Here is a 69,499-nt window from a genome sequence, read left to right on the forward strand (position 1 = left end):
TTATCTAGATATCTTTTCCCCACATATTTCTTTTTAAACTCGTTCTGGAAAAATTCCCAAGTAAGCTTTTCTGCAAGTACTACAGCTTCCACAGTTTCCCACCAATTATATGCTTCTTCTTTTAACAATGAAACGGCACATCGTAGATAATCTTCCGAAGAACAAGTCATCTGTTTAAAAATTCTTACCAAACTTTGTAGCCAATACTCAGCTTTTACAGGGTCATCATCTGATCTCCCTCGAAATTCCTCAGCTCCAAACTTCCTAAGCTTTTCGATCGGAGAACATTTACTAGTTTCAATTATTGAAGGAGGTGGAGGAGCAACCGGAGGTACCATAGGTGGTGCAGTAGTGGGAAGAGGTGGTTGAGACTGATTTCTTTCTTGTATCATCTCCTTATACCACTGATTCATAATGCCATAAATCATATTTTTAAGTTCTCGCTCTCGCATCATAGAAATTGGAATATCACTACTTGTTCCTTATTCTGGAGTCTGCACCCTACTGTTAGCTTCCTCTTGTTCAGTACGTTCAGGTCTATCTGACATCTTTATAATCGGAGAGTATCTATAAAAATGACAAAGATTAGATCGGATCATACACATCACACTGTCACAGATTTATATGGCATGTATTTCTAAACACTTTACACATAACACATGTTCCGAGAACCGGCTAAACCGAGCTCTGATACCACTAAATGTAACACCCCTTACCCGTATTCATCGCCGGAATAGGGTAGGAGACATTACCGAAGTTTACCGAATTAATTTTCCATTAATACGAGTTAAATACTATTTATTTACTAAAACATGTCATGGTGTCCTTTAGATGGGCCTCCAAAGCCCAAAACATACTTCGAGACCAGACTAGAATTAAATCGAAACCATAGGGGATTTTTCGCAAAATCCCAAAGTTTTTTTTTGCTCAATATAACCCCTTTATAAATATTTAACCTTCCCTGCAATTTTTAAAACCGAGACCAATCCAACCAACCAATTCATTTCAATCAATTTAATACAAATTATACTTCTATTATAATTATACTATTTAACATACTCATCATTCTTTACTTTAATGTATAGTCATTAAACAAGTCTTAATATTTATATAATCACCAAGCCTTATACATGCCATATAAATCAAAAAGGAATTTACAAAAGCTACCGGAGATAATCTGGATAGTGTGATCCTCTGTGTTGATCCGATCCTCCGTATAGTTTCACGTCAATCTACAAGAGACATTGAATACACTGAAGTAAGCTTATAAAAGCTTAGTAAGTTCACAGGGATAAAACATAAATCTTACTAAATATTTATACACTTATACTATATACACAATTATTAAGTTCACCTGTCAATGACAGTCATTGGTGAGTTCCCTGTATAAACTCACTACCACTTACCCATTTCCATTAATTCTTTTGGGCCCATTTGTCATATATCATTCTTTAACCAAATTAGGGAATGGTAACGGAAAATTGAGTACTTCACTTTCACTTTGCCATAGTATAACTATGGTCTTGCATATGATCACTTATCACTTTTTAAAATCATAGTCCTGCCACGGTCTTACACTGATCACATTTATCACTTGTCATTGATCAGATAAGTGTAGCTAAAGCTACCACTTATCACTTATCACTTGTCACTGATCAGATAAGAGTAGCTAAGCTACCACTTATCATTTGTCACTTATCACTGATCAGATAAGTGTAGCTGAGGCTACCACTTATCACTTGTCACTGATCAGAAGTACTCAAATCCAACATTCCACTCAATTTGATCATTTATTCGATTTTCAGGTTGTTATTTTATTTTCTATTCATCAATAAATATATTTCATCATACATTATATAATTCATAAAATTAACATATAATCATTAAACTTCAACCATATGAACTTACCTGGGTCGATTTGTAAAATTTGTGAAAATTCAGGGACTAATCAGCTACTTTTTCTTTTCCTCGACTTGCTTCGGGTTCTCGATTTGCAGTAAAAATATGAAAAACCAGCTTAAGAAAACCCTTTTATGGTGTTTTTGCTGATGAGAATGCAGAAAAATAATGAGAATTCTAGATAATTCCACTTTAGTCCTAGTTTATTAAGTAAATTTTTGCAATATTCCAATTTTGCCCTTAATTCATCAATTTTCCTGCTGATTTCATGCACTTTGCCGTCCAACCCAAATAGACCTGGGGTCTATTTGCCTTTTAAACCCTCTTTCTTTTATCATTTAAGCTATTTAATCATTTCCCATAATTTTACATTTGTTACAATTTAATCCTTTTTATTCAATTAACTATCGGAACTTTAAAATTTCTTGACGAAACTTTAATACTAACTTATTAACACTCCATAAATATTTATAAAAATATTTATGGCTCGTTTTAAAATTTTCAAACTCTCGATATCTTGTTTCCGATTCTAATTTAATTTTTTTATTTCTAGTACACTATTCGCTATTTCAAAAATTTTCCTAACTTCACACTTAACTTATATTCACTAAATTATTAATATTTTCTACTCATTTGTCAGATTTAGTGATCTCGAATCACTATTCCGACACCACTGAAAATTCAGGCTATTACAAATCTAATCTAAACAATTCACGCGATTGAGATCGTTGGTTCGAGTGGAGCCTTATAGTTCACAAGACCACTGTAGAGATGAATTATGAACGCGTGTTTCATGATTGTTCGTTCGATAAGGGTTAGTTGCTAGGCATTCCTGAAATTAATATATACACGGAAGGGTTGGTGGTTTGAGATATCCTCGACCACTATAAATAACTTATTGATTGAAGGAAAAAATTTGTTATCAAGAATCGGTTCGAAACAAGAGCAAAATTAAGCTTGAAATTGGAATTTCATCATATCGTTTGATTTAATTTAATTTCATTTATGCCTATTTTCACTACTATTTTTATTTCAATTACTTATACTTTTATTAGCATTAAATCCCTTTTTTATTTTTTGCACAAACCGTCACATGTCATTGGCACAATAGTTGCCTAGATGCACAACTTGATTAAATTGAAATAATAATTTTAGATAACTCAGTCTCTATGGGATCAACCCTACTCCCCATACTACTATTTATTTACCGTTTAAGTATAATAATATTATTTTTGGTGAATTCGGCACTCATCATTGATTAATCTCCAAAAAAATTAAGATCGTGCCTTTGCTTATGATAGAATAAGATTTTTATGCAAGATTTTAAGTTTTTTTGATTGAATGATTTTAAGATGTTAATTTTATATAAGATTGCTAACATTCAAGTTGGTAATAATTGTTAGATATTGATTAATACAAATTCTTAAAGAAATTAAGATCTATTTTTTATACATTCTTGAATTTTTTGAATGTTGATTAAAATTTTAATATTTTTTAATTGTTGTTGTTAATGTGATTATTGTTAGTTTTTGTTGAATATTTTTATTTGTCGGCAAACAAGGTTGTACATACACTTGATCGCAAAAACAAAAAAGGTTGAGGGGCCAAATTTAATTAAAATAAATAAATATAAAATTGACAAAAAAATGTAAACCTTAAAAACTTAATTTTTCATAATGCAATTTTTATGATTATAGAATTACTATCAAATTTCTATTGAGATTCTGCTTTCGTAAACAAAATAGCATCACCCTGTAAAGAAAATTTCAAATGGATAAATATAAAAACTATACATGAACGTTGGTTCGATATGCAATGACATACATGAATTTAGATTTTTTGTGTTTTTATACATGAAATTTCGATTTGATTTAAATTTCACAAATCTCTAACATTATTGAATTAGCATCATTTTATATTAATAAATTGCATACACAAGCAATTATATTGTTTCGATATAAAAATAAATGTATGTATTCATTTATTTAAATGTGTACAATTGAATTAAAATCAAAATTTCATCTATACATATGAACCATAACTCAAATTTCATGAGTATAATTACACCAAATCAAAATTCATGTATCAAATTACACATTAGATCAAAGTTCACATATAAACTTGATATTTATCCCTTATTTCAAATCAACAAACACTTAATTAAAAGGTATTGTTTTTACTAACAAGCATAGTGATAACTGTTGTTCCAAATTTTAATTTTAATTTCATAAACAAAAAAATGTTATTTTAACTTATTTTAAATTATTTTAAAGTTTCGTTAAAATGACAAACATTTTCGAGGTGATCAATCACACTTAAATAAAAAATATTGGTGTGTAGTGGCGGAGCAAAGGGAGGCAAGGCCCTGACCCCTTTAAAATGGAAATTTTTTATTGAAGTCATTTATAATTTATAATATTTTAAATTAATAATGGTAAAATTACACTTTGTCCTCCCAAAATAGTAAAAACTTTATTTTTATTATTAAAATGATGAAATTATATTTTTACTATCATAAAAATATACAATTTAATTCTAGCCCCCGACAAAATTTTTTGGCTCCATCACTGTTGGTGGCAACTTTCATCTGTTTTAAAGTTTCCATCTAGATATTTTAATTATTTTAAAAATGGTTATGACATCTTATATTTATTTATATATCAATTGTTAATGTAATTTAATTTGTTTATATATTAATTTCTCGAATGTTAATATTACACATTAATTTATATAATTTTTATAGACATTTTAATTAAAATTTTACCAAACAATAAAAATCTCTTTTAACCATATATAATCGAACATATACGTGGGATATTTTTTTGAGTTATTTATGTAAAAGAAACATATGTCAACTCTTACAAAATTGTGGGCACTTCTCCAAGTCTTTGAATTTCTTTTGCCAGATACAATAAATCTATGACCAAAACTTATTGCTTGGTGTCCATTTTTATGAATTCTTTTCAGACTTCAATCCAGCTACATTATTCCTGAATTAGCTGGGTTTTTCTTTTTCCAATAAAAAATATAGTTTTTGAAATCCATGGGAGATATATTTACTAAGAATCAATAAAGAGTGTGTTGAAAATAAGAAATTATTTTATGGCCTATTCTTACTATATTATCTATGATATCTCTTAATAATTTAATGACATTTCAGTTAATTTTTTTATATCATTAACACATAATTTTGGTAATTTTTTTACCTCGAACCTTGAACTCCGAATTCAGAATCTTAAATCTTGAACCATCAACCTTGAACTCAAGATCCAAATCTTAAACCCTGAACTCAAACCTTAAATTACCGAACCTCAAATCTAAACTCGGAGTTTCGGGTTTGATTTAAGGTTCGGGAAAATTACTAAAATTATGTATTAATGACATGAAAAATATTGTTAAAATGTCACTAAATAATTAGAAAGAGACCATAAATGCCATAGCGAGAAAGGTTCATAAAATAAATTTTTTAAAATATGATATTATATAAAGTAGGTTGGATATAATAAATTTAATATTTCTTTTAAGATTTTAGGTATGAATTTTATGAAAAGAAAAATAATGTCAGAAAAATCTTTGCTACCGTTTAGAGTTTTAATTAGACTAACCCTAAATTTAATGAGAATTAATATGACTATCAAATAGCCGAGGATCTTAGGAAAAAGATCTGATTATGGAAAAAAAGCAAACAAAAAGGTTATTCCCAATTAATCTTCAAAACTTCACTTTTCAAAGGATTGATATATGTTTAAACCGACCAAGCATCGAATCTGCAAACTAAGATTGAATTTCGTACATCACAGAAATATATATTTCTTTTTATTTTTTAAAATTTTATATTAATATGAGATGTTTAAATATTTATATTGCATAAAAATAGGATATAATTAACCTTTATACAAGGATTATAAGAAGATGAGATTATGCTTTATGGTCCAATCACAAAACATTAAGTAGTTAATTGGTTTTGTTAAGGAGAAAATTGAGTTTATTAATACATGTTGAGTATTTTTGTGAATCTATCTCTTATGGAGGTAAATTTTTCTATTTATATGACACGGTTATGATTATGCAAACCCACCACGTGTGAACTCATATAAGTGAAATGTACAGACTGTCACTATTGATACAAAAAGCATTGAATCGGTCCTAGTTAAGTAACGAGTTGATAACCGCAAACACCGTAATAATACCAATTAACATCAACTAATGGACATAAAGAATCTTAGCTAGAGAGGAGGATTCGATTCAAAGTTGCACTCTTTTAGTTTACAACTCTTCTTTTACCTCTAATTTCAGCAAAAGCATGGACCATCCTAATCTTGCAACGTAGCCCATTCTTCAATCAATTCGGTTTTATATATATATATTTTAAAATAACAATTGATTAGTTGCTCAAATTAAGTTGGATCGGATGGTATTATTTGAGTCCGAATATATTTAAATAAAATGTTATTTTTCATTTTATTTTATTTAAAAAATTATCCACATCCAATAAAAATGCTCATGGATCATATAATCATGACATAAACTCGTTAAAATTTAATTATCGAATTATTAATAAGATCTTGGCTTAATCACAAAATTCAAAATTTAAGTTCGAATCTCGTGATATCGAGACATCAAAATCCTACACCTGTCCCCATTGAATTGGAAACAGAACATTAATGCCACCAAATTGAATAGAATAATAAGAAGTTTTGAATCTCATTGTTGCCTTTTTCCTTTCGGTAAGATCTCAATCTCCATAATTAATATTTGCTACACTCTTTTTTCAACCTATAGGTGTAACACAATTTGTGTTTGTCAATTGGCATATTCAATTTTTACTTTTTCCTTTTTAATATGTTCATTATTGTGTTAACTTTTTCCCCCGAAGGGAAAAATTTGAAACTTCCCAGAAATTAATTTGATTCATCAAAAGAAACTCAAAACAGGCAAAAATGAAAAGAATAGATTCTTTAATGTCTCCCTAGTTTGTTCCTTTGTTTTTCCCTTTCGGTGCCATCACGTCAATTTATTAGGTTACTTGGTTTTAAATTTTAATTTAGTTTAGATAAACAGTGTGGTCGATGTGTTTATTTATAGTTAGTGTAAAAATAGTAGTGATTGTGAGATTATATACTATAATGATACTGTAGTGTAAGACAAAAAATAAGTTAAACACACTACACCGCCCATCTAAAGAGGTACAAAATCGAATACATAAATAGAGTAGGATTTAAATTCACACATATTTAAATTAACATTTATATAATTTTTATAATTAAATAGGCTAGTATCAATACATGTCTAAACTGGATCTGGTGAATACAAGTATTACAACGAACGAAAAATAAAAAGAAATACATGCACATACACATGCACATGCACATGATAAGATTAAAGATCATTTTAATTTGGTTTTAAGTTTATATACAAATTTTTATTTTTATTTAATTGTACAAAAAATAATTTGATTTTAATTCAAATAAATATATATTAAATTCATTAAATAAATTTAGTTATAAATGTGCTTGAATTCATGTCCTCCTATATTGATAATAATGTCGATACCAACCGAGCTAAAACTTAATCGACATGTCAGTAATAATGTTAATTGCATATAAAACCAATATCAAAATTAAGCACATTTTATCATAGTTTATTCATATTTAAATAATTTAATATAAAGATGTATTAAATATAATTAATTTAAAATTTTAATTACCTCATCTAAATCCTAACTTTTAAGTGGAAAAACATTTTTAACAATTCTTTTGACTCCAAAGGTAAAGTTTTCTCTATTACTCCTTGGAAGGTACTTTTGATCTCACTATAAAAATGCTATTGTCTTTTTTATGTTATTTATATGAACTCTATAAGAAATAAACTTCAATTGAAAATAAATCCTAAAAAAAAACTCACACTTGGTATATCTATCTATCTATTTATTATAATAAAGTCTCTGACTGAATTAGTGTCACCCATTAATCGAATTTTAATTTTGAGAAATTACCAAAAACTCGTATCCATACAAAGTACGCTATATTTTTATGAAGATATTTTTATCTTTTTTATATTTTTATAAATCAATAAAAATTTACATATTATAAGATTTGAACCAATTACACTATGAATATCAAACATTCAATTTGATACAGATCGTTAATATGGAAGTCATTGGGGATATTAAACAATCTTTTTTGAAGGGTCCAATTCTGCTTTGATAAGGCGCATTATTCAACTATTAAGAAAAGAAGTAAAATGGCCTATTGATTAAGTTCCTAAAGAATATAACATGAAAGCTGATCAAATTACTAAATTGGCTTTTGATAGAGAAGAAGGTTTATAGTTATATATAGATTATCCTCTAGTTTCTTTCTTCTTTTTTATTTTTATTTGGGGGAGAGGTGGGGAGCCATTGCCCCCTAACTTTTTAGAAATTTACATAGCACCCTCTTTAATATGAATTTTATTACATTAAACTTCTTAAAAAATTTTCAACCCCAAACCCAAAAAAAACACCAAATCCTTTAAAGTTTAATATATATATATATATCTTATTAAATAACTTCTTTTAGGAGTTTTAAATTTTTAAAACTCTCAAACAAAGCTACAATATTTAAAAATATATAAATCAACTATAGAAAAATACTCTTACCCATAGGTGAGTGATTTCTCTATTTTTTTTGTATTTTAGATAATATGATTTCTATATGTAAAAATTATATTTTAATTTTGGTTTCTTTATTGCATATGGTAGAAAATCATACTAATTTTTGGATTTTAATATGTTGGTATTACTTAATAGAAACTCGAAGCACAATGAAATTATCAAAATTAAAAAGTTAAATTTTAATTTTATTCATATTTCAAATCATAAATATATATATGTATATTTTAAGATAATTATTATACATGAAAATTAATAATAATAAAATATGTAACCAACAATACTAACATAAATTTACTCTCCTAAGTCGTTTCTAAATCCATCACTAATCCTGATAAGTTATAAACCATATCATATTTTCCTTTTCAACTTTACCATTCTATACAAATCCATTTGTTTATTATATATATATTTGTTATGTAAATTCTTTTAATCTAATTACTTGTAATTTTGTGAATGTATTATAATATAGAGTATATGAATCTCACTTTTAGTGAGGAAAACGCGGGGAAGTTGGTCATAAACAGTGAATAGATTGCCAAAGTTAGCCCTCTCCAACTGCTAGAATCCCCTCTCTCCCCTCGTTTCCCTTTATCCGTTTAAACAACTACACTTTCTCCCCCCTCTTCATATATATATATATATATATATATATAACTGCCTCTCTACTCCCTTTCATCTCCGACCAACCAAAACAAAAGAAATACCTATAAAGAAGAAGCAAATTTGATGGGTACTACGAGAACCAAGAGATGGATGTTATTCAAGAGGCTGATGAAGAAAGAGTTATGGAGATGGAAGTTTTTGGGGTCTGCTTTCAAGTGGAAGAAGATTCCATCCCTAACCATTCAACTTTCTTTCATTGATGATGTGCTTTTCAAGATTGCCTCTGTTTTAGAGGCAATTTTCTTGGTCTCCACTCTCTGTTTCTTCTATCTTTGTTGCGGCTGTCATTTTTGACAAACCCCACATCTATGTATGTACTATGTATTTATTTATTTTTCCTTTTGGGGTTGTAGTAAGAAACATTCTGGATTCTGAGTTCTGACATGGGTTTCTGAGAAGGGAAAGTGTTTTTAATGGTGAAAAGAAAAAGCTTTGAATTCCAGGACTTTGATGAAGGGTGGTAAAAATGTACGGAAGAAACAGGGCAAACTTTAGTTTCTTGATGTATAAAGTTGGTAGTTAAATTGAATTTAGCTTTAATTTGAACATACATGTTCTCTTGTTTACATTTTCCCCTTCATTTTGTTGTTTAAAGTTTGATGAGTTTGGTTCTCCTCTTTGGCATCCATACATGATTTTGTGTTGTTGAATCGAGTAGGTCATTCTTAAACAAAATTTCTTGAGTTTGTTAAAGGACTGGAGTTCAAATATATGTAGTAAATATCAGACTGTGTTAGAGCAAAAGATTCTTAGTTGTTATCAATGGCAATACCAATCAAATGAAGACAAAAAGAAATGGGACGAAGGCAAAGGCAAGGCTAGGAACGGAATTGGTATAGCTATATAGCTACTTTTGCTCGATATATAGATAGAAACAGCAACAGGAAATAAATAAGTCTTCTTGCACGTGCAATGAAGTGGCTTTGAGTCTCTTTTTAGGCCAGCCCCAAAGATTAACACTTTTACAGATGGTAATATTTTCTCCACTGATTATAAGACATGACAGACATCATTAATGAACACAGTTTTGCTCTGCTGCTATTAAGTGGCCTTTGTTTTTGTTTTTGTTCTTTCCACTGTTTTGAGCTTGATGATGATAGCCAAAAACAGCTAGTTCTGCTTTTGAGGGATTTGAGCAGGTAAGGCTTTACGTGTTAAAAGACCAATAGTCAGTGATTGAAAGCAAAGCAAAAGCCAATTATGATATTCAGTCGCAGCTTTTATATTTTTCAGGAAAGATTAACGTGTGAAGATGATGAAGGAAGTGTATTGATTTGGATTTTTGGAGTTAGTGTGTCGTGATTATATTTTCTTTTTATTTTCAATTACTAAACGATAATATATATATGGGTGAATTTAACTCAAAGTCACTAAATTATTAATAAATTTATATTTTGGTCATTTAATTTTAAAAAATTATAAATCACGGATTGTTAATTTTTGTTTAAAAGTTTAATTAGTGAGCTTCAAGCAACAATTTGACGATTGGTACGATGGATTGTTGCCCCTCAATGATGATTTTAGTTTGTAAATTTGTGATATTTAAAGTTATTTTGTAAAAAAAATTAAATTGTAGAAGAGAAGGGAAAAGCATACTTTCAATTATTATAGGTAATATGAATACGGCAATAATTTTAATAGTTCAATAATATAAACTTTTAAATAATTTAATGATTATTTTATAATTTTTTAAAATTTAGTATTCAAAACATAAATTTACTAATAATTTAATAAATTTAACGTAGATGACCCTATATATATAACCAGTTTCAGCAAGTTAATACGACAAGTCAGACTTAGCTGTAATGTAAGACGGCAACAGAGACAATAAATTTTCGTTGATTTTTTTTTTCTTTTTTTGGGTTCAATGATTCAAGAAATTTTCATCTGCAATGGATAAATAGAGTGAATGTTTACTAATAATTTCCACTAAATATATGTTAATAATTTTTTAATTAGTTAAACATGTTGATTTTAAAAAGAAAGTAAGAAAGCGTGTTAATTGAGTGTACTTCCCACTGACATGTCAAAAAAATTTATCTACCTAAATGCGTTTTTATATACTCTTTAAAATTAACCTTTTTTTTTAAATATCAAGAGAAACGATTTATTCGGCGTATTTAACTTATTTAGCCAATAAATTCTCCCACTGTACTGACAATTTAAGCTATACTGCATTTTATAAATTTTTTTCAGTGTTCTAAAACAATTTTCCCTTGTATTTACACCATTATTTCTTCCTTTTCTTAAATCTATTTAAGGAAAATTGTAGATAAACATAATATGAGGATGAGTTTCATCTTGATAAAACATTGAAAAGTTTTATTCAAACTGATTATGACATATAGGTGATTTTTTTAAAAAATTTATATATTTATTAAAATTTTATATAAAATCCAAATGAAATTTTAGTTGGAATTTTAAAGTTAAAAAGGTGTAAAAGTTATAGGTTAAAATATGTTGTTAGTTTTTATACTTTAAAAGTTAAAAATTGTAATTTTTTTTTTAATTTAAAAATCTCACTCTAATCATTGTGGTTGTTGGTCGTTTCTATCAAAATTTACCTACTAAACATGTTTATTTATGATAATAACCCTAATTCTAATTTGACAATTTTTTACAAAAAATACTTACGATTTTAATGAAGGGATTGATATTTTTAAATCAATAAAGTAGAAGGATATAATTTTCAACATTTAAAGTAAAGGGATTAAATCTTAAAATTTATACAAGTATAGAGACTAACAACATATTTAGAGCTACAACATTGATTCTGTATAAAAATGAAAAGACGAAAACACTTAAGTAATAATATAGTAATTTACTTTGTAAAAACAATGTGTTTTAAATTATTTAATCAAAAATTTTAAATATAGTATAAATTTAATATTTATTTTTTTTAAATGTTTCTCTTCATAATTTTTACATCATACAAAACTTATCATTTAATGATAATGTTAATATTATTATTTTTTAAATATTCTAAATAAATTATCACTTCATTTTTATTAAAAAATAAATTATTCAAATTATTATATTTAATTTTTATCAAAACTTATGAAAACGAAGATTTAATAATATTATAAACATTTACTTTTTAAAAAAAAACTAATATTATAAACATTTTTATAATATAAAGTCAATACTAAAAATGAAATAATAAAATTTTCAATATTTATTTATTTTTAGTTTTTCAAAATAACAAAGTATCTTTATAAAAAGCCAGCAAAGAGTAGGATATTTCACAACCCTTTTTGCCTTAGCCCTGAAGTAGCCATCAATCACCATACTATGATTTGAACTTAGGGTTTGTTTTAATTGGCCTACTAGCAACCTTCCAATTTCCAAATAGCAATTTGCCATTTGTCTTCTGTATTGAAATTAAAAAAAAAATGAGCCAATTTGACTTTTATTCTATAAAGAAAACAAAAAAAAAGCATCAAATTTCATGAATATTTACTTGATAAATAGTCAGATTAACGTTCAAGTCTGCTTGACAATAATATATATGTAAGAACTATCTCCAAGCAGTGATTTACACAAAAATGATACAGGGGTGAACATATTTGCCTACATTAATATGCTACTCATATAAGTCATAATTAAACCACTACATCTATGCATTTCCTGGTACAACACCACCTAAGGTTTATATATATTTATTCATCAAACTCCGAATCATCTTCGGTTTCTTCATCTTCGCCACTTTCCTGCAAAATCGAAAAACTTTTAATGCATTTGCATCTGTTTCACTATTGAAGACTTCCTTTTAAGATAAATTTGAGTAGAAAAACTTAAAGCAAGTTTACCTTTCTTTTAATGTATTCCGCCATGGCTCTGTCAAACTCTGCTCGTTTCTCGGTTGCAATATCGTAATATTTAACTTTCTCCTGTTGAAGACAAGTTGAAATTAGTATGTCAGACAACTTATGAAGCCCTTTAGTTTCTATTTATACGTGCATCATATATAGGCTTCAAGTCCAAGTGGGGGAATATGATGAATCAACCCTTGAGACATTCGGCTTACTCGGCATGCACTAATATTGATTGCCGTATTATTTCTATACATGCCACTTACTTCTGCACCCCTAGTTAATAAGCCAATAAAAAGAATTGGAACAATTTTATCACCAAACGATAATAATATTCAATATCAAAACTATTTTCTTCATCCTTATGCAAATCCATGAACAGATGATATACGTGCACTAAGGAGAACTTTAAGTATGTTTTGATGAACCAATGTCACCCATGACCACGGCCAAGGATTTTAGCTAACAAGAGGCTAAACATCATTACGGATATTCCTTGGCTCTCAGATTCAAATAAACATGTCTTGACCAACTAAATCTTACAAGCATATAATCAAGTTATCATAACAATAGCATATGCTAATTATATGAATTTGTAAGAAACACGAAATTGGCACAAACCTCGTATGTCATTGTCTTCCACTTCTCACCACATGCCTTCCCAATCTGAAACAATATCGGGGAGGATTCATTAACATATACGTTAAATACACAGAGATTCATTTTCTAAAATAAGATTTTGTGTTTTTAAACCGTAACATACATCGCGCATTGACTTGATACCCGGATTCTGCTCTTGAAATTCCTTACGAAAATCCTCCCTTGAGTATAAGAAAGTGAAAAAATCTGTTAGTTTAATGTCTCTCACAGGACATTCACTTTCTGCAACAAAACTAGCAGGCGTTTGATATAAGAACCAAAGCTCACTTTCCAGAACACACAGACACACACACATATATATATATGTATATATATTGCATATACATTTGCTCCATTACAGGCAAGGAAACACAATCCATTTGCCAGCCTAAAAAACCAACCCAAAATTTTGCATAAAAAAGACAGTCAAGAAATAAGCAGATAGATATTAGCTCTTACACGACAAGGGCGCAAGAATAAAAGCATAAAATTTGCAGGCAGGGGAATGTTATAATCAACAAAATGTTAACCAATACTATGAACAAAAAATGATTCATAAGCAATACTCACAAGAAGTAAAAGAAAGCAGTGGGGGGTTTCTTAGGCATTTTAGCATCGATTTTTGTTTTCCTCTTCAGCTTCGATTTGGGTCTTGACTTCGACTTGGGTCTCTTTTCTCTCTCGCTAACAACACTCTCTTCAGCTGTCTTCTTCATTTTTTCACTTGATTTTACCCTTAACGCCATTTGACTAACAATTTTTTTTCAAGCAAAAGTGTCTATTGTTAACCCCAAAAATTCCTTACAAGCAAAACAAACTAAGAAAGCCATAATTTATTTGCAAAAAATACTATAAAGCAAAGGGATAAGAGAGAAATACTGATTGGAGGCTGTTGATGGGTTCTTAGCGGAAGTAACGGAGGTTGAAGATGAACGATCATTTTTCGACTTTGAAGCTTTCTTCGCCATTTTTTTTCTCCTTTCTATTTCTAAGACAGGTAGGAGATGGAGACAAATACCCAGAGCTTGTGCGTTGCTTAGTGTTGGCTGGCTCTCACCAGTGAAGCAGTTACCACCACAACTCGACTGTTTCCGGTGGGAAGGAGCTGGGATTTGGACTTCCACGGGTGAGGGTCAGTGCCAAATAGCTAATGTATTGCTCTTAGAGATTAAGGCTTGTAGTAGTGGTAATTACTTGGGCTTTTGCTAACCCTACGACTAGCCCAACCTCAATGCAATAACTATATTAGCCCATTGCTTAGTGCTTACTTCAAATTCTACAAATACAAGGATAAAAGAAGAATTCATATAAGGATGCCACACTCATAAGAAACATAAATCTCAAAATTATATATAAATTTTAATTTAATGGGTTGATTTATGAAATTTAATTTTATTATTAAATAAATATTTATTAAATTCAATATAAATTTGATGTACTTTAAATTTTAAAATATTCATTATATCCAATAATTATAATAATTAAAATAAATAATCATTTTAAGTTCAAATTTTAAGGTTTTTTTATGAAATAAAATAATATATAATTTTCTTAAATTATAATATCGACAAAAGTAATAAAACATATAGTTTTATCGAGTTATTTCTTTATACATTTATGAAGTTTTTTTAATATATATTAGAAATCTTATCATATACGTATACGTATAGAAATTTATAGATTTAAAATACAAATGCCTATTTAAAAGTAATATACAGTAAATTATAAAATATCTAGTTTGAATCTAATTGATCATAATAATACATGAAATATGTATGATATTAAAATTAAAAAAATTAGATTAAATTATGAGTAAAACAAAATCTAAACTCATGAATATATCATATAAACAATACTAAATGAGTTACAGTTCTTTAACATGACTTTGTCATCAATTATGAGTTAGTGTTGAGTTGACTTATAACACCAACTTAATGAATAATATTATTCATATTAAAAATTCTATCACTTATGTATGCACGTAGAAACCATAGATTTAAAATAAAAAAATTTGTTTGAAAGTAATAAATAATGAAACATATGATTTGAAACTAATTATACAAGTAACGTTTTGGATAAAATCACTTTTTGGATTAATACGAAAATATTAAAATTAGATAAAATAACCTTTTGGATTAAATTTACAAAACAAAAAAGCGGTTGTCCGTTTAGGGAAAGACCCAAGGAACCATGAAGGATCCAAGTGACACCGGCCCGTTATCCTTCCACTGCAAAGAGAGGGAAGCTTTCGCTGCTCTGTGAAACCAGCCTTACGCTTTGCCTTCCACTCTAGGAGCAAGACCAAAAGCTTTCGCCCAAGACTTGTACCCCAACTCTATGCTTGGAACGGGCAAGACAGATTATAGCCACCGCAGATCCCATTCAATGAGTGGACCCATAGTCCAACCATCTTACTGCCCCCACACGGGTCACAAACAGGCGTTAGCCAACTCAGCGAACGGTTAACATCTTAACCTGCATTTTAAATACTTGTTGTTCTATTTATTATACCGATGTGGGAGTTTCTTTATTTCACGTGCACCGTGACCGAGTGGGTGACTTTTAGGTGTTATCCGGATAGTAAAATCACTGTTTTACTCAAAATCGATGATTTCCAAATATCAAATAGATTCATCTAAATTGATAAACCGACTAATTATATAATACCAATGAAAACAATCGATCTGGACAGAGCCCTCTCTTAGCTACCGTAATCACACACAACACTGAATTTGCTTTTGTTCTTTTTGTCTATGCAAAGTACCATAGCTACTGGCTTTCATCAGGAACATTATTGAACATTGAACATTAGAATCGATTCCTGTTAACCATTATTTCTTTTGAAAGTAAAGACTTACTGAAGTTTAAAGACTGTAAAAGTCCTTTCCATAACCCCAGAGCCATAGGGTATGGTATAGCTTGTACAATATGTACTCTAAAAAAGCCATCTCCTTGAACGTGACTCGATCTCGGTGATAACAGACGAATATAGGGATGTGTCCACTACGGGTTTTTTATGTTGGAATGTATAAGGTGCATATATTTCGAGAGAATGAAAAATTGGAATAACATAGTATGCCAAGGTACAACATGTGCAATCCTTTCTCCATCTCACTTGCTTCTAAGTTTTTTCTCTAGTTTTTATTTTATTTTATTAATAATTAATAATTGGGGAATAATAATAAGGTTATTTGAGATTGAATATAAACTCTCATGTCTACAACATATAATGCTTTTGTCACTAGGCAAAGAGGTTGTTGGCGTAATTACACGTTGGACACAAATACATTATATAAAGTTACACTTGAAAATATAATATTTAGTGTTATTTCTAGATTTTATTAAATAAATATTAACGGTTATATCCAACTCTTACCCCTATTAATTTTATATATGGCAGTGGATACCAATTCAATCAATTCATGGAGTATTCCAATTGCAAAATGAAAGTAATTTGTGGTAGAATTAAATCATGTAATTAATTAAATAAGTGGTTAGAAGAAGTGGGAGTAATATTTTTTTCAAGTATCTAGATCAAGTTCGAATCTAAATACCATCTCGACATGAATAAAACTATAACTAAACTATAAAACAGATGAAAATACTTGTGATTATATAAAAAAAAAAGAGAGAGAGAGTAAAATTATAGCTAAAATATTGTTATAAAAGGTAAACCTTTCAACTCCTTAGAGAGTTACTGAAGAGTGCAATAATTAAGAGCTTAAATCATTAACAAATATACCATAACTTTAAAAATAGATTTGACTAAAATGGTAATATTTAAAAAAGGTAAAATTATGATGTGTTGGGGGTGAAATCTCTGTATAAGTATATATTTTCTAAAATTTATATAAAATATAAAAAGACAAAAAAATTAAAATTTAATATTATTTATAAAATTTATATAAAACATAAAAGACAAAAAAACAAAATTAAATATTATTTTCTATAAATAATAAGTTTTGGTAAATTTTCAATTAAACTCATTGATTAATGATCCAATCCAGTCAAAAAATTAAATAAAAGTGTACATAAATAAAATATGTTAGCTTATAAATCAGGTTGTACTTGTAACTTAATCTTCAGGGCTCAGGACCACCACAACTTAAGAAGTTGAAAATGTGAAGTTCGACTCCACTGGGGATCGAACCCAGAATCTCTGGTTCCGTAGACCAGCGCCTTATCCATTGGGCCATGGAGTCGTATGTAGAAAATTTCTTATCTTATTAATTTTTTTCTAAGCAATTTTCCTCGTCTTCCTCTCCAGCCCTGCTTCCCGCGCTCTTCCTAGCAGCGGCAAATTAAAAAAGCATATGAAAAATCGACTCCACTGGGGATCGAACCCAGAATCTCTGGTTCCGTAGACCAGCGCCTTATCCATTGGGCCATGAAGTCATGCGGTTGGATTCTCAATCCATATTTAAATTACTTGTTGATATATAATTTCCGTCATCTTCCTCTTCCCCCCTGGTTCTCCCAATTACCCCGCTCTTAGCAGATATGAAGGAAAAAGAGGGGGTGGGGTGGGGAAGACGGTATCATTGCCATGGCTTTGGTCTTCTTTTCAAAATGAAAGGAAGGGAATATAAGAAAATTTTGAACTTATCGCTGTCCGTGGGAATCGAACCCACGACCACGTGGTTAAAAGCCACGCGCTCACCCGGCTGAGTTAAGACGGCTACACGTAAATATTTTTCTGACTGTACCTTTTTCATATTGACGCTTAATTTCGGTAAAAGTGAAATTTTATCTGCAAGTATACATCTTGCAATTTAAGTTGCAAGAAATTCATGATTATCGTGGGAAAATTACCTATCAAATACTTAGGGATGTCTTTGATTGCAAGGAAATTATCTATTAGAGATTGTGCCTGCATGATTGAAAAGATTGTAGGGTGAATGAATGGGCGAATTGCAAGAATGCTTTCTTATGCTGGTTGAGTCTGGTTGGTACAAGCAATGCTCTTGCATAGACGAAATTATTAGGCTAGGCATTTTATTCTGCCAAACGTTGTGATTGCAAGAGTTAGTCAAATTTGTATGAAATTTTTGTGGAAAGGCGATGTTGAAAAAGTTCAAGGTGCTATAGTAGGTTTGTAAACCAAAGAGCGAAGGGGGTCTCGGATTAATTAAAGGACATGCAAAGTTGGAACAAGGCTTGTGTCATACAACAAATTTAGTCCTTATTGTTTGAAGTTGGTTCTCTGTGGATAGCGTAGATAAACACTTGTGTTTTAAAGGGTCGATATTTTCTGCTGGATCAACTAGCTGCCAATGGTAGTTGGAGTTGGAAAAAGCTAGTAGGAATACGAAGTGAGGCTCTTCATATCTTTCGATGAGCAAATCGGATGGGGCAAGGCACAGTATATTATGTCAGTAACGTTTGGAACCAAGGAGTAGAATTATCGACGACACTGTTTGTACCCTAAAACATTCATTTATTACTTCGTTGGATACGAATGATCGATTGGGTGCTAAAGACAAATTATGAGCCTGGGGATTGAATTGCTATGCTGGCTGCGTGTTGTGCCAGATTGGGTAGGAAACTGAAGATCATTTATTTGTGGAGTGCTTTTATGCAAAGAGAGTTTGGAAAGGTGTCCGACAGTTATGTGGCCTTCAAAGGGAACCTGAAATCTGGGAATAGGAGCAGCGTTGGCCAATAACAAAGTTGAAAGGTAAAACTCTCTTTATGATCACTCTTAATTTGGCATGGAATGCCCGTTTATATTGGGTTTGGAATGAAAGAAACTACAGGTTTTTTTTAAGGTCAGTGGAGAAACGAATCTGGGTTGCTTGCAAAATTTAAGGAAGGTGTTAGAATTCATTTTCAAACACTAGAATGAATACAAAGGAATCTATAAAATATGGATCTTTGTATAACTTGGGAGATTAGGTGTTTGTTAACAAGTGCCATCATGAGAAACTACTTGAGAAGTACTAACTGATGGCTTTCCACCTCTTACTGTTCGGCTGGTGATTGGGTGGATCGCTATTAAGATAGACTATTCGCTTTTAACGCACTTATCTCTAAGAGGGACCATTGAGCATGACAACCTCATACTATCTCAACAATGGGAATGTTAGAGAAAGTACCACACTTGACTACAATTAATGTATATCCAACTTGTCACCGTATCAAGCACACATTCACCATCAACCTGAAATTGTTGACGACATGGCATAAGTGGACAAAGAACCCCTTGATATTTAATAATAGAGGGACTAATTTGATTCTTTTTAATAGTACAATAATAAATTTGGCCCATTTAATAATAGGACTAATTTAATCTAATACCTATCAGGGACTTCGTTTAAGTTGTTTGATTGACTTTTTTTTCTAAAAAAAACACCATTAGAATTTGGTTGACATGTAATTATTTTAAAGATTTCACATCAAAAATTAATAATAATTAATAGTGTAACAATTTGGACTAGTTAACAAAATTATAAAATTACGAGACCTAAAATTTGTTAAATTAAAGTATATAGATTAAATCATAAAAATTAATATAGTATAAGGATCAAAATCTGAATTCGACCAAAATGTAGATATTTTTGCTAAAAAAAAAAGAAGCCCTACTGAAACTGGATCAGTTTCCGTATACCAGAGCCTTACAAATTGGGCCATAGACTCATTATAAAAGGACTATCTATCCATGCTTAATTCCCGCCAAAGCAGTCATCTTCTCTCCTTTTCCCGCCAAAACCATTCTCACTTTCTAGTAGAATAGAAGAGAATTAAAACAAGACAAAAAAGAGGCCTTCATTTACAATAGCGTTTGGTGTTTTCTTCCAAAACTTACAGTGTAGAGTTCTGGCTGAAGGATAAAAGAAAAATGGAGTTGGGAGCTCAAGATTATGCTGATAGGAAGAAAGATATCAGCCAATTCTTGTCTCAGGATGTACTGTTAATTCATCCATTCTATGATATATATTCCTATGTGTTAATGTTAATTTACCCATGATTTTAATTTTTTTTTGTAATTGATTGATCAGATTTACCAAGATGAAATCAAGGCTATGATAAATCACAAGCGCCGCCGCCTCATCGTCAACATTTCCGATCTCCACTCTTTCAACAACTTGGCTCCTAGGTTCTCTCTAATTTCTTTTCTTTTTTCCCTCTCTTTTGAGCTTTGATTGAATTAAAGCTCATTTGGGTTTCTGTTTATTGTTCTGGGTTTTAGGATTCTGAAGAATCCGAGTGAATTTATGCAACCATTTTGCGATGCGGTGACGGAAGCTGCTAAAGGTATCGACCCAAAGTACTTGAAAGAAGGAGAAACGCTTCATGTGGGATTTGAAGGCCCTTTTGTTTCTCGTCGCGTTACTCCCAGAGATCTTCTCTCTGAATTCATTGGCTCCATGGTATGCGTCGTGGGTATTGTCACCAAATGTAAGTTTCCCCCTCTTTTTTTTATGTTTATAATTTGAAGTATAATAAATGGGTATCTGTTTGTTCATATAATGTGGTAAAAATTGAATTTGGGTTTTTGTAAAAAAAGTGGGTACTTGCTTGGAGCTTTGAAAAATCCCTAACGCTTTTGGGCACTTGTTCATACTGCAGAAATTGTTTATCAGTGTTTTTTCTGTGTTGTGGTCTTCTCTTTACGTATCTAACATGAACTTATCCTCCAATTAGGTTCTCTGGTAAGACCAAAGGTTGTTAAAAGTGTTCATTTTTGTCCTGCCACTGAGAACTTCACCATTCGGGAATATCGAGACATCACCTCCAATAATGGTTTGCCAACTGGATCTGTGTATCCTACTAGGGTAATTTTCCACTGATTAGATCTCCTAGTATTAGTATGGCTGTTGGATTAAGCATTGTCTCATGAGTAATATTATTTTCAGGATGAAAATGGCAACTTATTGGTGACTGAATATGGGTTGTGCCAATACAAAGATCACCAGACCTTGTCAATTCAAGAAGTTCCGGAGAATGCTGCACCTGGTCAGCTTCCTCGAACTGTGGATGTCATAGTTGAGGATGACCTGGTTGATTCATGCAAGCCTGGAGATCGTGTAGCTATCGTAGGGCTATATAAAGCTCTTCCAGGAAAAAGCAAGGGCAGCGTGAATGGTGTATTCAGGTATCTCTTATGCAGTGCATTTTTTAAATCTTCTTTTGTTCTTTGGTCTTTTTTCTGTCTACAGTTGCATGAGTAATTTTCTGTTGTAGGACTGTCCTCGTAGCTAATAATGTCTCTCTGCTCAACAAAGAGGCCAATGCACCAATCTATAGTCCCGAGGACCTTAAGAATATTAAGAAGATAGCAGAAAGAGATGACACATTTGACCTGCTTGGTAATTCCCTTGCACCTTCCATATATGGGCATTCGTGGATAAAGAAAGCTGTGGTTTTACTCATGCTTGGTGGTGTGGAAAAGAATTTGAAGAACGGCACTCATTTACGAGGGTTAGTTCTACTCTAACTGTCTGCGTCTTTGTTGTTAGATACAGCCTTTGTTAGACTTGCTATAATTTAGATCCTAAAATAAGCCAAATTCTTGCTATCTTCAAGGGACATTAACATGATGATGGTTGGAGATCCATCTGTTGCAAAATCCCAACTTTTAAGAGCAATCATGAACATTGCTCCCTTGGCCATTTCAACCACTGGTCGAGGTTCTTCTGGTGTTGGTTTGACTGCTGCTGTCACATCTGATCAAGAAACAGGTAAAGCACTTCAATTGATTCTGTCATTTCGGTTTAAAGTCTTGTTTTTGTTGATTTTGACTAAATTAAATATCTCTTTGATCAGGAGAAAGAAGACTGGAAGCAGGTGCAATGGTCCTTGGTGATAGAGGTGTTGTTTGCATTGATGAGTTTGACAAGATGAATGATCAAGATCGTGTTGCAATACATGAAGTCATGGAGCAGCAGACTGTAACTATTGCCAAAGCTGGTATCCATGCATCATTGAACGCTCGGTGCAGCGTAGTGGCTGCTGCCAATCCCATATATGGAACTGTAAGTTCAATTGGTTAGTAAGATGCAGATACACTCCACTAGCAAGGTGGTGAATTTTGAGTTTATACTAATTGTTGGTCGAAATGCAGTATGATCGTTCATTGACTCCAACAAAAAATATTGGACTTCCAGACTCTTTGCTTTCTCGTTTTGATTTACTCTTTATTGTATTGGATCAAATGGATGCTGATATTGATCGTCATATCTCTGAGCATGTCTTGAGAATGCACCGATTTCGCTCTCCTATTGATGGAGGTAAGACAAGGTGTTTCCTTATGGTGCTTATAGACTGGTTGGACATATACCTATTAAGGTAATTAATAATGTAGGCGAGGCAGCTCTTGATGGAAGTTCAAGATATGGAAGAGAAGATGAAGCTGATGCTGACTCATCTGTTTTTGTCAAGTATAACCGTATGTTACATGGGAGAAAAACAGAAAGAGGTCGGAAGCGTGATACTCTTACGATTAAGTTCCTCAAAAAGTATATCCATTATGCAAAACACAGGATTCAGCCTGAGCTGACTGATGAGGTTGTGACCATTCCTTTTCTTTTATTTTTATTTATCCAGTAATCTATTAATATTTTCCCACTGTTTAAATCGATGCTTTTTTTCTTCCCCTTTACTCTGTTTTAATCAATTCAAAATTTCTGCATGGTTATGCTGCAATATCTTCTCTAGAAGAAACCTCGATGACCTCTTTAACTTTTCTCCCCAACGATCATCAACTAACTTCTCTAGAAGAAACCTCGATGACCTCTTTAACTTTTCTCCCCAACGATCATCAACTAACTTATCCAGGGCTTACTCTAAAGTATCTCATCTGCAGGCTTCAGAACACATTGCTACAGCTTACGCAGAGCTCAGAAATGCCAGTTCAAATGCAAAGGTTTGCTTTTGTAATCAGCAAAGAAATACCTTGATATACTTACCTCGGTTATGCTAATACTGTCATTGGTTTTGTAGACTGGCGGAACCCTTCCAATCACAGCTAGAACCTTGGAAACCATAATTCGTCTATCAACTGCTCATGCAAAGTTGAAGTTAAGCAGAAAGGTATTTGGGATTCCTGACATGTTCCTAGTAGATTTGTTTCCCTAAACCTTATATTACTCTTTGAATATAATCTAATTCTTTGGGATCAACTGTGACCAAAATTGTTACAGAGATTTCATTTTTATGCCTTAAAATTTCATGTTTGGTCCTTGCTTGTTACTGCTTCATTATATTTCCTTTTTCATGCATTTTATTCATACTTCTGTTGCATGACGATTTATCATGGCAGGTTACAAAAGTTGATGTTGAAGCTGCTCTGAAAGTTCTAAATTTTGCAATTTATCATAAAGAATTGACAGAGATGGAGGATCGTGAACAAGAACGGCAAAGAGAAGAAGCAAGGACACACAGAGCGGATCGTCAAGGGTGAGCATGGGATGTGCCTTCAAACAACTTGCGGATTTTAAGTGCCTATTGCTTATAATTTAAAAATAAATATTGCTTATAAACAATTGATTTGTCTTTATAATATAGATGCTTATCTTTCTATATAAACTTTATCAGAAAATTACTGAATGATCAAATTTATTCTAATGTTTTTGACCTTCTCTTTTGCTTTAACTAGGCTAACGGCCACTGCTATGGAAGTAGATGATCCTCCAACGGCCCAACAGCCTACTGCCACTGGCTCTCTTGAAAGGTCTGAGTCCTAACAAACACTTCAGTTACAAGTTTAGACATGGCTTTTTCTTTCAACAATAGCTATAATCTATTGTTGCAGAAGTTCACTTTAAAATCTTTTTTCTATCTATTTGTTAATGAATTTCAGGATCGAAGCATTTAAAGCTATATTTGGTCAGCATATGCGTGTGAACCATAAGGATACCATATCTATTTCTGAAGTAGAGAATGTTGTCAATGCCGGAGCTGATGGCCATTACTCAAGGGCAGAGATTGTTACTATATTAGAGGTAATATTGGTATATGGATTGTTGGATAGGAATAAAGTTTTCATTTTCTTGAAGATGAATGTTCCTGTTTTTCCTCCATTTTGGTATAACATTTTGAATCTCATATCCACTTGCGGTTAACATGACAAACTTACATATTTTTCAGTTCCAACTACTAAATTTAAGAATGCTATGTACTAACAGTCACTACTTTCACAATTGCCAGAAACTGCAAGATGATAATATATTGATGATAGCCGGTGAAACAGTGCATATGATAGTATGAGATGTAAGGAAAGACCTGGATGGTTTCTTTCATGCAATCACTTTACAGCATTGTGGGATTGGGGATGGATCTGTTGGCATGGAATTCTTGGTTTGTACAGCTCAATGATTTATCCTAAAATTGTCTTAAAAGTGACTGTTGGCTGTACTCTGTAGTAGATGAAAGGTGAACTGGGGATGGATCCCCTCTTGCTCTGCAAGTGAAGATGCAAAAATTTGGATGACATGATAATTCACTAATGCTTTAATTATTTACTTGTAAGGTATTGTGTTTTTGGACTTTATGTTTTCAACGGTTAATATGCTGTGGATCTAATTCTAAGCATCTGCACCCTGAATTCCTTGTTTTTGTAGTATTATACAAGGTAAGCAAACACCAAAGATACACTACAAATTAAGATTTTATTAACATTATAATTACTTGAAAAGAAGAATAAAAATTTCAGTCTCCATCCACAATACCAGTTGCTTGGAATAATAATAAACTCAAATAAACCAACAGGACAAATCTTGAGAAAGAGAAATTAAAAAGGGTTTAGACCATATTCGCCAAGGAATCAAAAGATAGATACAAAGGAATGAACTTCAAAAGAACCATGCAGCCATAGAAGCTAAGGCAGCTACTGCAGTTGGAACACCTAGAGCTGCTCCTGCACTTTCCATTGGAGATGGTGCGATGGCCCCTTGATCTTCCCTCAAAGCTGTGGCTCCATTGGTGAAAACGGCAAGAACCGTAACGTAGGCAATCAAAATCATGGTCATTTTGCTACCCTTCATTGTTCTAAGCAACAGCTGAGTAAAGCACTCTTAAAAGATATCAAAGTGAGAGATGCTATTGAAGTTGTGTGCTTTTGAGCTTGACTTTGGATTGTAGAGATTTCAAATGTTTTTATAAGGGAAGGATTATGCTACTAATCATGTATTTGCCAGCTTCTTTTTGTTGGTTTTACCACTAACCAAATCATTTTAAGGCATTTGTGTGTTGTCTGCTAATTGTTTTTTGCCTCTCACTCTCTTGTAAACTCTACACCAGCCTGGACTGACTATATAAAATATAAAGCTAGATTAATTATACATTGTTTACAATCATAGGTTATTTTCAACATAAAATAATTGGGTTTTGGTGGAATAATTGATGGAAACTTTATCTTGATATATTGTGACTATTATATTATATCTTTGTAGCCTTTCAATAGCTATTAATCTCCCTTAATGAATGTCAAAAAACTTTAATTCAGTATAAAAAATGGAACATCATGTTAGAGAATCACCTTGAAGATTCTTTACAATTATAGGTACACATTTGTATAGGAACCTTAAGGAATAAATTAACATACAAGTAACGTGGTTAGTAGACTAAATGTAATGACCCAAAATTCACGGGCACCGGAAAAGTGAGTTATAAGGTTTTCGCCTTAGTGCAATAAGTTCGAAAATACTTATTCGAAATATTTATGAGTTTGGTAGCGTGTCTAATTAGGTTTTAATTAAGTGAATTTAGCTTAATTTAGAGAAATTAGTAAAAAGAACTAAATTGAATAAGGGGTAAAAGTTTAATTTTAAAGTAATAAAAAATAAAAAGGATTAAAATGGTAATTAAACCATTTACAAAAGATTAGGCGCCATATGCATTAAAAAATCTAAGATTTTATTATTATTATTATTATTATTATTATTATTAAGTTAAAGATATTTATTAATTAAATAATTAATTTATGAAATTTTTGTTTGACAAACAAATTGAATAATGACAATTGTAATAAAAATATTGGTACATTTGTAATAAATAGATACATGTACACTTGTAATAAAATAATTAAGTTACTTAATATTAAAGTAAAAGATATTTGTTAATTAAATAATTAAATTATTAAATACTTGTGTAAAAATAAAAATAAAAATAAAATAAATAGTGACAAATGTATGGTATTGATGGTATACACTTATGTGAATATAATTAAATATTTAATAGATATTTAAAATAAATATATTATAATATATGTTAATTAAATAAATAAAGTAAATAAAAGAATAAAAGAATGAAATAAAAAGAAACAAACAGAATAAGAAACAGAGAGCATTCGAAAAACAGGGGAAGAAAAGGGAAAGAAAAGAAAAAGGGAAAATTGGGATTTTGAAGCTTCAAACTTGTTTGGTAAGTTAAATTTAGTCCTTTTCTCTTAAATTTGATGTTTTAGAAGTCTTAAAACAAGGTTTTGATGAAATTAATTTGATAGTTTGAAAGTTTAAAAGCTTTTAAACAAAGTTCATGTTGAAGAAAAAGAAGAATTAGGGATTTAATTGAATGAATTTTAAGTTAGAAATTGAAAAAGAGATTAAATTGTAAAAGAAGCTATAAGTTTTGTGTTTTAGGAAATTAAATTCAAAGAAATTTTAAATTAGGGTTTTATAATGAACATTATATTGTTAGGGTGAACATGGAAGGAAATTGAATAGAAATGAAGTATAAATTAAGTTAAACAAATAAAAGAGCTAATTAGGATTAAATGAGAATTAGGGAATAAATTGAATAAAAATTCAATTAATTATTAAATTAATGCTGTAATTAATAATGTAAATTTTTATTATTATTTTTTTTCGTAGCTAACAAGGAAAACGAGGCATCGGCATCCAAAGGAAAAGAAAAGATTGTTGAGGAGTAAATTCGTATTTCAGGTTTGTATTACTATAACTCAAACTATTTATTAAATGTATATTAAATTTATAGTTATGGAATAATTAAGATAAGGTAAGTATTATATTTAAATTTAAATATAAGTATGTGTGAAAATTAATTTGTATATGAATTAAGATAATAGATATTTGAATTGATTGAGTATTGAAAATTTTTGTGTAAATGAAATTAAAATAAGAAAAAGTAAAATAATACCCTATTAACTTGTCGGACTAGATTTGATACAAATGACATGCCATTGGATTTGTGATGTGATGAGGAGATTGTAGTTCGGCTGATAAGATGTTTCTGTTATTGTATACTTCGGTTTATCCGAAGAGGCACTTAATGCCTTACTGGTGTGTTATGGAGGATTTATAAAATTTTGGGTGTGTTTGAGATAGACATTCTGGTGTATTTGGGTGGAATCCGTGTATCTGTCAGAGTCCGAGCCTTGTTAATAGGGTAAATAATTGAAATGAAATTTTGAAAATGAGATTATTTGTTTTAGCACTATTGAAAAGTACGAGAAATAATGTATGAACTAAATTATGAATTGAGTTGGTATGAGAAAAATGAATTATAAATTTAAGATTTATGAAGTAAAATAATTATATATAAAAGTTGTCTAAATAATTATAAAATTTATGGTTGATGTTTGTAATTTATTAATGTTAAATAGTCTTGATTTATAGTAATACCACTGAGTATGAAATACTCAGCGTACAGTTGTTTTCGTGCGCAGGTCTTTAGAGTTTCGGATCCGGTCTAGCATCCAAAACAAACCCGACTCCAACAAAAAGATTTTGATGATGTATTTCTTCCTTTGGTTAAGTGGCATGTACTAGGTAGTTGCATATAAATTATATGTATACATTAAGTTAAATGATTTTGGTTGTATATAAATGATTATGATGTTTTGGATTATGAATATGATATAAAGTTATGAAATGGTAGAATTGGTATTAAATAATTGAAATGAAATAAATATTATTAATTATACATATATACTAACATGTTATATTGTTTAAACTAAGGTATTAAATTATTATTTTGATATAAATTGAATGTAATTGAGTATACTTAATCATTGGTTGGAGTATTGATATTGGTTTGTTTTTGAGTTTAAAGTTTGCAGAGGGTTTTATATAAAAATAAGCAGAAATGCTGTCGAAAGTTAAAAAAAAAAATTTCGGAAAATTTGAACAAGTTCCATTTCACTTTTAAATTTATGTTTTGGCTTCGAGCGTCTATTATTAGGACTTAACTATTATATTATACTATGAATATTATTATTTATTTATAAAATATGTTAAGTTGGTTATGGGTTTTTTGGGCTGTACATTACACTTCTACATATAAGTGCCGTTAGTAGCATTAGCTGTCATTGTTTTCTTCCGTTATATTCAATTTCAATTTTTTGGATGTATGTGTTGCATTAATGTTGACACTGATTTACAACATTTTATCAGAAGACATCAAAGAGTGACTCCGTGGCCCAAAGGATAAGGCGCTGGTCTACGGAACCAGAGATTCTGGGTTCGATCCCCAGCGGAGTCGAGTCTTCTAATTTAAGTTTTTGCACCGTGTTGACTGCATAAAAGGTAATTATGGTATATAGTAGCTGAATTTGGCTTCAATGTTTAAGTTGGTATTTGAATTCTTTTTTCTCCAGTTAAATAATTATGTTTTTTCTTTTACTAGGACACATATGTCATATGTTTTTTTTTTTTTGTTAGGACACACATGTCAAACATTCATTCGGGCCACAGTGAAATTTGGTTTGAGTATTAAATTGAACATTAAAATCAAATGGAATTATCAAATTGAGAATATTGAAATCAAACTCAAGTACCAAATGTTAAATTAACCCTTGCCTAAAACATATGTCCTCAACAGGGTAAAACTCAGAATTTCTAACATATGTTCTCAACAGGCACAATATGAGTTTAACTACTCCTTCAAAGTTCAGAGATACTTATTTCAGTGTTTTCAGTTCAGAGGACTAGGGACTGGCAAAGTTTGCATTAACAAAAGGGAATTTATTGATAGTAGAACCATAGAATATAACTTGAAATACAAACTATGAAGGTATTCCACAGGTTCTTCAAATGAAAAGTTCATTTCCGCTTCTTCCCGGTCGCGGCTTCCCATGCTTGTAATACGTGGTTTACTATTTCCTCCACGCCTTGCCCGTGCTTCACCTTTGAATGTATAATTTACACAATCAAAGAAGGGTTTGGAACGATGATATAAGTTTCAAAATATTAAATATCATAAAAATTGTGTTGATATGTGCACTAATTGATGCAACAAATGAGGCTAATACCAATGGTTTTATTTCAGTATATGGTGAAGGATGCAGTCAAGTACTCAACCAACCTGAGCAAATACGAAGGGTCCTCCATCACGCATACGAAGCGCATCGCATTCCATGACTCCCAAGTCAGCTCCAACCGCAGGTGCAAGGTCTGTCTTGTTTATCACCTGTTAGAATTCCCGATGTTACAAAAATCAAGTACATTCAAAACAACGGAACGGCACAATAAACAAAAATCAAATACCAGGAGATCAGCTTGGGTTATGCCAGGGCCACCTTTCCTAGGGATCTTATCACCACCAGATACATCTATCATTTAGATAATATAATCAGCGAGTTCTCTGCTGAAGTTGGCAGCTAAATTATCTGCATCCATAGAAGTTCACATAAATAATTGGTAAGTAATATTCTTGTGCCAAATCAGTTCAAGAGAACATTGTACATACCTCCCCCGGATTCGCAAAGAAGTATATCTGTTTTATACAAGTTAGAAAGCTCCTCGAGAGGGCCGAGATTGATGCTGATGTCTTCACGTATGGCAGCATGTGGGCAGCCTCCCGTTTCTACAGCACGTATCCTTTCCGCAGGAAGTGCCTGGTGTTTCACCAAGAACTCACCATCCTCCTGCGTGAATATGTCATTTGTCACCTAAATGCATCATTTGAGTTTGGTTTAGCCAATCAACCACAACTTCATAAAGACTGACCATGGTGGCACAGCTGAATCTATTATTCTCACAGTCTACATAACATTAATAAAAGTGTTAAGGTAAACACTCAAATGGTAGGCTGATAGCTTGAGTAGAAGATGCATGATACTTACAGCGGCAAGACTGTACTTATGCCGCAGGAACGTGCACAGTGCCAGCATTAAAGCTGTTTTCCTGTATGGCATAAAGCAACATTAAATCAGATACCATCTCTTAGGATGTTTTAGGATATCACCAAGAATTGCATTTTAGTCATACAAATAAAGTAGGGAAAAACAATGATAGAACACAAAAACCTTGTAAAGGAAATAAAAAAAATAAAAAAATAAAAAATAAAAATCCAGGGGCTTGGAGAGTAAACTACTCAATTATCAGTGTAAGGTGGTTACTGGATTCTACACTCCACTAATTCAGGTACAATAAAGCATCATCTTTGTTGAAAATTCTTATAAAATTTACCATTTTTAATCTTTTATAAGCAAAGAAATAACAGACTGTATTATGCAGAGCAAGTGAAAAACCAAGTTAATTGTTGATACTAGATACTGAGAGGGAAAAAAAATGGAAGGAAAATAAAAAGGAAATACCCAGTACCAACAGGGCCACCAATCCCAACAGTGAAAGCCCTCTCATTGAAATCCCTGTTGACAAGCGGTGGGGCTCTTCTGCTGAAGTATCCAGGTGAGTAAATGGGTTCATGTGAGTGAGGCGCTAGGCCATCATGGCTATGGTAAACCTTCCCATCAGCTCCTACCCATGATGATTTTGTTGATTTACTGTTGCATGCCAAAAACATATAATTAAAAAACCAAATCAGCAAAAAGTCACAATCCATTAAAACTGCAAAACTTAAATGAGAATACACTTACTCATGGTCATGATGGTGGTGGTGGTGGTGATGGTCATGGTCATGGTCATGGTCATGGTGATGGCCATGGTGATCATTGGAAGCCATTTGACTATTGTCTGAAAAGGGTTTTACTGTGGGAGATAGTCTTTGGGTAATTGGGTTGTTTGTGTTCAAAGGGAACTGGAGGAGAGTAAGTGAGGGCCATGGTTGTTGGATTGGATTAGGAAGTAATCTCAACTGTCAAATTCTATATCAAGTCCCTGTCCTATACATTTTTGTTGGATTTAATCCTTGCACTATAATTGGGTCATTGCCAATCATGTATTTTTTTCTTCGAAATGTGTATTTTTAGTTTTATGACCAGCTTTTTTTTTTGGTTGTATGTGATCACGTAACATATACACTTGATATTTTGTACGGTTGGATAAATTTTTGTACATTTTAAAATATATATGCCACAACACCGTATCCTTAAAAAAGTCTCAAAAAATTATTTGACAGAATTGAGAAAAAAAAAGTGCCTTAACATTAAAAATATACATTTTGAAAAGTGAAAAATTAAAAATAAACAAAATATAGTAGATGGACTAAATAGGATAAAAGTGAATAGTACAAGGACTTTCTTAGAGTTTTACCAATCTTAATTGTAGTGATAGATGGAGATTATGATCTGGAAAGAGAGGTTTGGCTGGGCTAACCTTTTTTTTTTTGCACGAATTAATCAAAAGTGTTACTGATATCTTTGTTAGTTTAGGTCAAAAAGATCAACCTAGTGCAATTCTTACAGATGATTATTGATTAATTTGGATCAAATTCTGATTTTTTTCGAAAAATGATTTAATTTTTTATATATATAATATTAGTTAATCCAAATTCTTAACGCGGCTAATTATTTTTAATAATTTTTTTTGAAAAGATTGAATTATGTCATATTAAAGTATAGAAATTAAATTTTAAATTGTTTAACATAGTAGAAGGACTAAAATAAGAATTTGACCATTATCTTGTCTCCTAGAACAACTTTTCAATATAAACTATAAAACAAGTTTACAAGCTTTTATTACATTTCTTCAAACATAATCACAATCTTTACATGCCAGTATCTCAATAATATCCTTCAATACAATTACCTAAAAACCCAAATTTTTATCCAAAAAAAAGGAAGAAATAAGTTATGGATCATACTCCACTTTTTAATACTCCATCAAAACTAGCATACTTGAAGGAGTTTTATGATATTTCTATCTATATCAGCATGAAAGGCATAAAAAAGTAGAGTATGAAACCTTTTTCACTACTTCATAAAAATCATGAAATTATATCAAACAAGTAAACAAATCAATAAAAAAAAAAAAAGAATCCAAAGTTAGTCAAACAAATTCCTAAGTGCATTACGCTTGGCAGTACAAGCCTTTTGGTTATCCCTTTGGGTGCTTACATTGATCTCTTGGTCTTGATCTGAAGCTGGAGCTGGCTGCTGCTGGGGATTATTATTATCATTGCCTAATATCAGCCCTTGTTTTTGTATATATTCCCATTTGTCTTGGAAGAGGTAAAAAAACGCAATGAAAATGATCTCAGCAGTGAAAAGTATAGTCCAAATACCAGTATTTCTTGATGTTTTCTTATGGTAAGCTTTTAAACCAGTGTAGATGTTAATAATCCCCATCATTGATGTTACTGTTCCAATAATCCAGTGTGTTAAGTACCATGTGTTTCTTCTTTTAGTTCCTCTGTGAGAAAAAGAAGATGGAGTTAATTAATGTAAGGAAAAATGGTGGAATCTTGAGTTTAATGATGATTAATATTATTAATAACCTTGGGGGCCTGAAAAACCCAATGAAGGTTTGCATCCAAATGGCAGCATAAAGGGCTAAACCCAATCTTTGGTGATGGTTACTGAATGAATTCTCGAAGTTTTTAATGGACATGACAGCTCCAACTGTTGCAAGAAGCACTGCAAGTATCTGCCATTTGGGAACATAAATTGTAATAATAATAAAAAAGGACACATGGTGATATGATTATATGGACAAATTATGGTGCATGGTCTCCCTTTTCTTGTTATTGAAGTCTTCATGATCAATATGATTTAAGTTGGTTTAGATCAGTTAATGGGGCCGTTTCAAGCAATTAAAAACTGTGGACAGCATCATTAAAGTGAAAGTGGGATTATAATATTTTATGAAAAATAAAGCATACAACCAGCTCTTTCTGATCTCATTTAGCACCCAAGTAAAGGTTCATGATCGAGATAAATATACACATAAACATATTCATATATGTATGCATGTAAGTAGATTATATATAGATATAAATAATTTGCAGAAAAGGAAACAAGAAGAGAATAGTACCTGCAATATGGCATGGAGATAGAACAAAACTTTAACCCTTCTCCCAGCTTCTTCTTTGTTGGCCATTCTAACAGTAAGTATGCCTACAGGCATTAAGAATCCCATGGAACCCCATAGCAGAAGGCCATGAACAGCCATATAAGATATCATTTGAGAACTAAGCTGCAATAGATAACACAAATGCATGAACATATTCAGATATATTAACATTCAACAATTTTATTTTATTTTTTATAATTAAAACAAGGCTTTGGACCAGAAATTTTGGCATACCTTATGTGCATTTCCTTTAATGTTTTTGTGATTGGTGGATGCAGTAATCTCCCCATGGGATGAGCAGGAAACAAATGTTGAAAGAAGAAGACAGTGGAGTACAAGAATGGTGATGAAGGAGCTTAGCATGTGAGAAACTTGCATCTCTATCAGTATATTCAAAGCAATGGAAAGAAAAGAAGAAGTGGTTAAAAGACAACCCTTCTTTCCTTTTTGTTTCCTCTCAAAAGGTCTAAATTAGACTAGAGTTAATTTGAGAGGCCATTAAAGCACTCTAGAGAGGGCTGAAGAAGAGAGAAAAGCAGCGTGAATGTGTCAGCTCTTCAAGAAACTGCTTAACTTTATAAATCTTTTAGTATAAAGAAGCTAATGTGCTATGATTACTACTGAAAGACAAAACAAGGGGTGGTGCAAACCTACCATTCAGTATGGGGTAAAAGATTTGGAATTCGGATAAGCATATGGAAATTCTTGTTATATATATATATATATATAACAATGAGGGGTCAAAGGCCACATGATGGCCAAGATTTTAATGGATGGGAAGATGGAGAAGGGCGGTGTGTGTGTGAGTGGATTACACAGTTGATAAACAAAGCTTATGTAATACTAGATATTCATTACTCAATCATTTATATAATTCATTTGATATGGTGGTTGTGTAATTAATGGATTAATATTCTTTAATACAGAAATGTGTATGTCTAGAATTATAGCCACTTTTTTTATAACAGGTATAAGTGTTTGCTTTCATTTTGAACATAATAATTGGTCGTTCAACATTAAAAATATAACAAAATTATTGCCAAAATTTAATTTAAATTTTAAAAATATTCTGAAAATTTTTTAAAAAAATAGTTCTAATAAAAGGAACAAAATTTGTGTTAAGCTTTTAATCTCTAATTACTTAATAAAATTAAAAAGTAATATTTTATTTAAATTCTCTTAAAAGCTTTTCCTTAATCAATATGAAATTATTCATTTTGCATTATCAATATGAATAACCCGAAATCAGAATTTTTAATCTTTTCCACATAATTTGAAGGTAAGTTATACATATAAACCAATCTTTTTGTTAGGAGAAATGAGTGCAGGCTTGAGACTGTCGTCGTATAAGAAAAGCTATGTTGTAAAACATCTTTTCGCCAATTCCTCGACTACATAATGAGATTTAAATCTTTTGCAAAGTCATAGTAATCATTACCCATCGCACTATATTCAATGACCAAAGATAATTACATATTTGTTTGGGCAATCAGCATCACGTCATCTTCATTATCCTTTGCTCCATCTATATTTTCACCCGAAACCCATTTTTTCCAGTAGCTGCTTTTCTCGTACCAGAACACAACGAAATAACATTATTTGTTAATGGATTTTTATGAGAAAGGGTGGTATTAAATTTCCATTAAATTTTTTTCAAAAACTATGATTATCTGTTGGAAAGGTTTCAGTGGCCGTTGTTGGCTTAGATGATTATGTTTTTTTTTGTCGGTGATGCATTGTGAATTAATATTGTCATTAGCTATTAATTAAAATTAGTTGCAAATTGATCGGTTTGATTCAAAAGAGAAAAATTATATACATTTCAACTCATCTATTCGAATTCTAGAATTTAATACATAAACAACCATAAAGGCTAAGACTCATAACCAACGTTCTTTGCTTAATATATTCTTTGAGAGTTGAATTTCACAAGTGGCTCTAACTCATCATTTAACTCCGTTGTCTGGCATGAAGACTCATTCGAAAAATAAAAAAATTTGGGCAAAAATATAAATTCGATAAATGAGTTTAGATAAAAAATCAAAATTTATATAAAAAATAGACAAAACCTCGTATAAGCTTTTTTTGACCCAAGCTCAACCCGAATTTACAAAAAAGATTCTCACTACTTTTTACTATTGTTTTCACTGTTTTTGTTGTTGTTTTGTCACTATATTTAAGAAAAAATTTAGTACGGACAAACCAGGCTAAGCTTGAGTTTTAATATTTTCATCTAGGTCAAATTTGAACAAACTTTTAAGCTCATTTTTTGAATTAAGCCCAAACCCAAACCATAATCACCTCTATTCTCATGTTAGAGTCTAAAAGCCAAGCTCAAATTTGAATATTCAAGACCCAAACTCAATCTATTTTTTAAATTTGTGATACAATATACAAAATATAATTATTAAATATTAAAATAAAAATATTTTTAATTTTAATTTTAATTTTAAAAAATACAAATTAGCTATAAATATATGCAGGTTTGAGCAAATTTTAAATCTATTTCAAGCCAAGCTAATTAAGCATAAGCAAGCATAAAAAATATTAATATCAAGTCCAAATCCAATAGAACTAATAAACACCTCAATCAATAACCCCTCATTTCCTTGACAAAATGTTGGACCAAAAACACTTTTTGTTCAAGTTAGTCTCAAATATTTCCTTAAAATAAGTTTTAAAAAAAATTAAGTCCTAACAGGAACCAATGGCCTAGTTCAAGCCTTAATACAAAAAAATTTGCTAAGTTCAAGAATTAACTAAGATAGGCCTCAAAAAAGGATTAACCCTCAAATTTACTACAAAACTTGTGAAATAAAGCCAGTAATTTCTTTTACTAAAGCATCCTAGTTGACTTTGAAAAACAAAAACCGCGGCCAAAAGAGTTCAAAACATTAGATGATACTCAATATTAAAGACAAAATAACATAACAAACCAGTTCCAAGTAAACAAAATTAGAAATTAAAATGAAGAAAATTCAACTTCAACCTCTCTCATGTGGCCTAGGCTTCTCAAATAAAAACAATATCCAATCAACAAACTTGTAGATGTTCACTAACAAAAATTGTAGAACTACAACCACTTTAACTCTCTTTCATTTCATCAAATGAGAGAACTTACATAAACAAGTTAGGCTTTGATGCCTTGTAGGTTGTCTTCAGCTTCCTGGTAGGTGGCCTTACCTTCTTGAACACCAATGGGAACTTGATTTTGGAGTTGTGGAACTGCTTGGTGCTCTCTCTCTTGCATAGCTTGGCTGGGATTGTTGCAGTTTTGATAATCTGGATGCAAGGGAAACGGACTCTGTGGCGAGAAGCCATCTCGGTGTACATCTGTTCAACAGCTCCGTTCAAAGTAGTGTCACGGTACTCCTTGTACATGTTGTGGTAACCAGTTCGGCTTTGGTACCGGAGCCAGATACCGTAATTCTTAATCTTGGTAGGGTTCTTCTCAAAAATCTGCATAGAGATTTCAGTTAGATATAGGGCATTGAAAAGAAAAACAAAGCTGTATCCCAAATCATGTTCCCTTCAGTGTATTGGAAACCAAGATGCACCGCACTAACTACAGCTTTTCCTTTTTCTGATAAAGATTCCACAATATAAAGAGTAAATGAATTCTGGTCGACAAGCAAAGGAAAGTGCTAGGGGATTAAAAAAAGCCTAAATCATTCAATTTCAAGAAACTTTTCAAATTCAACGTCTTACATACGAAGGGTCAAAAAGTAATTTGACCAAACAAATCATTCAATGCAATCACAATCGGCAAATCAAAGAATGAACATGCTAAACAATCAAGATGCATGAACTTCTTAAAGTGTTAATAAAGTTGGCTGGAAAGCCTAAAATCAGATATTTCTTAGCTACCTAAATTCCCTGCTCGCTTATGAACATGAGTTCCAGTCTATATTGGCAGACACAAGCTAAACATTGGCAATTAACACAATAGTTTCAGACATTAATCAACATAACCCTAGCTATAAAAATTGAATGGAAAGGATGCTTTTCTTATTCAAATTTCCACACATCATCCCACAATAAATCACTTCGTACAGAGTGAATAATCAAACGGAAAACACTGAGTATAAACCTCATTGATGGCAAGGACTTGACCATTGCTCTTCTTAACCTTCTTCAGCTTCCTCAAGAAGTACCTAACGAATATCAAAGGAGACGCAAAAATCATAACCCATCAATAACAAGCAAATGGGAATTTAAAGTTAACCAAAAAAGATACAGAAGGGCATGAAAAAAACAACTAACCAGAACTTGGATTTTGCCCGAACCTCATTGGTGGCCCAGAGCTTCATCCTATAGATCTTAGGATGCTCATCGCTCTCTGTTGGGTGAGCCCTTCCAACAACTTGGTACTGATGAAACTGCAACCATTACCAAAACCAAAATCAAAATTTTCTGTCTTCCCCTCCCCCATTTCTCATATTAATTCAAATACAGCTTAAAGCAACACTCCTCCCTGTAATTACTTAAAGATCCATAAACCAGCATATTTACTGACAACTTTCTAGCCAAAATGAAATAAAGAAATTTTCGAATGGACCGAAACCAAGCATAACTTAACATAATAAAATCACCATAAAATTGTGAAGCTAAATGAGGGAAACAGAGGGAGTAGCGGCGTTGCGCACTTACCCTGAAAGTAACCATTTTTGAGGGAAAGATAGTAAGTATCTGAAGGAGTCGCGGCCCTCTCTCAATTAGGGTTTTGTCATATCAAAACGTATATATACAACTAGCTTTGTGAAATTGGGTCGGGTATACTGTATTTAGATTGGCTTAACAGATTTCTTAATCTCGACCCAAATTATTATAAACTAAAGGTCCTATATTATTAGTATTGACCCAATATGAATCTTGATTTTTTCGGCCCAAAATGAATACAATCTTCCTTTTCACCGGTTTCACGAGTCTCTGCATCTGGCTTTTCATCAGCTTTCTTAGTGTTAGGTGGCCACCTGGTCTCGCCCGAACGTCCATCCGAAAAAATAAAAGAATTTGAGAAAAATATAGGCTTAAAAATAAGTTTTGGTAAGAAGATGAAACCCATTTTCTAAGCAGATTGGGTCTCCAATAAGTATTTTTCTCTGGGCCTGACCAAGCCTGATTTTGCAAAAAAAAAAAAAAAAAACTTGCTGCTTTTTGTTGCTGTTTTGTAATTGTTTAGGTGCCATTTCATTACTATATTGCTGTTAATATTTAGATATTATATAATTATTATTTTATTGTTAATTTTGTTATTATTTTAAAGGTATTTGTTTGCTTAAACTTATTTGGTATTATTAAGTATAAATATTTTTTAATTTATTTTTAATTTATTGAAAAACATTTATTTTAATATTTTTAGTATATTTAATATATTTTTTAAAATTTATTTTTATATAAAATTAATAATATAAAAAATTAATATAAACAAGCTGCACTTAATTCAAATTTTAAAATTATTATTCGAATCAAATAAATTTGGACAAAACTCTATGAGTCGGCCGAGCCCATGCGTAAAATTCTATCATCAGACACTTCAATAAACACCGTTAGTGACACTTAAATATCATTAACTCTTCTGGCCTCACCACTTCAATCATCATTCACTACAACATTAAAGGAATTAATAACCTTTTAATTAGTTTATTGTAAACTCAAAAAACTCTGTTATTCCTTGAATATAGCATAAAGATTGATTGACCAGACTTGAATCAAATTTGCTTTCATATTTTCGATCCTTCAAAATGTTGCAGGTACTACAAAACACATTTTAAAAGAAGTATTTTTAAATTACATAATTCATCTATTCATTAGATTTTTCTTTATATTTAAATAATTTAAAATAATTATTGTTATTATTATAGATTTATACTATCTTAAATATTTAATTAGATAATCTTAGTTTTTAAAATTTTGATGAATATTTAATTAAATAAAAATAATAATTAGATGATTTATTCATTTGATTTAACTTAAATATTTGTTTTATTATTTTTTTCTATTTGAAATTTTGATTTTAACATAATTTTTAAAAAAATATCAATTGCAATATTTTTAGAGAAAGTACCGTTTTAAATTTTGTGATTTCTACATTTATTAGATTTTATAATTAATTTTAAATATTTAATTTTAATTTATGTAATTTATATATTCATTAGATAAGCTAAAGTGAGCCAATTAGGTAAAATTTTTAGATACAAATTATCTCATCAGATCTACTAAGAGAACCAATTAGAATAAGCCACGTGTATGTAAAAAATCAAAGTTCTTATTTATTATATCTTCTCCAATTTTCAACCAAAAACTAATGTTGATAACGTGGAATATCCAGATTAACATATATTAAAGAAATTATATATAGAAGAAATCTTTAAAAAAATTTGGATTTAATATTATAAGATTGCATGTGATTTTAGGGAGAGTCAGTCACTAAACTGGAAAGGGAAAAGGTAAAGGAGCCCGCTGACGGTCAACAACGGTCAATGAAGGAAAAGAACAGAGAGTTGAGAGAAAAAAGAAAAATGAATAGGAAAAAAAATTGAAGCCGCCTCTTAGAAACCTAAAAATATAAAATGAATTAATTGAAAAGAAAATTAAAAGTTAAAATGAAAAAAAATTAATTTCGCAAGTATAAAAAATAAAAATTAAATTAAATTAAATTTTTTAGGCACATGGCACAAGATGATAGGTTAAAATTTTAAAAAATTAACAAAGTTAATCAAGTACCAATTAATATCAGGCATGTACAAGTCTAAAAAAGTTAAAAGACAAAAAAAATTTAAACCTTTATATAGGAACTATTGCCATGTTTTGGGATTTAACTTAACAAAACAAAAATTCAAGCCTTAACCCGAATGTAAGAACAATTGCCTAAGTATACCAATAATAAATTCAAGCCCCAATCTAATAACAGTTACCAAATTCAAGTCCCCAAAAAATGATTCACTATCAAATTTATTAGAAAACTTGTGAAATAAGCCAGCAATTTCTTTTACTAAATCATCCTAGTTGCCTTTGAGAAACAAAAACCCTGGCCAATAAAGTTCAAACATTGCAAACCAGCTCATCGAAGTAAACAAAATGTGATAGTAAATTAAAGAAAATTCAACTTCAACCAGTCAGATGTGGCCTCGGCTTCTCAAATGAAAAACAATACCCAATCAACAAACTGCCAGATGTTCACTACCAAAAATTTTAGAACTATAAACCACATCAACTCTCTTTTCATTGCAATGAGAGAACTTACATAAACAAGTTAGGCTTTGATGCCTTGTAAGTGGTCTTCAGCTTCCTGGTAGGCGGCCTTACCTTCTTGAACACCAATGGGAACTTGATTTTGGAGTTGTGGAATTGCTTGGTGCTATCTCTCTTGCATAGCTTGGCTGGGATAGTTGCAGTCTTGATAATCTGGATACATGGGAACCGGACTCTGTGGCGAGAAGCCATCTCAGTGTACATCTGTTCAACAGCTCCGTTTAGAGTAGTGTCACGGTATTCCTTGTACATGTTATGATAACCGGTACGGCTTTGGTAGCGGAGCCATATACCATAATTCTTAATCTTGGTAGGGTTCTTCTCAAATATCTGCAGAGAAATTTGCTTTAGATACCAGGCATTAAAAAGAATATCAAAGAATGCATCAGAAATTGTGTTGCCTTGGGTGTACAGATGATCATTATGCAATCACTAACTACAGCATTTTTTCCTGGATAAGGATTCCACCACATAGCCAGTAAATGAATTCTGCTCAGCAAGAAAAGAAAAGAGATAGGGATAAAAAAAGAAAACCTAAATCATCCAATTTAATTCCAGGAATTGCTTTTCGAATTCAGTCTGGCATATGAAACCCCAAAAAGTTATGCGCCCAAATAAATCATTTAATGCAATCACAATCAGCAAAACAAAGATGAATAAGCTACGAAGTGCACTTTTCTAAAACGAAGTCGGTAAGAAAGCCTTAAAATCAGATATTTCTTAGCTATCTATGTTCCCTGCTGCTCTCAAGACAAATTTAAAGAGCTTAAGAACACAATCTCCGGTGTAAATTGAAGAGTAATGAGCTAAACATTGGCAATCGCACACAAAGTAGCTTCAGACATTAATCAACATACGCTAGCTATAAAAAAGAATGCAAAGGATGCGTTTCTTATTCAAATTTCCACACATTATCCCACAATAAATCACTTGATACAGAATGGATTATCAAAGGAATAACACTGAGAATATACCTCATTGATGGCAAGGACCTGACCATTGCTCTTCTTAACCTTCTTCAGCTTCCTCAAGAAGTACCTAATGAACATCAAAGGAGACACAAAAATCAGAAACCCGTCAACATAAAGCAAATGGGAAATAAAGCTAACCAAAAAATCCATGAAAATAATCACTAACCAGAACTTGGATTTGGCCCGAACCTCATTGGTGGCCCAGAGCTTCATCCTATAGATCTTGGGATGCTCATCGCTCTCTGTTGGGTGAGCCCTTCCAACTACTTGGTACTGGTGAAACTGCAACCAAAACCAAAATCAATATAAAACTTTTCTTCTTTTTTTCTCTCATTTCTCATATTAATTCAAATACAGCTTGAAGCAACACTCCTCCCTTTAATGGCTGAGAAAAACCCATTAAACCAGTAAAAAGAGTAAGTGTTTTTAATCCCATATTTACTAACAACTTTCTAGCCAAAATGCAATAAAGAAAATTTCGAACGGATCGAAACCAAGCATAACATCACATAATAAAATCGCTATCAAATTTGTGAAGCTAAAAAAGGGAAATAGAGGGAGTAGCGGCGTTGATCTGAGAAAAGAGAAGGCGTTGCCCACTTACCCTGAAAGTAACCATTTTTGAGGGAAAGATAGTTTCTGAAGAAGTCACGGCCCTCACTCAATTAGGGTTTTGTCATTATCAAAAACGTTTATATAGTACTTAGCTTTGAGAAATTGGATTGGGCATAGTGTTTTTAGATGAGTTCCTGTTATTAAATGGGTTTAACAAATTTCTAAGCATCGACCCAAATGGTTATAAATTAAAGACCTTATATTAGTATAAGCCCAATTTGAATCTTGAATTATTCTTATTCGGCCCAAAATTAATACAATATTTTGAGTCATCTCTTAAATAAAATTAGATTATCCTACACTCAAAATCTGACTAAAAGAAATATATGTAATAAAAATTTAAAAATTAATATTATAATTAAATATGTTTTGGTTGAAAGGGTAAATTTGAGATATTTAAAATTATATTATTTTTCGATTGAGTCTTAATTCGATTGGTATCAATATTATTATTAGTGCAGGAAGACGGGGGTTGGAGTGCGCTAAAATGTATTATTCTTATATTTAAGGGTTAGGACGAGATTATGGGTAGTTTTAAGCATTATATCAAAAAGAATATTCTAAACTTATGGATGAAAAAAAATAATGTTTGGGAGAATTTTAGCTCTATTTAAATTTTCAACTCTATTCGGTTTTAGATTTAGTTGAGATCTAATATCACTATTAAGTATCGAAAAAAAATGTGTTACTTTTATAGAAAAGGGTATTTATGGTAAAGCAACATGCTGTGATGGGTTTAAACATAACATCTTATTTTAGTTAATTTATGACTTTAAAAAAAAAATCCAGATATCCACTGTTACTTATTATAAAATAGAAACAATGGGTAGATTTATTCCCTTTTCTAATTCAAACCTCTTTACAATGGACTAATTTAGGAGAAATCATTTTAGAAAATATTATGTCAATATTTCTTACGATTGGCATTGAAAGAAAAAAAAGGAAAATAAACAGAATAAAGGGCAAGTAAAGATTGTCATGTTTTTTAGCCTTTTGTATTTAGGGTTAACATAAAATTGGAAATTTTGAATAAAAGATTCAGAAATATTGAGAGGAAGAAAAGAACACCTTTTTATGACTAATATGACTAAGGGGAACAAAATTTGAAGATGGGGTGAAAATGATGTAAAGCTATTATGCAGATTTAAGGCCAATGTAAGCAGCACATAAAGCCAACACAGAGGAAACAGCATATGCACCAGCAACAATCATTGGCTCTTGGAGTCCACATAGTTCTAGATGATGATGCAAAGGCGCCATTTTAAACAACCGACGCCCGCTTCCATGATACTGTTTTGTTGCTTTAAAGTATACCACCTGACAAAATAAAGAGTCGATTATCATCGACATTCATCCATAGTCGCAGCAATGATGTATTATGCAATGTCGGAAAGTTGAACCGATAACACAATCAATGAGGGTAACTCAGAGCAACTACATAATACATGTTTAGAACAAATACTGATTCATGCATTAATAATTAGAGGCAATGGAGAATAGCACAAGATTCAGACATTTAACTTGAATAACATACCTGCATAACAATTGATGATGCTTCCAAAACAAACAAACCAGATGCAATGAATAAGGGAAAGAACATTCCAGTACAAGCGGCCATTGCAGCTAATGCGCCACCGAGGGCCGAGGATCCAGTATCACCCATAATTACACCTGCTTTGTACTGGTTGTGGAAAAGAAAACCAATGCCGGCCCCAGCCATGGCTGTCCCAAATACACTAAGTTCTGATGGGGATGGAGAAATAACATTTAGTTTTGAAGAAGGTAAATACTTGTAAAGAGCATAAGAGAAGCTTAAAATTTACAAGTTTTTAACATTATAATCATATTTTAGTGTTTCACTAAGATGGTTGCTATAATAAAATATTAATAAATATGATAAGATGAAAAACAATGGAAGAAGTCAGAAAACTTCAACAAATCAAGGAGTAGGCTTTAAAATATTGTTTTGCACGTCATCTAGATGATGCAACTCAAAAGTGGAATCATGTGTCTTTAAAAATGTTATTGCAGCAATAGCCAATGAATAAGCTGTGAACAGACGATAAATGCATGCGACATCTCAAACTAACGATATTTGCTTGTTCAAAGGAATCTATACTAACCTGGGCATATTGGAAGCACCGCAATTGACATTCCAATAAAAGCTAATGAAGCAGTCCCAGCAACAAGACCATCAAGACCATCTGTTATGTTAACCCCCTTTCCCATGGAAACAAAACAAAGTGGAGTCAACAATAGGTAAAATTTTCCCAAGCACAGCAGGCCCAACGGTGCAGGTAGAGGAACCAGCATTTTCCTGCAATAAAAGTTAAAAATGGTTTAAGAGAAAACCAAATGTATCATTTGAGCATAAAACACAACATGAAATATAGTCTTCAACCAACAGTCTAACACATAAACTGAAGCAATGGGAGAAGAAATGTGAAAGACCAAATGGTAGTTTATTTACTCGAACAATCATCCATTAAAGACCTCTTTTCTGATATTCATATAAGTGCTACAATTCCCCCTAACAGCCCTTGTATGATAACTCTCCTTCACTAAGTTTAACCAAATTATTTTCTTTCTTTTTTCTCAAAAGAAAAGTTAAGGAAACTTGTTATTTTGTCATAAATTTTCTGGCACAAGATTAGATATGTGAGTTACCATCAGATAAATGTGATTCGAATTAGTTACAAGAAGATATACATGCCATAGGGTGACGATAAACGTGTAGAATCCAACCAAAATGAAAACCAAATCCCAACAGCTGCCTGTAATGACAAACAGTTCAAGATCAGAGCCGAAAAAGGTTAAAACAAACGCCTAAAGTGACAAGGATGGAACTTATATTATTAACGAAAAAGGCAAAGGAAAAATGTAGCTACCTCCAAAAGCAGCCTTAACCATGGATCTATACCATTGCTCTTTTGCTTGGTGGAACCTAAGGCGTCATCAAGTAGTCCAATTGTAGCAAATGCCAAGGTTGCTGCTGCAGTAGCACCAACTTCAGCAGAAGAAAAACCAGTTGCAAATCTCGCAACAGCTATACCAACTGGTATAAAAAAAAGTCCACCCATCGTTGGGGTCCTCTTCTTTGTCAAATATTTTTCTGGCCCTATTTTCTTAACTATTTGATAAAACTTAAAAATTCTAAGCAATGGGATACCAACATAACCAGCACACAAAGCTAAGATCAAAGATATCAAAAACGGGGAAGTCAAGTAGAATGGCGCTAAAGGTAGCCTAACAATTTTCCATCCACACCAATCCACAAGTAAAAGAACCATTGTCAGGAAGATTATTAGAGCCAAGTTCATTATCATCCCAGGGTATATCCTGCAATTAATTTAGCAATCCGTCAACGAAAGCCTTGAAAAGGGTATAAATTCATGTAAGTTTAATTATGTTTTCAGTCCCTGTAGTCTTCAAACTTTTGAAATTTAGTCCTGTTTAAAAATTAAAGTCCAAATCATAACACTATTAACACATAATCAATTCAATAACACTTTAATTTTTAAACCAGACAAGTAGAAGGAGTAAATTCATGAAATTAAAAGCAGTAGGACTAAAATTCAAAAGTCAGAAGAATACAGGGAGCTGGGGGGGAAATTAGACCGTTTATGTATCAGAAAACTCATAAAAAAAGAGCTTGCTTGTGTCTTTTTAGGCCTTTTCCACGCAAAGCAATCCGACGGGAAGCCTTGGCTAGAGCTTCTTCAAGTGGCAAATCCTCATCAGACAAAGAATTTAATACCAAATCCCCATCGCTATCTGACGAATGCACATAAGCTGCCAACGAATCCTCTTCAATGGTCCAGTCATCAAACGAAGAAATTCCCACCGAGTCCTAAAACAATAACCAAAATAATAAAAAAAATCATTTCAGAAACCACATTGAAAAAAGTGTCATTACTTACATCATCGGTGGCGTTGACTCTAACGACATCGTTTCCGGATCGCCGCCTTCGGTCCTGTACATTTTTGGATCGCTTGATCTGTAACTTGAGAGGAGAGTAGAAACTCGACGTAACGGGAACGCAGAACGGAGGAGATGAAACGGGGAGGCTGGTGCGTCGTTTTGGGGATGGAGTGAGTCCCGAATAACAGAAATGGTGTAGAGTTAAAGATGATGAATGAGATCGCATGACTGAAGTTTTCATTTGAAGGAGAGATTAGAGGCCATTCGACAGAATTAACTGAAAAATGGTGGATGCAAAAAAAAAAAAAAAAACCAACAGAAAATAACTGATCATGTTTAAAAAGGAAAAATACCTCGTAAACGCCGGTAACGTGGAGACTGTGGGTTTCAAAGCGCGACGCGCCCTTCTCGTGGGGACATTTGATTACCCATGGGTTGCTTACGTTTGAGCCCCAATATTCTAATCCACCCAGATAATAGGTTGGTCCCGATTGATATAGAATTTTATTTTCATTTTTTAGGTCCGACTTACTAAAATTGTACTAAAGCTTAATCCACATTAAAAATATTAAATTCGAGTATAATAATTATAAATTTTTAAAATTATTTTATATAAAAATAAATTTTAAAAATATTAAATATATAAAAAATATTAAAATAAATATTTTTCAACAAGTTGTACATTAAAATAAAATTAATGTATAATTTTAATATTTATCCCTATTTATTATCTTATAAAAATTTATTATTTTTTAATTAAATTAAAACCTAATTAATTTATAACACCATTGTCGATATTATTTTTTTATTTGAAAAACGAGAGTCGACTTAAAAACAAAAATAGAGTCTCCACCTATCTTTTTCGAGGTGTGATCAGATTACCTTGAGATTGATAATTTTAATAAAACATTTTGATTTATTAAAATAATGATTTTGGGTCTACAAAATTCGAGAAAAAAGGGTTCGGGAGTTGGTTACGCACGAGGAAGGGTTAGTACCCTCGTAACACCCAAAATTGGTACAAATTGATTAATTAATGTCCTATTGTCTAAAATTTTAAAAAATATTTTGAAATACAATTTCTTTTAAAATATTTAAATAACTCAAATTGAACATTAAAATTCTCTTGTTTCGAAGGAATATAATATCACATCCAGCACGTTAGGACATGATTCTTTAAACCTTCGAAACCACGATCAATTCTTGATTTCCAAAAGCTCATACATTTGAAAATTACAAAAGGATATTCGATTATTTGGTCCAACAAAAAACCGAAACCCAACACGTTAGGGCATGATTTCTCGGATTTCTAAACATAGAACATTGCCTTTATTTTTTTAGAAATCCTTATCTCGAGATACAAAATGTCATATCTAGTGAGCTAGGACACAACACCTTGAATTCCTAAGAATAAGCTTCTATTTGAAACTTATGCGTTTTGATTGAAAAAGGGGTACTCGGTTACTTAGATTCAACGAGGAAAATTGGAACCCAGTAAGTTAGGGCACAATCTTCTCGAAGATGCCAAATACCGAGTATTGCCTTATTTTGAAAACTTTTGAATAAAATGATTTTAAAACTTAAACGATATTAAAACACGACCTTTTAAGCGAATAAAATGCGATGGAATAATAATGTACAACGCAAAGTAATAATTCATAAACAAAATGTTATAATAATGAATCACAAATAACAAACAAATACAAAGTAAGAAAATTTAAAATAAAATATAAAACAATTCTAAGCAAATGATATGTAACACCCTGAAAATTTCTACAGTAAGATATTATCCTTAATACAATAAAATAAGGGAATAAAGTGACAAGAAGAGGAAAATTGAGTTATGTCATTGGGAAGTATATTATGACATCTTGATCCAAGAAAGGACTAAATTATAAAAGTGAGAAAAGTTTTGTGGCCCAATAGTAAATACTCAAAATTTGAGGGATTAAAGTGTAAATATGAAAATTTTAAGGACTAATAGTGCAAATACTTTAAGGGTGGAATGATCTAGAAACTAAGGAAAATTGATAAATAAGGACCAAATTGAATAGGTGAAGAATTATGATGGACTAAATTGTAATTTTACCAAATTAAGTGATGATTCAAGAATGGAATTTTAAAAGATTACGAAGGGCAAAATAGTCAATTGAAAGAGAGAGAAATCTAGAAAGTAATGATGATGTTGGTGATATTTTATAGTTATTTAATTAAATAATTATTATTTATTTAATATTTTAATAAGATATTTTATTTTTTATTTAGTCTATATATATATATGTGTGTGTGTGGAAAAAAAAAACAACACACACACCATCCATTATCTTTCCCATGCAAACTAACGTGAGAAGAAGAGAGAAAGAAAGAAAGTTTTACTTTCTTTTATAATTTGGTTTTTTCACCAAAAATCTACTATTTTCACCTAGAAATCAAAAAAATTTCAATAGCCATCAAGAGAGAAAGATCACAAGGAGACTATGAAAAGCTAGAATATTAAGTTAGATTCAAGAAATAGAAGCTGGAGGAGAGAGAAAATTAAGTTAAAGATTGAAATCAATGGAACAAGGTAAGAACATCAAGATTTCAATACATTTTTAAGATTAATATTATTGAAAAAGCATGGAATTGATGTTAATGTAGAGTTTTCTTATATATGGTCTTATGTTCTTGATATGTTAGTGAAGAGAAAATAAGAGAAAGTAATGAGAAATAGTGTAGAGAAAGAAAATAAGGGTGTTATAAACATGGTAAATAAACATCTTGCACTAAAATAGTTTTGGACAGCAGCAGTAGGTTAATTTTGAAAAATTACCATAAATTGTGAAAATCTAGTTAGAGGATGAAAAAAAAAACAGAATTAAAGCTTATTAAGTCTAGTTTCTTATAAAAGAAACGGTGTAAGCAATGGAATCGTTAATTGTGAGATATAATAAATTTAGTGAGACAAGGTCAGAATGATTTTGGGTTCCCCTGTTCTGACTTTGGAAAATCATAAAAAATTGGAGAAAAATAATTAAGTTCTTAAAGTTATATGTTTAAAATCCTGAATGATTCTATTTTCAATAGAAACAAACGATAACATTATCCAAATCCTGTGTATAATGAGATAATTAATTTTTAGTAAAGAAGGATTGGAACTGTCAGACAACAGAATAAGAGTGAATTTAAAGAATAAACTGTACTTATTGCCTGAACCAAAAATTCTGAAAAGTTTATGGTAAGAATATACGTAAGTCTAGTTTCAAAGGAAATTAGCGGATCTTAATTTCGAATTATTCAGATCAAGATATAAATAATTTAGTGACTATGACGCAAATGGACAGTTTTGAATATACATATAAGTAAATAGTGAAATTATTGATAATGTTACTTATAGCATGTTATATAAATAAAGGATGTGGAATGGAGAGGAGGAGGAGGAAAATATGTATGAATATTCAGCTAGTATGGTTAATTTGCATGTTTTAGGCTCAGGGACTAAATTGAATAAAAGTAAAATTTTATGGGCAATTTTGTAAAAATATTAGAAATGAACAATTTGCATGAAATAGATTATTTTATTATTTGAAACTGCAAAATTGAATGAAATTATTAATTTAGTTCAAGATCGAGAAAAAAACATGTTTTAAGGATTAAATTGAAAAGTGTTGAAATTAAGGAAAATTCTGATATTTTATAGAATTCATGGGTTGTTATCAATTTTTATGAGGATAACGGCTGGAAATAAGGATTAAATTGTAAGAATTTTATTTTTTTGAGCCTAAGGATGAAATTGTCATTAATTAAAAGTTTAGGGATAAAATGATAATTTTGTTTAGAGCATTAATTGAATGTATTAAAACATGAAATAAATGAAAACAATGATCAAATTTATTTATAAAGATCCGGATGACTCGAATACTAGAATTGAACGTGGAAAAGAAAAGATACCAGATTAATGAAATTATAAATATGAACAAATAACGAGCTAAGTTAGTGTAACTTGAATTGTATATTTTAAATGCATGAAATATCGATATAATGAATTACCTGATTTATGTTTATGAAGAAATGACAAGAGAATGATATATATCATGACATGTAAATATGTGATTATCTTTGATACGTTAATACAAGGAAATTAAGTATATTGAGACGAGTAATAAATTCAAGTAAAACACGTTGAGAAAAAAATAAGTACGTTTAAGGGACAATATGCTTGATTTTAATTGGTTCCAAATATGAACGTTAAATGAAATAAAATATCTGATAAATAAATCGGTAACTCCGGTAATGCTCCTTAACTCTATTCCGGTGACGGATGCGGGTTAAGGGCGTTACATGATACATAAAAAGAATTTAAAATGGATGTTATAAAAACGATTTAAAGTATATAAAATAATTAAAAAAAATAGCATCCATTCAAGATAAAATAATATATAAAACTCTTTAAAAATAATATATAAACAATTTAAAATATATAATGTGTAAAAAAAAGTTTGAAATACATAATATATAAAAATATTAAAGTAAATAATGTATAAAAATTTGAAATGAGCGTTATATAAAAAGTTAAAATAGATAATAACAAAAAAATGTAAAATAAATAAATAAATAAATAGAATGTTAATAACAAAAGTAAAAAAACATATATAAGAAAAATGATAATGAAAATAATATTAGTATATAAATAGAAATAAAAATATAATAAATAGAAATATAATAATAGTAGAAATATAAATAGATAAATAAAAATTAGATAAATAATAATAGTATTAGAATAACAAAATAGATATAAATAGAAACATAATAATAATAGCAATAATATATTAAATTAGTTAATTTGATAATAAAATAGCGGAAATAAAAAAAAGATTAAATCGAACTTAAAGCAAAATTTTGGGGCAAATAAAAAATAAATAAAAGGAAATGGACCAATTTAAACATGCGAATAACAAGGAGGGACCAAAAGGGAAATAATCCCCACCCTCCAAAACGTACAGCTTCAAAGAGGACTAAAATGCAGTCAAAATAAATTTTAGGGCCAAAAAAAAATTGAAAACTTAATTGCAAAATAGTAAAAAAAATGGAAGGGCTAAAAGCAATTGGACGAATTTAGAAAAAAACAAATAAATTGAAATGAAATGAACAAAATTCCTACGTGATTGAAAGAGAAAAAAAATAATTTAATTCAAATGGAAATAGGAAAAGAGAGATAATCAAATTCCAAATTGAGGTAGGAATACAGAAGTCCTCTCCCTTCAAAGAACAAAATACCTCTATTTATATATATGGGATTACTAAAAATAGCCTAAATAATTTAATAATAAAATAAAAACAAAAAAAAAATCATATCTTCCTATTTTTAGCCTTTTACCAAGTCAACAAATTTTGAATTCCTTGGCTTTCTCCATCTTTTTTATTTGATCACAATTTAATGATTTTCTTTCAATTTAACCCTTTTTAACTCATTTTCGACCGATTGCAGTCTTTGACTTTATTTATTCAGTTATTATTTTTTGGGGCAAAATTAGCCTATTACAACCATCTCAATCATATATATAGAACATTTCCCATAGTTTTAGAGTTATTAGTACAAAACCGTCTGCTATTGAACAAACCCCAAAATAATGTAACAAAATCAAGGCATACATGGCATGCCAGAACGAAAGATCAGTAAAACCCATTCCTAGTTCCCACAACTCCTGGATGAAAATAAACCTGTCATTGGTAAGCCGAATTTGGGCATGAAATTTTTCATTAAAAACAGTCGGACTCAAACCAAGTTTGATTTAAATAATATAAGGTACATTTAAATTCAAATTAAGTTTATATAAAATATATTTTAAATATTTTATTAATATATGAACAAGAAAATTGATCCTCAAAACCAACCAAACGAACAAGCAACTGCTTGGAAGTGAACAATCAATTATATTGTGCATCCAATGATAAAGAGCCAAATTATTTTCGCTAAAAATTTAATTGATATGAACATAATCCAAAAACAAGAACCATGTAGGTGGTATTTTTATCACGATGCCAGTTCTTAAATATAAGCTAACAGCATCACTAAGTAAATAATCCATATTTGGGCTTCAAAACTTAGCCTTTGAAACCATATAATAGAAAACCCGCTTCCAGCTTTCCACATCTGTACAATTCCACAATCACAATAACCAACACGTTAGGCAAGATTATACCAGACGCAAAAGCACAGCTCACTAGCTTTGCCTAGAAACTAGTGGCTGTCCGCGTCCCATTGTGAATCCCCTCGTTCCATCAGGCATTCTAGGGCCAGGGGGTGGCTTTGATGGTTCAGTGGCATGAGATGAGGATGTCGTTCCATGGCCTGTATAACATAATATATTATCAAACAAATTATTATCATATGGGAATGAAGGGAAAACAAAGAGCTTAGAGCTGTGGGATATTCTGATACCAAGTCCATTGGTACCACGAGTTCTCGGTTTCCTTGCTCGTCCTCTGTTTCTAGGTCGATGCCCATTTTTCTCCTTGGACAAATTCTCGCCATCCTAAGATTAGAAAGCAAATAAATATTTAAAAACCCAGACAATCTTTTACTTATCTAAGAGAATGGTTCCCAATGCATGCCTAGTTCTAACTCAGTCTGCAGAATAGAATATGGAAACTCCACTATGCCAAATTCAAGAAAAATAAAAAGAAACAAGCCATTCAACATCCATTTATTTCGTCCGTTTCTTCCAAAATAAAATAAATAGTGTTGTATGCCTGCCCTTCTAATTCACCACATATTCTTGCACTTATAGAGGAAGTGTTGCCATTTTTTAGTGGAATTTAGAGCCTACCTCATCTGGTAAACCTTCATGATGCTGATTTGAGGCGTTATTCTCATCATCTCCCGTTTGATCAGATGCTTGAGCATTGCTGTTCTTTTCAGCAGGGTCAGGTCCTCTCCAAGCTGGCCTTCGCTGAGCATGTTTGCCCTATAACAAGGTGAAGAACATTAATACCAATTTATTCCCAAAGTTTGAGACGTAAAAGAAACAGGAATATTACCATTATTCGCTTAAGAAGCTTAACATGCATGCCATTTCTCCAGTCACGTTCATCATTCAAGGTAGCCACCTGGTCCCATAACCAGAGGAGCTCAAACTCAATTAATCATGATTACAATATCCCAAAAGGAAAAATACAGTTGATTAAATACTTTGTTGACACTTACAGCTTTTTCAGCAGCCTCCACTGTCTCATACTCCACTAGGGCATGTAACTACACCCAAAACCAGGAAATTAAGCAGATCATAAACAAGGCTATATACATGTAAAGAAAGTATAGCTACAAATAGTGAGCAAGTAAAATAGCCAACCTGAAAGTTTGGAAAACTAGCAAAACAACACTGGATCTATTTCAGAACAAACTGTAACTAGAATCAGGAATCTTTCTCTCTAATCTATTTCAAAAAGGGTCATAATTGTATTGACACTGGATGTTACAAAACCAAGGGGTTTTCAAACTAAACGACAATATAGGAAGAAACCTGTTCTAGATAGCTCTTATAACGAAAGCCTGTCATGCTTACAAATCTATGCCAAACTCAAAGATGGTCACAGATACCAAACATCATAAATTTTACGTACAAACTTAATTAAATACCACAATAACAATGCATGCTAATGTGCCAGCCAATTCATTACAAACCACAAATAACACAAAAATGCTCTTCAGTAATTATTCAGTTCAAAGCTTTGTATGATATTTTCAAGAAAGCATGTCTGATCTAAATGCAACAACTGGTTAGGTTATTAGAACAAGGATTGAGAAGAGAAAAAGAAGGGTAAAGGACAAAAGATTGACTAGTTACACAAAAAATAATCCGACTAGTTAGAAACCAATTCCATACCTTGCTGCTGACCAAAATATCTACCCTAACACTTTTCTTTGACTCTTCCACAGCATGTGGATCGCGGAGGGATATATTCTTGATGCTGAAAATTCAAAAGGAAATCTACAATCATTTAAACAAGGAAGCACAAACATCATACTTAACGGCAAGAAGGAATGAGCACATTTCCTTTATAAAGGAAAACACGTACTTTCCAACTTCACCAAATATCCTCCTAATGTTCTCCACTGAATGATCCTCTGGAAGATTTTCTACCAAAACAGTGAATAACTAGGGTCCACAAATTAGATGTCATTTAAAGATACAAATATGAGAATGAAACCATTAAGTTCCATAAAAGAAATACCTTAGGGTCCCTGACCTCAATAGATGGAAGAGAATTCCGACGCTTCACCATCTTCCCATCAGAACTAACAACCTAGGACATTTCAATGAAATTAACAATTAATGGCTGAGAGAGAGAACAAATTCTGAATCTTTTTGAATTGAAATTGAAAAGAATTCTAAGTCTTCTTGAATTGAAATTGTAGCCTTTGAATCTGTATTACATCAGCAAGTCAGGGCCATATTGCAGTTATTGCATAAGAAAAATGGCTATCTTTATGAGGAGTGAGAGTCTAGAAACATACAAGTAGGGAAGACTCTTTAAGCGCAGCGACTATTGATGGATAACTTCTGCTGAGTCTTTTCATTCTCCTAAAAGACGCAATTAATGATATAGAAACTGCAATGAACAGAAAAAGAAAACATACGCATGTAAATAACAAGATACAATGATAATAAGAATAGGTATTTCAATCTGACATAAGGAAGGCTTCACCTTGCAACAACAATAAAGTAAATAATAACTTAGTCATACAACAATGCTAGAAAACTAAAGAGGCTACTCTATCTCCCCCTTCAACGGTTTTCAACTGATCACTGGAATTGTCCACGAAACAAACATAGATGAATATGCACAGACAGTAGAATTGAAAGTGGATGCATCTGTCACTTTCCAGGTAAAGTGACATGAAGGCATGCAAAAAAGGGACACGTGTATATCCATTTTGTTCAAATTGACGAATTAAAGTGTTGCTAACCTGATTACCAGAACTTAAAACACAGGAGGAATAGAAAATATATAAGCTCAAATTAGTAGGTTTATGTGATCAATCTTGGCAACCGTTAACTGTTGAAGATGCTTATAAGGATACATAATATATAAGCAGTACGTTGCCCATTCATTTATTGCGGAGAGAAGTTTGGACACAGTTACCTAGCCCTTTCCATCTCACTTGTAGGGGAATTCTATGATCAACTACTCTTTTCACTGCTTAAGGAAAATTCAAAAGATAACTTTCTCATGGTTTCACTCAAAACCGCAAAATTCATGGGTTTGACATACGTACTTGCTATTCTTCAATTTCATCATCACAAACAAATTTTTTTACATCATTATCCATAAGTTACTTCAAAACCAAATTCAACTCCACATTCTTAAACTTCCCATACAGTGAAGGCAACCAAAAATTGAAATCCATGCATATTGGGAATCTGCTTAATGCCTTTTACGATATTGCACATTAACTTGTTGGTGATCAGAGTGATCACTGGTCATTTCCACACAGCAAAACTAATCATGACTACAAGTCGAAACATAATATCATTATCCAAACGTGAAATCAGCCTTCAACGCATTCTGCATATGGTATAATCACGCTGTATTCTTAACGCTTGGCAGCGAATATTAGTCACTTACCAAAACCTTCTTTGTTCTTCTTAATCAGACTCATCATGTACTTATCGGTCGGCAAATTTTCATCGCTGAAATAATATTCCACCTACGAAATACGGACAAATGCAGATATATGAATAGAGAATTAAAGACTTCATGTAAACAACAACACAAATGAAAACATAAAAGACTAAACGGGAATGAAAAATTGTAGGATCATCATTTCAAGAACGCAAGTGAGGAGGAATTCGAGCCCTTGCCTGCTTAATGATCTTATTTTTGAGATCATCAGTAAGGACAGCAGTCGCCGACGAGTTCTCCTGATTCTGCTTTTGATCCCGATTTTGACCGTTAGCGTGGTCGTGATCCTCCTCGGACGGAGGAGATAATGTCTCAATCTCCTCCTCTGCCTCGACGGATCCGACGGGAATGAGATCAAGAGAATCGCGCGGCGGAGAGAGCGCGGTAGGACCAGCGGTGGCGATGGTAGGCTCCACGTGGCTGTCCATCTTGGAGAGAGAGTAGGGAGGCAAGGAAAAAGTTAATTATTAAACGGAGGCAACTAATTCAAAAACCCCCCGCCCTTTCCCTTTATTTCCTTTCTCCTCCACTCTCTGGAAAATCTTTGTTTGATCTCTGCGGGACCATTTTATAGTGAAACCGAACTTTCCATTTAAGCCAACAAGGGTTCTTTTTGTCATTTCGGATGAACTTTATGCTATTCTGCTTTTGTCATTTCGGATGAACATTGGATCATTACTATTGAATAATAATTTTTGACAAAATATTTGTTTTACTCTCAAACTTTATAAAAATATTATTTTAATTAATTATTTAATTTTTCATCCTTTTTAATCTTTAAATTTATAATATTTATTAAATCACTCAAAATTAACTGAAAAATTAATTTTTGTTAACTTTGTTGACGTGGCATTTGCATGAAAGTTTTTGTGATGTTATTTAACATTTAATTAATTTTTTAAAAAAATTAAAAAATATTTTTACACTTTTACATATTTTTTATATTTAAAAATAACTAATAAATTGTTAACATGGTATCCACATGACAATCTACGTTATATTAATTTTAGAGGTGATTTGACAAAAAACCTAAAAATTTAAATAGAGAACTGAAATAACTTTTTCTTGTAAAGTCATTATGCCATAATTTTTTTTGACAAATAAAAAACTAGTTAAAATGTGTCGTAGGGCTTGTATTCTTCACAAATATAAAATTTAGTCTATATTTTTATTTTTAAGAATTTTATCTCTCTACTTTTCATATTTTTAAATTTAAATTCAATTGTTAACAGTGTTAACAATTAGACTTGAATTATAAAAATTTCAAAAGTAAATAAACTAAATTTTTAAAAATAAAATTATAAAGATTAAATTCCAAATTTATAAACGACCCATAATACATTTAAACTAATTTTTAAAATATTCATTTTTGTCACTCTTATATATTATTTTTATCATTTGTACTAACTTAAATTTTTTTATGAATTTTAACTAAGCCAACAGTGGATTGATAAAGGACTTACCTCGAAATCAAATCTTGTAACAGCCTGATTTAGACCCTAAACAGAACGGTAGTTTCGGGACCATGAATCTGAGTCAGAAAAATATTTTTAAATTATTTTCTATGTTTATTTTGTGTGAATTTATATCTGTGAAAATTTCGTAATTTAATTTTGTCGTTTGGGTGTCCGATTAAATAATAGGACTTAATTGCGTAAATTGAAAATTTGATAGTTTAAAGTAAGAGGGCCAAATAGTTGGTGATTTTCTAAGTTGGAGTATTTATAATGTAACTATTCCATTAACATGTGGCTTGTACGGTAATGGACATAGGTTATATAATTTTATTACTATTTCATTAAGGTTAGTTAGGTAAATTAATAATAAAATAATATATGTTATTATATCATAAAATAATAAGCCACATTCATGTTATTTCCTTCATCTTTGCACCGAAACTAAAACAAAGAAAAAGAAAGAAAACAAAGTAGGGTTCGGCCTTGTTCAAGCTAGATTAAGGTAAGTGTTCAGCTCAGTTTTTGATAATTTTTACGTTTTTGAAATCGTTGCTTCGAGTACTACAAAACCCATGCTTGAAATTTTGATTTTGATGAATATTTTGAGTTGTGCCATTGTTAATAACTTGTGATTTTTTTGTTTGATGATGAAAAATAAAAGATATGTTTTAGATTAACATATTTTGTATTGGAGTTTTTGATGATTTTGAGTAATAAGGACTTAATTGCAAAAATAATAATTTAAGGGACTAAAATATGAAATAAATGGGCTTGTATGAACACTAGGAATATTCGGCCAAACATGGGTACCTTGAAATTTTGCATATTTTGTGTTTTGTGCAATAGGGATTAAATTGTAAAAATTGTAAATGTCAGGGGTAAAATGGTAATTTGACCATTTATGTGTTTTTGGACTAAATTGAATGAAAATATGTTTGAATGAGCTTAATTTGAATATTTTTAGATCAAGAACCAAAGAAATCGGATTTAGACTAGGAAAAAACGAAAGTTGTCGACTAGCAGCTCCGTCCCGTTTTACGACGTCTGAGGTAAGTTTATAAGCAAATACACATGCCTAAATGTAGTTAAATGTTAAGTATATATGCTGGTATATAATATATGAATTTATACTTGTAAATGCCGAATGTGTATGAGTTTGAAACTATGTTCGAGCTTTCGATTCGACCGAGTTACGACGTTCGAAAGCCCTGTATGAACCTTAGGAATAGTTAGGATACATATGTCATGAAACAGGATTTCGACATTTGTGTTCCTTGTGTATGATTATTGAACCGAAAGTTAAAGGGTAGGTGTACATTTTGTGCTTATATTCGAATGAAGCAATTGAATTGCTAATGTGATATGTTATGTGAAATGTGTTAACATGTGAATAAATAAGCAAGACACTGGAAATGTATCCGGGCTAAAGACCCGCAGGCTTCGTGCTGGAAATGTATCCAGGCTAAAGACCCGCAGGCTTCGTGCTGGAAATGTATCCGGGCTAAAGACCCGCAGGCTTCGTGCTGGAAATGTATCCGGGCTAAAGTTCCGCAAGCTTCGTGCTGGAAATGTATCCGAGCTAAAGTCCCGCAGGCTTTGTGCTGGTAATATAATTTCGGGTTTTATACCTAGCAGGCCAAGTGCCGATGAATTTGATAAAAGTATACAATTACAAGATCCTACACTAAGTTGACAAATTGAAAGTGCATTACATATTAAGTTGGCCAGGTACGTATCATGTACTCGTATGTGATTTGATTTGAATTAAATTATAAATATATAAAGTGATGCATCTGTGAATAAGTGTTATGACTATATATGTGATCGTGATATATTCGGTAAATGTGTGAAGTTATGTGAAGTGATTTTATGTTTATATTCAAATATAAACACTTGGTCATTGTGGAAAGGTTTGTGGAAGTATATGATTTATTTTTAGGTGATTACGATCATGGAAAATTAAATGTGAATATGATATTGTATTTTATTCGTTTCAATTGAACTAAAGCTGTTAGTGAAGCATTTTAATGCCTATGTTATATGAGTTCGATCTTGAATGACATGATATACATGTTTAGATAATTTGAATGCAAGGAATGTGTGAAAGTGCAAATTGTAATAAATCTGCTTGGGACAGCAACAGTAGCATGATTTTGGAAAATCACCATAAATTATGGAAATTGAATTAGAAGCTGAATAAATTATGTAATTAAAGCTTAATGAGTCTAGTTTCTTATAAAAGAAACCTTGTAAGCAAAAGAATTGTAGATAATGAGATATTTGAAGTGGCGTAAGATAGAGTCAAAATGACTTTGAAATCCCCTGTTCTATTTTTAGAAAATCATTGTAAATTGTACAATGATGATTATAAGATAAAATTTATATACTTAGACTCCTTAATGAGTCTAGTTTCAATTGAAATAAACGATAACATAATTCTAATTCTGTATAATGAGAAAATTGATTCGTAGTGAAGAGCGGTCAGAATAGTTAAACAGTGAAACAGGGGAAACTTCAATAAAAATCTGGTATTGATTGGTCAAACCAAAAATTCTGAAAATTTGATGGATGTAAGATATATGAGTCTATTTTCAGGGAAAATTAACGGCACTTGATTTGGAGTTTCTTAGCTCCGTTATAAACAATTTAGTAACTGTTGCTCAGGAAGACAGCTTGTAGTGAATTTGTGATTTTGTTGTAAACATGGTTAAAACTAGTTAATGAGATGCTTTTCGAGTTCTTATGATCTTATTTGTGATTTGAATATTTGGTTTTAATTGAGTTCAGGTTCAAGTGAGATGAATTTGCTAAATATGCATTATGTTCATGGATACTTGGCCAAAATGGCAATTACCTAGGAATGATTTCTTGAAAATTTGAAATAATCGATCTATAAGTAAATTAATTGTTTGCATTGCTTAAAATTTACTAAGCATTGAAGCTTACTCCGTGTTCTCTTTTCCATTTCTTATAGGTTTATCCTTTAATTCGAGTTGGAAGAGCCGGAGATATCATCACACTATCGAGTCATTATGTGAGTTGAGAAGATTGTATATCATCATGGTTTAAGGCATGTATAGGATAGACTATAGGTAGAATGATATTTCGACTTTGTATACATTATAGCCATGCGAAAATGGCTTGCTCATTTTGTTTAGAGAAGCCTTATAATTGAACTAATGTGTTGAAATGTTTTAGTTATAACTTGATAGTAGTTATTTTGTTATTAGATATTCGGCTGTGTTTTGATAGTTAGTCATTTTGGAAATTTATAAGAGCTCTTATGGAAAATCAATGAGACAGGTTTGCATTGTTGATAATTTATGTCTGGTAAGTATCTTTGACCTTATAGAAGTTTTGTTCAGTCAAGTAATACCTCATAACCTTATTCTGGCAACGGATACGGGTTAGGAGTGTTACAATATTTATTTTGATTTTCTTTTAGAATTTTAGAGAATTTATATAAATGTATTTAATTCAAAACACATGTAATGCGAAATGTCATGTTTTAATTATTTATAAATGTCATGTCACACATTTAATAAATTGCACATGTTAACTTTACATTTAATATTATTGGATTAAATTGATTAATCGAACGTATTTTAAATACCTTTTATAAATACAGATATTACCATATCTCTTTCAAATAGTAAATATTTATTTTAGTCTTTTAAATTTTTTTATAAATATTTATTTTAATTTTTTAAAATTTTTTAAATTATAAATTAAATTAATGGTAAAAAATATATTTTAATGTTTTAATGATGAAAAAATATTAGTTTAATATCTTTAAAATTTTAAAATAATAAAAATAAAATTATATTTTAACCTTTTTTATAATTTTATAATTTAATTTTAACATTCAAAGATAAATTTTTAGCTTCGTCAATCATTATAAATTAAATCTTTTTAGAAAAGAGTGGGCATAATTTAAAAGCAAAATAATATTTTATGCTTAAAATTTGTCTTCCGATATCAAAGGTAAGATCCGGCACTTGTGTGTTGTGACATTCACTTGATGGGCATGGAATCGTTAAGAAAATTGAGATGTCAAAATCCTTCAGTAGCTTTCAAGCACAAAGAAGATTCTCAAATCTCAACCAAATCTATTTTCTAAAATTACGTGAAATTTTTCTTTTATAATTTAATTATTTAACTATTCGAAAATTTTTATTTAAGTTAATAAATTATTTAAATTTTTTTATTTAAATCACTAGATTAATTTTTTTCGTTTTTATAAAAAAAGTTCCACCAATAAATTTCAAGTGACGATTCGACGATTAGTATGGTGAATCTGTACTCATTTACGAGTAGAAGAATATACTTCAGATCCAATTCGATCTGGCAGTCAGCGTCAAAGATCAAAGAAAAAAATTGTTTAAATTTTAGTTCGTAAATTTGCAACGTTTCATGAAAAAAAATTGAACTATAGAAAAAAGAGAAAAAAGCTTAAAAAATCATATAGCATAAATTTTAACAATCAATGATTTATATGAAAATTTTTAAATAGTTCAGTATCCAAATTATAACTTTTATAACTTTTTTTAATAGAGTGACCAAAATAAAACTTACTCTTAATTTAGTGGCCAATAATGGAAATTACCCTAAATATCAACACTACCTCTTAGGAGGATCATGAAGTAGTGCTACTACTTTTTATGTTTCTTGCGGAATAGCATCCGAATCTAGGAAATCTTGGGCTATCTTTACCTTAATGCTAAGAAAATATGAAATATTCAACTTAGGCCATTTCCTTTGCTCAAAGCAAAGCTCCAAAAACAAGGTAGGATACATTGGAAACTTGGCGATACATACTTTGCCTTTGCTGGCAATTACAATACAATACAATGCCTTAAAATTTAAGCCAAAATGCATAACTTTACCCTTTTTACCTTAGTTATCGAACTCTAAACCAAAACCAAAAGGTAAGCCGAAAAGGCAAGTCCAAGCCCTAACAATGTTTGAACCTTAGTTCTACTGGACCCCGAAAACCAAACACGAACATCATCCACCACCGGACCGCATAATGAGCTCATGTCGTCTGTTCGGGTATTGTAATACACGCTGTAGAATGCGATTCGTGTTCTCTCGGCTTTGGCCGTGAAGTTGACACTAGCGACTTGGAAGGTAGAGTTGGAGTCCGGAGTGTAGTGAAAATTTCGTGCTTGGTCTCCAGCAAAGGCCATGACAGCTAGTGGTTCCTTGCATTTGTCCCTAGCGTGGCCCAATGAAAAGGTCAAGCTGTATAGCTTGTTTGGTGTGGTTTCGACCATTTGTGAAATGATGCCTTCCTTGCCCGAGACTAACTCCACGGCACGTTTGCCTTCTGGGACTGCATAGTGATTGGAATCAATGTATCGAACCGCTCGGTTCGATTCGACCATCCATCCAGGTAATGGCGATGTCTCTTCGTCGAGGTTGGTTGGGAGGAGGACACCAAGAGATACGTTTTGGAACATCCATGGACCGAACTCGAAGCCACTGTTAACTACAGCATTGTCTGTAAAAACATTCCAACTTCAGTTCAATCGATTCCATCGGACCAATCGACTTATTTGATTTAATTAAATAAATTAATAAAAATATATAAATTTAAAAATAAATTCTCACCTTTGGGTTTATCAGGGGTGATGAGTTTCTTGATGGCTATATCATCGATGATGGGTCCACATTCCGGGTCATCTTCCATTCCCGGATTCCTAAAAATCAACCGGGCTTTATCCTCCTGCGCCTCAAAAGAAATCGTGTAAGGGTCCCACCCTTGCACGTTGTACAATGTCTGCAGGTCCACCGTTTGCGATGCAGGTGGTACGGACACGTTCAGTGACTCCATCTGCGCGCAAGTGCGTGCCGCACTGAAAGTAACCGCGTACGCCGATCCTTTCTCAACCGTCACTTCCTGACTGATCTCCGCGTCGTTGCCCAATCTGACGGCGTGCTTGCCTCGGGGTACGATGAGTAGCATCCCGCCGCTCACTTTTTCACCGGCGGACACAAGCTTCACCGTATCCTTCGTGCTCCAGCTGGGGATCTCATTGGGTCCATCGGATATTGCCTCGCTTGGGAAGCCGCCGGACGGTGGCGTCTCGAAATCACCATTGGCCACCAGACCTACAAAAGTAAATTACCACTTAACATCAGGAAAATCACATAAAAATTTGCCATTTTTTCAATTAATGTTCCGTAAATTCGCATTTAATACACAAAATGACATATCCCAAAAGGAAGCTTGTCTATCCGTACACGTGCGCATACGGTTAACATCAAGATAATTTGAGAAAGACAAGTACAGCACATGAGCAGAGGTATGTTTCACTGTCATGAAAATTTCCCATATCTAGTATTGCCATTATCTGATAGCAATCTGAAAAAGATTGAAAATTATGCCCACATAATCATATTTACATAAATTTGATGGCAACCAAAAGCTACAAGGAAGAAAACAATTACTTGTGGATGACCTTATCTAAGTTACTAGCCTCAATGTGAACAAGGCTTCATGCCCTAATAGATCCAATTAGGAAACTTCATACCAAAACGAATGAACAGAGGATAATCAATCGTAAATTCCTGTCGCTTGCAACTTATTAAATCACATAGGGACAAATAAGTTACGGTGTTTGATGTGAGAGCACACACTAAGGCAGTGAGACTGGTCCCACCCAACTTGAACCTTGTTAAAACCGTGTGGGTCCTTCTCCACCCCCCTTTTTTTTTCTACTCCCTAATTTGACTAAACAAAAGAAAAGGGGGTAGAATTGAAATGTGTGCTCTGTTTAATTTTTTCATTATTTTTGGTGCTTATTACTAAGCGTGTGAAACTTTTATGGGACAAAACTGACCTAGTAATTGGGGATGATGTCCTAAAAAGACGTGAATTCGCGAAAATAACCCTTGCCGTTTGTTAAAATTAAGGTGAGAGAGGTGGAGTTATTTGGCGGGAATATGACCCTCTTTCGTCATTTCACTCACCTTAGAATGAGGGGAAAAGGAAAAACATAAAGGACCCATCCCTCAAAATTTCTTATTATTCTACTATTATTTTATACCTTTCTTTTTCAATATCTTTTTCCCTATTTGCATAATTCACATTAAAATTTAATTAAACATAAGATCCAGCCAGACCGATCTCTAAACTTATTTTTTATAATTATAAAAATTAAATTTAAAATTTTATTTGAAAATATTTTTATTTTAATTGATTGAATTTTAACTCAATTAATATCAATATTATTATTATCAGTATAAAAGAAAGGTAAATTTGAGTATAAAAGAAAGGTAAATTTGAGCATAAAAAAAGACTATTATATTCCTATTTAAAGGTTAAAAAATAACATTAATAATACTAGACATGATATAAAAAATATATATTATTATTCTACCTCCCTTACCATGTTTTTGTGTTCTATAATGAAATTAGACCCTAATTATAGAATTGACTATGGAGTCTAATCCAGTCTAAACAAAGAGTGAACTTTTAATATTTATTTTTCAACCAAAAAAACCCAACTTTCATTGGTGTGTTTTTCATGTTTTTTTTTATGGCACTTCACCTAGTTTGTCAACATTTCACACTCCAAAGTTTAAAACATTAGGACTAAATCGTGAATGATAAACAAATTTAATGGATTAAATTTGAATAATTTAAAATTGTTTACATCAAAATTCCAATTATAAAATAAAACTCAAATAGTGGGATATTAATAATGTAGGTGACAATGACCTAAAAATGAATTCAACTAATGCATAGAATTATTGCGTATACTAACTAATTAATGAAATATTTAGAGCAAATAACAGGGCTTGTAGCTTTGCATACTTAAAAAGTGAGAAAGGATCTGCAAGAAACACTCAATTACGGTGGGACAGGCAATCCAAAGAATGGATGACTCTATTTAAAGCCTATTTTCAAATTATGAACAGTCATTAAACTGTATGATTAAACTCTTTGATTTTAGAAAAGATAAAAGAAACAAAAAGGATCTACGTCCCATATTTAAGCCCCCACTGCTAAGAATTTCGAAGCACCGAAAAATCTCAGTACTGACTGTATTTAAGCATATAACCAAAGCTCAGTGGTAAACAAATTCAAGCAAAAATGGCGGTGTTCTTATGAAAGAAAACCAATGGGGTTATCGAGTTTAATGTTAAAGAAAAAAGTCTCGGAATGGCAGGAAATACTGAATGGAAAGGCGTAGTCACTGAAATATATGGGGGCATTAAAAATCCCTGAGTTTATTAATTGTTCTTTAAAGAAGGCAAATAATTTGACAGCTTAAACCCATTTTAACAGATTTACAAGAGCAACTGTAGCTAAAGCATTAACAGATCTCGAACATAAGGGGGAAAAAAAAACCCAGCAATGCAATTAGAACTCTAAAGGGATATTTTAAAAAGAATAAGGAGAAGAGATAGTACATACCATCTTCAGCTAGTGATAGAAGAGAGAAATGAGCGAATATAAGCATAAAATGGAAGACCCATTTGGTTCTCGACCAGCTCTCAGCAGCATCCATGGTGTTTGGTAAAGTAAAGGCTTACAGTCTCTCTCACTCACGCTCTCTGTAATGGTGACGATGAGGGCAGTGGTCTTTTTATCCAAAAATTGAAGTGCTATATGGTCTTTTACAATTTAGCTTATCGAGATAAGCAGAGTTGTATTTTATTTACTTTTGGGCATGATTAACTTGACAGGAAAAAAAAAAGGGTATTCCATTTTTTCCAACCTTTTTTATTCGGAGAATAAAAGACAAAGATGCACGTTGTTTTAGGGTTTGATTTTTATAAGATTTTTTTAGCTGTTAATCAGAGGCGGATAAGGGGTGCCCGGCCCCTAAAGTAATTTTTTTTATTTAGACTCTTAATTTTTTAAAATTTTAAATTAATAAAAATTAAATTATATTTTAATCTCATAAAATTATAAAAATTTAATTTAATTTTTTAAAAATTATAAAAAATTAAAATTTTATTCTACCTCTAAAAATTTAATACTAATATTAATTCAATTGCTTTTATTTTTATTTTTTTAAGATAAAAAATATATCTAAAATAATTATTTGTCCAATAATCACTTATCAATTATGAAAGATTGTATATCTTTAATCATATTTCAGCATTTTTTCTATGTTATTAACATATTATTTTAATAATTTTTAATCCAAATTTTAGACCCTAGATCAAAGATCTTAAACTTTGAACCTTAAACTTTAAATTCTAAACTCAAAATTCTGAACTACAATCCTTGAATCACGAGTCCATAATAGATTTCATTGTTTAGGATTCAAGTTAAAAAAAAAAGTATAAAAATGATGTGTGAATGACATGGATAAAAATATTGAAATAATATTAAAAAATTAGTAAAGGATACAAGATGATATAGCGTATCTGTTTCATACAATATTTTTCCTAATTTTTATATATTTAAAAACGAATTTAATTTTCATATTATTTTATTATTTAAATATAAAAATTATTTTATTTTATAAAATTAAAATTAATTATAAATGAAATATTTTCAATTTGAAAAATCGTGCTTTTTTTTTAATCTTATATTCTAAAAAAACGTTTTCTTTTTCTTTTTTGTAATCCAGTGAAAAAACGTTTAACTCTTGCTGAGTCTTACCTTTGTGTGCTCCCACTTTCCCACCACTAATAATAATAATGTGTGTTTTTTTGCCACTAATATTAAATAGTAGAGATTAATTCCGTGTTTTGAGAAGCGTGGTCTTTCGGCGGGTCGGTCCACTGTCGTATGGCCGTATATTGACAGTGTTCAAACCAATCGCCATCCGGGGGACAATTTGATAAATATCCACAACAGTAGTAATATTGTATCTGCTTGCACAAGTTTTGGACTTCATTTCATTGGCTTTTCAATTTTAGCCCATCTAATGTTGGAATAAATTTTAAAAATATATTTTAATATAAATAAATAAAAATAAATAATAAGAAAAATAATGTGTACATTGCTTTATCAAAATTTAGATTTATAGATATAAAAAGTATAAATAAACTAAAATAAAATTTTACTTTTAATATTATAATCACTCACTCCAAATAACTTCACTTATAACAAGATTTACTCTTCAAATAATACTTAAAAACTCGAGTATAGTGAATACAGAGCTAATACAAGATGAAAACAATAAAGATAGCTCAAACACAAAACACTCACCCAATACCATTAACGAGCATCAAAGCTGCCTATTTATGGGTTAGGATCGACAACTTCTCCAAGTAATATTAGGAGAAAGTTTAATATTTTAATTAGATGAAATTTTCCACAAAATCTCTCATTTTGGATTTTGAAATCAAAACTTTCATATCTAATTTAAAAAATTATATATATTTTTCAAGGGTTGGAACTAAATTTGAATTACGGAGTCATAATTATTAAAAGAATTTTATTTAAATATAGCTCAAATTTAAACAAAATTATACTTAAACCATAAATAAATACAAACATATGTGATTATATGAAAAATATATTTACTTTTAAATTAAATAATATAAAATGAGACTTACCAATGCATGCTAAAAATCTCTAAATATGTTAGTACTTCGGTATTATTTTCAGCATTATTGTTGTAATATTTTAATTATCAAAATGCTTTTATATTTTAATTAAGTTAAACAATTAGAATAATTTTACTTAACATGTAATTAATAAATTAAAAAAATATCACATACGTGCTACACATATGATTTAAGAATTAGTACAATTATAAGACCAAATTTCGTGTCACACACTACTCAACTAGAAAAATATTGAAAAACCGACTCTAGAAAAATATTAATTACATTCAAAACAAATATTTTTATATAATATCCTTTACTACTTCAAAAAAAAAAGCGATTATTTAAAAAGATTATCATATCTGTTTTTTTAAGTTCATTCTCAACTTATAAATAGGGGATATTAATTTTAACGCACTCGAACCCACGCCTTTTTGTATCGATAATAATACTGATGCCAATCGAATTAAAAACTCAATTAACTTTTAACTATTTCCTAAATTTAACTTTAATAAATGTGTTAAAAGGGAGCTCAACACCTGTAGCTGTTGAGTTCCATTCAATTTTTACTACTTATCATAAAACAAATTTTAATAAATATTTTTTATATCATCGAGTTTAGTCGTAACTGAATTTAAATTGCCTGTTGAAAAAAAATATTTCATGGAACCTTCCCGCTACCTCACATATGGTTCTATTTCCAATTCAAATTAACAGAATTAAAATAATTTCCATGTCAAATTTAAAAAATTGAGGGATTGCAATGAAGAGATGATGAAGAATGGAAAAAATCAGTAAAATCACTAAAACTCTAAATCTTTTTCTTCTAATAGTGAAAGATGGTGAGAGGAAGGAAAAAAATCACGTCAAAAAGAAGAAGAAGAAATTGGACAAAATTAAATTTGATGTGGAAATTGTTTTAATTTTGTTAATTTGAGTTGAAAAAAGTTGTTGATGTAGCACAAAATAATTGAATAGGACCATACGTGAGGTGGTGAAAAGGGTTAATGAAATAATTTCTAGTCCAATGGGCTTGTCAACCACTTAGATTCCTTTTATCAGGATTTCTCTCTATGGCGAAATTAAAGGACTGTCGGGGGCCTTTCATTTTTAAAATAAATTTTTTTATTTATATATTTTTATAATTACAGTTTAACCTTCCAAAATAATAACATTTTAATTTACTTTGTCAAAAATTATAAAAATATAAAATTTAATTCCATCTCCTAAAAAGGTTTTGAAGCATCCTGTCTAAGTTTTCTTAGTTTTGATTCA

General features: G+C 31.1%; 9 protein-coding genes, 4 non-coding genes and 1 pseudogene across 15 annotated transcripts in view; 3 read left to right on the forward strand and 11 right to left on the reverse strand.

Moving 5' to 3' along the window:
- Nucleotides 1–12,652: 12,652 nt before the first annotated feature.
- LOC107935884 (high mobility group B protein 14) lies at nucleotides 12,653–16,013 on the reverse strand. 2 transcript variants are annotated; one of them, XM_041079606.1, is made up of 7 exons: nucleotides 15,796–16,013; nucleotides 14,548–14,944; nucleotides 14,239–14,418; nucleotides 13,793–13,850; nucleotides 13,651–13,695; nucleotides 13,027–13,107; nucleotides 12,653–12,927 (listed from the first exon to the last, which is right to left on the reverse strand). In XM_041079606.1, exons 2-7 carry the CDS (start codon nucleotides 14,634–14,636, stop codon nucleotides 12,877–12,879), a joined length of 504 nt encoding a protein of 167 aa, XP_040935540.1. In that variant the 5' UTR covers nucleotides 14,637–14,944; nucleotides 15,796–16,013; the 3' UTR covers nucleotides 12,653–12,876. The 2 variants fall into 2 exon arrangements, with proteins under 2 accessions (XP_040935540.1, XP_040935541.1); XM_041079607.1 differs by lacking the exon at nucleotides 14,239–14,418 and having other exon boundaries at nucleotides 15,796–15,996.
- Nucleotides 16,014–17,797: 1,784 nt separating this feature from the next.
- TRNAR-ACG (transfer RNA arginine (anticodon ACG)) lies at nucleotides 17,798–17,870 on the reverse strand. Its single transcript has one exon. It is a non-coding gene; the product is annotated as a tRNA-Arg (tRNA).
- Nucleotides 17,871–17,990: 120 nt separating this feature from the next.
- On the reverse strand, nucleotides 17,991–18,063 carry TRNAR-ACG (transfer RNA arginine (anticodon ACG)). The gene has a single exon. It is a non-coding gene; the product is annotated as a tRNA-Arg (tRNA).
- Nucleotides 18,064–18,274: 211 nt separating this feature from the next.
- TRNAK-UUU (transfer RNA lysine (anticodon UUU)) lies at nucleotides 18,275–18,347 on the reverse strand. Its single transcript has one exon. It is a non-coding gene; the product is annotated as a tRNA-Lys (tRNA).
- A 1,992-nt stretch (nucleotides 18,348–20,339) lies between these two features.
- On the forward strand, nucleotides 20,340–25,137 carry LOC107935920 (DNA replication licensing factor MCM3). The gene is made up of 16 exons (XM_016868550.2): nucleotides 20,340–20,572; nucleotides 20,667–20,764; nucleotides 20,858–21,066; nucleotides 21,313–21,443; nucleotides 21,525–21,763; nucleotides 21,853–22,089; nucleotides 22,195–22,349; nucleotides 22,435–22,643; nucleotides 22,733–22,898; nucleotides 22,973–23,175; nucleotides 23,474–23,533; nucleotides 23,611–23,700; nucleotides 23,930–24,066; nucleotides 24,266–24,340; nucleotides 24,470–24,611; nucleotides 24,817–25,137. Exons 1-16 carry the CDS (start codon nucleotides 20,507–20,509, stop codon nucleotides 24,874–24,876), a joined length of 2,277 nt encoding a protein of 758 aa, XP_016724039.1. The 5' UTR covers nucleotides 20,340–20,506; the 3' UTR covers nucleotides 24,877–25,137.
- A 3,899-nt stretch (nucleotides 25,138–29,036) lies between these two features.
- TRNAR-ACG (transfer RNA arginine (anticodon ACG)) lies at nucleotides 29,037–29,109 on the forward strand. Its single transcript has one exon. It is a non-coding gene; the product is annotated as a tRNA-Arg (tRNA).
- Nucleotides 29,110–29,344: 235 nt separating this feature from the next.
- On the reverse strand, nucleotides 29,345–31,653 carry LOC107935890 (urease accessory protein G-like; annotated as a pseudogene).
- An 821-nt stretch (nucleotides 31,654–32,474) lies between these two features.
- Nucleotides 32,475–36,595, reverse strand: LOC107935889 (cytochrome b561 domain-containing protein At4g18260). The gene is made up of 4 exons (XM_016868516.2): nucleotides 34,056–36,595; nucleotides 33,783–33,944; nucleotides 33,247–33,395; nucleotides 32,475–33,161 (listed from the first exon to the last, which is right to left on the reverse strand). Exons 1-4 carry the CDS (start codon nucleotides 34,197–34,199, stop codon nucleotides 32,795–32,797), a joined length of 822 nt encoding a protein of 273 aa, XP_016724005.1. The 5' UTR covers nucleotides 34,200–36,595; the 3' UTR covers nucleotides 32,475–32,794.
- A 111-nt stretch (nucleotides 36,596–36,706) lies between these two features.
- On the reverse strand, nucleotides 36,707–38,792 carry LOC107935911 (60S ribosomal protein L18a). Its single transcript, XM_016868539.2, has 4 exons — nucleotides 38,472–38,792; nucleotides 38,085–38,200; nucleotides 37,912–37,975; nucleotides 36,707–37,280 (listed from the first exon to the last, which is right to left on the reverse strand). Exons 1-4 carry the CDS (start codon nucleotides 38,484–38,486, stop codon nucleotides 36,939–36,941), a joined length of 537 nt encoding a protein of 178 aa, XP_016724028.1. The 5' UTR covers nucleotides 38,487–38,792; the 3' UTR covers nucleotides 36,707–36,938.
- Nucleotides 38,793–40,893: 2,101 nt separating this feature from the next.
- On the reverse strand, nucleotides 40,894–42,786 carry LOC107935910 (60S ribosomal protein L18a). Its single transcript, XM_016868538.2, has 4 exons — nucleotides 42,651–42,786; nucleotides 42,213–42,328; nucleotides 42,050–42,113; nucleotides 40,894–41,405 (listed from the first exon to the last, which is right to left on the reverse strand). Exons 1-4 carry the CDS (start codon nucleotides 42,663–42,665, stop codon nucleotides 41,064–41,066), a joined length of 537 nt encoding a protein of 178 aa, XP_016724027.1. The 5' UTR covers nucleotides 42,666–42,786; the 3' UTR covers nucleotides 40,894–41,063.
- An 839-nt stretch (nucleotides 42,787–43,625) lies between these two features.
- LOC107935893 (phospho-N-acetylmuramoyl-pentapeptide-transferase homolog) lies at nucleotides 43,626–47,072 on the reverse strand. Of its 2 annotated transcripts, XM_016868519.2 has the most exons (8): nucleotides 46,937–47,072; nucleotides 46,582–46,811; nucleotides 46,318–46,511; nucleotides 45,550–46,000; nucleotides 45,371–45,435; nucleotides 44,785–44,978; nucleotides 44,196–44,404; nucleotides 43,626–43,978 (listed from the first exon to the last, which is right to left on the reverse strand). In XM_016868519.2, exons 2-8 carry the CDS (start codon nucleotides 46,807–46,809, stop codon nucleotides 43,796–43,798), a joined length of 1,524 nt encoding a protein of 507 aa, XP_016724008.1. In that variant the 5' UTR covers nucleotides 46,810–46,811; nucleotides 46,937–47,072; the 3' UTR covers nucleotides 43,626–43,795. The 2 variants fall into 2 exon arrangements, with proteins under 2 accessions (XP_016724008.1, XP_016724007.1); XM_016868518.2 differs by lacking the exon at nucleotides 46,937–47,072 and having other exon boundaries at nucleotides 46,582–46,905.
- Nucleotides 47,073–52,514: 5,442 nt separating this feature from the next.
- LOC107935919 (la-related protein 6A) lies at nucleotides 52,515–56,809 on the reverse strand. The gene is made up of 11 exons (XM_016868549.2): nucleotides 56,429–56,809; nucleotides 56,193–56,274; nucleotides 55,081–55,175; nucleotides 54,798–54,869; nucleotides 54,642–54,721; nucleotides 54,449–54,533; nucleotides 53,770–53,817; nucleotides 53,604–53,672; nucleotides 53,393–53,530; nucleotides 53,005–53,098; nucleotides 52,515–52,914 (listed from the first exon to the last, which is right to left on the reverse strand). The coding sequence occupies exons 1-11, from the start codon at nucleotides 56,675–56,677 to the stop codon at nucleotides 52,787–52,789; spliced, it is 1,140 nt and encodes a 379-aa protein (XP_016724038.1). The 5' UTR covers nucleotides 56,678–56,809; the 3' UTR covers nucleotides 52,515–52,786.
- Nucleotides 56,810–62,435: 5,626 nt separating this feature from the next.
- Nucleotides 62,436–66,466, reverse strand: LOC107935912 (uncharacterized). Its single transcript, XM_016868541.2, has 3 exons — nucleotides 66,132–66,466; nucleotides 63,320–63,820; nucleotides 62,436–63,209 (listed from the first exon to the last, which is right to left on the reverse strand). The coding sequence occupies exons 1-3, from the start codon at nucleotides 66,223–66,225 to the stop codon at nucleotides 62,617–62,619; spliced, it is 1,188 nt and encodes a 395-aa protein (XP_016724030.1). The 5' UTR covers nucleotides 66,226–66,466; the 3' UTR covers nucleotides 62,436–62,616.
- A 3,026-nt stretch (nucleotides 66,467–69,492) lies between these two features.
- Nucleotides 69,493–69,499, forward strand: part of LOC107935883 (prefoldin subunit 6) — a 2,530-nt gene continuing 2,523 nt past the window's right edge. The window contains exon 1 of the mRNA XM_016868511.2: nucleotides 69,493–69,499. This exon is cut by the window's right edge and continues 345 nt beyond it. The gene's annotated coding sequence lies outside the window, so the exon portion shown is untranslated.

The sequence above is a fragment of the Gossypium hirsutum genome, chromosome A10 (genome assembly GCF_007990345.1).
Source record: "Gossypium hirsutum isolate 1008001.06 chromosome A10, Gossypium_hirsutum_v2.1, whole genome shotgun sequence".
Taxonomy (NCBI): domain Eukaryota; kingdom Viridiplantae; phylum Streptophyta; class Magnoliopsida; order Malvales; family Malvaceae; genus Gossypium; species Gossypium hirsutum.

Excerpts from the sequence above, each read along its gene's own strand:
- LOC107935884 (XM_041079606.1), bottom strand. The coding sequence starts at position 14,636 with ATGGCGAAGAAAGCTTCAAAGTCGAAAAATGATCGTTCATCTTCAACC. Across the intron at positions 13,108-13,650 it reads GGAAGACAATGACATACGAG|GAGAAAGTTAAATATTACGA; the intron begins GTTTGTGCCAAT and ends TGTCTTCAACAG. Across the intron at positions 12,928-13,026 it reads CGGAATACATTAAAAGAAAG|GAAAGTGGCGAAGATGAAGA; the intron begins GTAAACTTGCTT and ends TCGATTTTGCAG.
- LOC107935920 (XM_016868550.2), top strand. The coding sequence starts at position 20,507 with ATGGAGTTGGGAGCTCAAGATTATGCTGATAGGAAGAAAGATATCAGC. Across the intron at positions 20,765-20,857 it reads TTCAACAACTTGGCTCCTAG|GATTCTGAAGAATCCGAGTG; the intron begins GTTCTCTCTAAT and ends TCTGGGTTTTAG. Across the intron at positions 24,341-24,469 it reads GCCACTGGCTCTCTTGAAAG|GATCGAAGCATTTAAAGCTA; the intron begins GTCTGAGTCCTA and ends AATGAATTTCAG.
- LOC107935889 (XM_016868516.2), bottom strand. The coding sequence starts at position 34,199 with ATGCAAGTTTCTCACATGCTAAGCTCCTTCATCACCATTCTTGTACTC. Across the intron at positions 33,945-34,055 it reads TTAAAGGAAATGCACATAAG|CTTAGTTCTCAAATGATATC; the intron begins GTATGCCAAAAT and ends TATCTATTGCAG. Across the intron at positions 33,396-33,782 it reads ATCTCCATGCCATATTGCAG|ATACTTGCAGTGCTTCTTGC; the intron begins GTACTATTCTCT and ends CCCAAATGGCAG.
- LOC107935911 (XM_016868539.2), bottom strand. Across the intron at positions 37,976-38,084 it reads CGGGCAAAATCCAAGTTCTG|GTACTTCTTGAGGAAGCTGA; the intron begins GTTAGTTGTTTT and ends GATATTCGTTAG. Across the intron at positions 37,281-37,911 it reads AAGTCCTTGCCATCAATGAG|ATTTTTGAGAAGAACCCTAC; the intron begins GTTTATACTCAG and ends ATCTCTATGCAG.
- LOC107935910 (XM_016868538.2), bottom strand. Across the intron at positions 42,114-42,212 it reads CGGGCCAAATCCAAGTTCTG|GTACTTCTTGAGGAAGCTGA; the intron begins GTTAGTGATTAT and ends GATGTTCATTAG. Across the intron at positions 41,406-42,049 it reads AGGTCCTTGCCATCAATGAG|ATATTTGAGAAGAACCCTAC; the intron begins GTATATTCTCAG and ends ATTTCTCTGCAG.
- LOC107935893 (XM_016868518.2), bottom strand. The coding sequence starts at position 46,824 with ATGAAAACTTCAGTCATGCGATCTCATTCATCATCTTTAACTCTACAC. Across the intron at positions 45,436-45,549 it reads GGTTAAGGCTGCTTTTGGAG|GCAGCTGTTGGGATTTGGTT; the intron begins GTAGCTACATTT and ends TTGTCATTACAG. Across the intron at positions 44,979-45,370 it reads TTATCGTCACCCTATGGCAT|GAAAATGCTGGTTCCTCTAC; the intron begins GTATATCTTCTT and ends CTTTTATTGCAG.
- LOC107935919 (XM_016868549.2), bottom strand. The coding sequence starts at position 56,677 with ATGGACAGCCACGTGGAGCCTACCATCGCCACCGCTGGTCCTACCGCG. Across the intron at positions 54,722-54,797 it reads TTGAGGTCAGGGACCCTAAG|TTATTCACTGTTTTGGTAGA; the intron begins GTATTTCTTTTA and ends TGTGGACCCTAG. Across the intron at positions 52,915-53,004 it reads TCGTGGTACCAATGGACTTG|GCCATGGAACGACATCCTCA; the intron begins GTATCAGAATAT and ends TATGTTATACAG.
- LOC107935912 (XM_016868541.2), bottom strand. The coding sequence starts at position 66,225 with ATGGATGCTGCTGAGAGCTGGTCGAGAACCAAATGGGTCTTCCATTTT. Across the intron at positions 63,821-66,131 it reads TCTATCACTAGCTGAAGATG|GTCTGGTGGCCAATGGTGAT; the intron begins GTATGTACTATC and ends TTACTTTTGTAG. Across the intron at positions 63,210-63,319 it reads CACCCCTGATAAACCCAAAG|ACAATGCTGTAGTTAACAGT; the intron begins GTGAGAATTTAT and ends ATGTTTTTACAG.